This window comes from Rhipicephalus microplus, chromosome X (genome assembly GCF_043290135.1).
Source record: "Rhipicephalus microplus isolate Deutch F79 chromosome X, USDA_Rmic, whole genome shotgun sequence".
Lineage (NCBI taxonomy): Eukaryota > Metazoa > Arthropoda > Arachnida > Ixodida > Ixodidae > Rhipicephalus > Rhipicephalus microplus.
In genome coordinates, this window is record NC_134710.1 from 220,665,364 (window position 1) to 220,737,452 (window position 72,089).

Consider the following 72,089-nt stretch of genomic DNA (forward strand, 5'->3'; position numbering starts at 1 on the left):
GGGCTAAAAATGAAGTCGCATTTTTCTCTTTTTCCTATTATTTTTTTTTGCCTACCTACCTTGATTACATCCTGATATACGTCCTGTGCCTACGCACTGAGAAGTGTTCATGGGGGCTTGTATTTGCACCACCGGAAAAGATTAGACTCGTACGTAGCATCTCGACGTCATACCGCGCACGTACTGCCGTCTGCTGTATATACAGTCTACAGCGGTCACCCCTTTCCGACATTCGCGGTTGTTATGTAGACGGAGAGGGACGGCGTGCTAGTGCGTTCGGCGGACGGCGACGCACGCTCTTGAAACAGCGTGACGTCAGTCGGGGTCAAGGCATCCGCTCGTAAACCGGTTCGTGACCTTTGTGCAGGTATTACGTTTATCTGTGTCTCCTCACCCTCGATTGTTATCGTGCTTCTTCTTTCTCCTCGATGACCGTGGAAGATCGGTTGAGGAGAGAGCGATTTTTTCCGGAGATGAAAAAGTGTCGATCGGTCCGATAGTGTGCCAATAAAAGGCTCTAGCAATGATCGGGCGCGCCTATGAACCATGAAGTTTTTACTGGTGCTGCTCGCGCTCGCGCCACTCCTGTGTGCCGAAGATGGCCTCACAGAGGCTGTCAACGGCAGCACCACCACAACTATCGCGAAGATTGAGACGACGCATGAGACGACCACGATGGAGAGTACCACGGAGACGACGACTGAGAGCACTACGACAGAATTGACCACTGAATGGACGACAGAGTCCACAACCGAGACGACAGCCTTCGGGCACACTGATGTGCCGGAGGTGACGACGCTGGACTTGGAGGATTTCGTCGACGGTTTCGTAAAGGACTTGTCCAAACGAGTAGGACCAATCGTGTCTGTCATTCTTTCGGATGAAAACATCACCGAAGAATGTTCCGGTGCCCTGCTCAAAGTGATGCTAGGACTACGAAGCAAGGCCCCGTGGGCGCTGTTCAGTAAGTAGCAAATTTTGAATACGGGCCCTAATCTATCTTGGTTTTGAATTGTCATAAGTTTTGTTTCATAGCCTTTCGAAATATTGTAAAATGCTGGTTGCAGAGACAACAACCAAATACACTATGCGTCTTGACATCAGTGATCATTGAGCTAAAGGGCCTCTCCGATTTGAAATCCGTAGAGCTCTTAGCCCAGTGATCACCGGTGTCAGAAGTGAAGAAATATTATCGCCCTGACTTGTATAAGAATGCTGCATTGTGTTGTAAAATAGTGAAGTGTGTTTAGAAAAACTCGAAATGCATGTTTTTTTCAGGCTGTCAACGCACCTGAAATACGTCATGCATTCCTACCTAGCAAACTGGCCAGTACTTTCTTCCGCACTGCCGGGCATAAGTTGACAATACTTGTGAAGCTCCCTCAAACTCCCTCATGAAGTAGATTTGGACCTTTAAACTCACTCACACTCAGAACCTAGAAAAGTTTCCTCTGCCAAACTCACTCAAACTCACCAAAACATTTCTCACTCAGGCTCACTCAGGCTCAGGCTCATGGCTCGATCTGAGTGAGTGAGTTCGAGTGAGTCGACTGACGAGTCTGTCAGCCTAGAATTAGCTTTTTCGACCATGATGCCAATTCTCTTTATTACCCTTATCTCACGTAACCAGTGCTCGTCTTGGGGCCGTTTGACATGAGTCGACTCATGAGTGAGTTCGCTGACCTGTGCTGCCAGGACTCCCCAAATTTTCGGGAAGGATGAAGCTTTAAATACTTCTAATGCATGTTTTAGATACTGCGAGGGCAGTTTATCAAAAAAAAAAGATGAGAAGCCTAAAAGGCCCTGATGGATATTTCTGAGTGACATGAAACCATAGTTTCCGAGCTTCTATTGGTACCATGTGAAATAGCAAACTGCTATGAGCGTTCGATTGTTGCCCATCGTAAGCGTGGAAGCAGCTCATAGCTGTAACTGTTACGATTGCACTGCAGCTGCGATAGTTGGTAGCTGCAATACATTCCTAAATATCGTCAAATATACGGCTTACCAGTAGTATCACGAACCAAATTTAGAATAAATGTGTACTAGCATTGGGAACACCCTCTAAACCTTAATATCTTTAAATATACCTATTGACGAATCGTAAATGTCATGGCTCTTGCACAGAATTTTGCGGTGCAATAATGCTCGTCATTCTCTTTTTACTTTCTTTCTTTTTAACAACGTGGTCGCTCATTTTATTTCTTGTTTATTACGGTACCTGAGAATTTTTCAGCTTTGTCAAGCCTTCGCCTACATTTACATTGAGCCCCTTTGCATAAAAGTTTCTTGAAGTTTCCTAAATAAGTTTCAGGTTGACTGAAAGAAGCGACTATAAACCACGGAAGTCCTCACAGTGCGTGTTTTGAAGGCGTTTTTTTTTTTGCTCCTGCATGCTAACGTGGAAAGAGAGTAAGAAATCTACGGCAGTTAGTTACTAGCAACTATATGGCAAGTTGATGCAAGCTTTTGATTGCTCTTCGTGAAAACCCCTTACATCTTGCTAGCTCTACAACAGTTGAAGTATTAGTACAGTGATAAAAACGAGCATTGACAAGAGTTCGCGTCAAAGTACTGCGAAGAAGAAGCATGCACGCGCAGGGCATATTGGTGTGCTAAACCCCTAGCCTTTTTTTTCATTTCCGGTTGTTCTTAATTTGCTCGGATAAATAGGTTTTGTATTGCGAAGTGAGCTTAGGCATCGTGAACCTTATCTTACTTCGTTTTGTAATTTTTGCTTCATACCCATGATGATTTGGGGCGACAGTCACTTCAACTGAGCGTTGTGCACTAGAATATAATTGAGTGAAATGCACTCATTGATTAGTTTCTGAAGGCAATATTTTTTCAACTATCAAAGAAAAGTTGCAAGTAGCCCAGCTGTTGGTCTCCACCACTTGTTTCCAATGTAGCACGGGCTTACAATAATCATCTATAAGCTGGAAGTTCTGAACACTGAACCTTTCCGTTTACGCAACACTACAAAATAAAACACGCGCATTTCATTCGCCTTATATGGTGGCGAAAGCTGCTCGCTTTTGCCAGTTCGGAGAGCCCTGATTGGTTTTTCCGCATGGCGAGAACACCACATGGCACTCGCCTCGTTATCGAGTGAAATAAGCTCTACGCTCAAGATGAGCTTCAGATGAGCTTTAGCTCAAACTCAACAAACTTTCGACCACGTGCTGCATGATACTTTTTTGAAAGAAGGAAAAATACAAAGACGTGAGAGTAGCAATAAACAAAAAAAACCTAATTCAGGTGGTGAGCCGTGCATGACGCCTAAATGAGGTCCAAGAAAATTGACATCCCAGTGTTAGAGCGATGAAGGTGGCAAAGTAAAGTGATTGTTTCCCTCAATCCACAAGGTTTTCGTTGTGGCCCCTAGGCCTGTTTTTGTGCGGCAGTGAGCCGAGCTATCATCGTCCGCTGCCAAACATTCTTAGGTACACTATACAGGCACAAAATGTGGCCGCCACCATCAAAAGTACGTAAAATACGCTCACAGAAAAGTCATATTCGCCATGTAGGTCATGTTTGCAAAAAATAACACATTCATACGTCCTTAACAGCGTGACGTAAATGTTACTTGAATATTCTTGTTTTTTTCCTCGTTCATATTCCTGCAACTAAGCTCTTATCGGCGTATGGCGCATTGTTGACAGCTTGCGCAGCATGGTATAAGGCCAAATAAGTATTGAAATCGCAACGCAGTCTTTAACAGTTTAAAGAGTGACTAAATTTAAATTTATTTTGACTACTCAATTTGTGAAATTCGGGATAATTTTGATGAAGAAATGAAAACTGTTTAATGCAGATAAATACTGGCAAATATATGATATAGCACATGGTGTTCGCACCAGCTTGAGACATTACTTGAATTTGTGCTTAATTTTTTAATAGCATGAAAAAAGCTTAGGACATAAAATATGTCATGTTGTGTTTAGGCAGCAAACACTCTAAACACTTTATAAGCTTTAATAACTGCTTTGACACCAACTGGGAGCAGCCAACATTTTAAAGTGCTTTATATGCCTTAACAACTGATTACACCTGAACAAGGAGCAACGGACTACACAAAACATCCGCCGGTGCTTTAAGTTTATTCACGGCATGTGTTGACTTATAGACATGAACATATTAAGAGCATTAAACGAAAAGCAAAACGCCTGCAGCGTCTCCTACAGCACTAGGAAAGACACATGCAATGTTAATTGATGATGCAGTAGTCATGGCAGATTTTACATTATTTGAACAGACAGTTGAGCCTAAGAATACTCATAAGGAGGAGCCACGAACCCGGCCATAGTTTACCATTTTCTAGCATTATTGAGCCGTTGACAAAAAATTCAACGGCACTCAATTTTCTTTACACTGTGAGCTTTTTAACTGCAACATCTACTAAACTTTTGAGCGCGTAAGCTACAGCGCCATCCTCAGGCTCAACTGACCCAAGGAATCACCGTTCGTTAACCCAGCTCTTATTGGCATTGTCAGCATGAAGAGAGAGAGTGTGTGTGCGTTAGCTCATGCCTCGATAGGTATGCTTACGATTAGGTCTAGTGCGCCAATACGCGAGATATGATGAGCGATAAAATCAAGTAGAGGGAAATTGAAAAAAAGCACAAAACAAAGCACGTGAGCATGCTAGCACATATCTCAACACGAGTGCACCAACACAAAAGTCAATAAAGTCTTCATTTGTCAGAAATGCTATGAGCGGAAAGTGCATTGATGGTATGAGCATTGCCCCGAGTGGGTGACCGTCCCTAATCTGAAATTGCAAGCAAAGTCACAGGCCCAAAGCACTGATGGCAATACAATAGTGAGTACAGATTGAGCGGTATAAAAAACCCTTCGTCGACACTGGAAGGGGGAACACAATGACGAGCTAGAGAAATAGATGCCAAATTTTTTCTGAAATCCACCTTGAATATTTAGCATGAACATGAGGTGTACAAAAGGTGTCTTATAATTTCCTGACTAAAGTTCTACGTTTCTTGTTGTTATTGTAACACATATAGAAAAAAAAGACAATAAGCACATGACGTTTGCACGAGATATCAGGAGCAGACAAGATGACCGCTGGCTTTCGTGACATTTTGCCTACTCTTTTCTCGTCTACGCTCTTTTATTCGCTTAACACGCACCAATTAAGCTTGCACGGCATACATAGAGAAGTAGTTATCTTGTCCTTGCATGGCACAGCACTAAAAAAAATGAAAATGCGTCCGAATTTCAGTGATGGACTCGAATGGCCGGCCTGCTCCTGGCACATTGAATGGAGCGACAGGATCGTACGGAGACTACGAGGAATGCCTGGCCGTTCACCATCAGCCTTCGAATGGCGACGCTGCCATCTATGGCCAGTACTGCTCGCTATTCATGACTCTCCCACTGGGATTCGCTCGCAAGTCGGCGCAAAGGATGCAAAAGGATGGCTACTTCATGGTGAGCATTCGCGCGCGTCGCAACACATGCGGGCACTTTTAGGAGTATAACAATAATGTATGGGTAACCTACTCGCTGGATGGGCCACAACGTCTGTGTTCGATACCTGTTTTTAACTGCTCAAAAAGTCCGCATTCTATTTGATATGAAGTGGACGGAATATCAAACGCGTGTTATTATTCGCTGAGAAAATGTGAACCTGACATGTGTATACGCCGAACGTGCCTTTTACTGTAGTAATTATATTGTTCCACGCTGTAAGACCGCATAAAAACGTACGATGTCCATTGGCAGATTCACTTCTGCGAAAGTTTTGAAAGGAGCGGTGAGCATTGTGTTCTTCACAGATTCATTGTGAAAGATATATACGACGTGTCCTTTGTTATTTATAAAGTTGTGTCAGATCACCGATTAAATTTTCAGACGTTTATTGGCACTCCGATAATAAACGTATTCTGCATGGCGCGTTTTTGAAGTAGCAGGCTCAAACGAAGAGAAAGAATGCCAAGGCTGCGCGGAAGGCGCAGCGCAGTCACAGCGAAAGCTTGAAGAGTGGCCTTTCAGAGCCTTTTCTAAACACTCATGGGTAACTGCTGCAAGTACACTTGCTGAGTACCCACTATGGCATTAATACCTATTATTTCTAGCATTCACTATGCTATTTTTTGTCATTCTTCTGAGAAGCGTGGTATTCGCTAAGCACTTGCAAGAAATTTTGTGCCAATTATTTATGCAGTGGCTGACGACGATGAGGAATTATGCCTGAAGTGTGTATGCGATCAAGAACAAGCTTTTGTAATGGGTTGGAACATTGGACGACCCATATGTTACGCTTTTCACATTGTGTGGCGCCTGGTTGTTTCACTGTTCTAAAACGCTCTATTACTTATAATAACTGCGATTCCTTTCCCGACATCAAATCTGCCTTAGCCAAGTTTGCAAACAAGTCCCAAACATGAACTTGGCCCAGCGGTATAATACTAGGCTGTCACAGTGGCACAAGGACACAGTGGGCCCGGGTTCGAGGCCCACCATGTCCTAAGCGTTTTTCTATTTACTGTGTTTTTTCTTCTTTCGATACTGGTTACGGACACCGGTGGTGACAGTGGCAGCAGACAGCTACGGCGCTGCACGTGACCCGTTTCTGATCTCATTACAGCTTTCGCTGTAAACAAATAAAAAGCCTTCCGGTCTTTTCTGCTCAGCGGCACATGAGAATCTCTGCGACGTAGCTGGCATCACTAAAAGCAAAGCCTTTTTTTAAGGTAGTATCTGTAAAAATTACCCTATAAAGCAGTTTCATGGCACTTTGCTGCGTTTTGCCACACCACGTGTTAAGCTGAGAAAGCGGCCTCCTCCAAGTACCATGCTTTTTCTTTACCTTTGGCTTCTTATTAGGCCTTCTTTGGCAAGCGTAATTAGCAGCTCTCAATGGCTCTCCTTCTATTAGTAAAAGGCAGCTAACTAAAAATTTAATTCAGTGAACGTCTTGTTCCTGACTTTTTTTTTCTCTTTTTTTAATCTTGTTTTGCAATCATGGCGACGGTTTCACTGGCTGCTGAAAATGCGAACACCGTGATTTGTGCGCTTTCAATTGCTGTTCTCGGTAAATGCTGCTTTTCTGACACGCTCGTCGACGCCGTGCGACCAAACGAAAATCTTCTTCCTCCAAAATAGACACCATCAAACAATCAATATAATGGCTTTGTGCGACTAGAAAATGAGTAGACGGCTCAAAATTTCAGTGGCTTTTTTTTCTTTTCCAAATCTAATCAGTCCGGAGCACTCTTCCGAGAAATTGTACTGCCAGTAATGTTTGTGGACTAGTTGTTCGTGAATTATAGTATCAATGAATGCGCCTATCTAAATAGCCGTATAGATGATCACGAAGTAACACACACATCGTCATCTTTATTCAGAGTGCCTGACCATTTCGATTCACTTGTCCTTGGCAGGATACGAAGAGCGACAGCATTAGTGTTACTTAAGCATGATACCTCAAGTTTCACACGGATAACATTTATTGAAGAAGTCGGAAGAAGCGGGACGTATGTGCATTATTATCATCATGATTGAACAAGCGTCTTCTTTCTCAAATGTGCGATGCACTCATTTCGGTCGCCATTTGCTGGTTTTTAATGTGCGAAAGCTTCTTGGTTAAAAAATAGTAGATCAGCAGTGCTGGCAATTAATATTGGCTTCGAGATATTGGAGTGGCGCCCTCTCGCGTGTGACATCATTTTGTGGACTCCGCTCTCAACCGTGCTGCTGTGGCCGCTGCTTCTGTGCGCAGATCATCTGCTTCGGGTGGGAACTTTCCCGAATGAACAGCCTCGCGAGAGTGAACGAACACCTACAACGAATGTTTTTGAGCGCAAATATGAATTTATTTTAGCCGCGGCCCTATCGACAGGGCCAATAAACCTCCCAGATGACCGATAAGCACACTGGTGCCGCCGACCGCGTTGCTAATCAGAAAGTTAAACTAAGTGCGAGTGCACTCATTTGTCATCTGCACTTTCTGCCATGCGATGGAAATTAGTTGGGGTGTTTCAAAATTGTAAGGAGTGTGCCTTTCGCCAGCATCTACAAGCATGTCCCATACAGCAAGCGAAACGTCATGCTCTCATGTTGATGAAAGACGCAGGCCAAGTTGGTAAATCTGAGCAGCCCAAGTTGGTAAATATGAGCAGCCATAACCACGGTGACGTGCGGCCACAGTTTAAGGAAATAAATTGCCCTGCGTTTGAAATGAGCCTTAAAAGCAGACACCCGTGGTTCTTAGAACAGCGTCGGTAGCCACCGCACATACGATAACTAATTGAACGGTGTTTTCGTTGAGTTTTATCATGACGGTGGTTTTTATATGGCACTAAGCCTCGAAAGCACGCGATTACTTGAACTGACGTCATACAAGCGCAGTTCACAGCGCCGCCATCGGTCACGCATCAGGCCAACAAATTTCACTGCCTAGTTTGAAAATAAGCGCTATATATTGTATTATTACTCTAAATGTTTTCCTGCAAGGACATCAGAGGCCAAAGAGCGCCGGTACAAGTACCATGTCATTTCATGTTAGCAGTCTGATAACCATTATTTAAAATATATGTTGTGCTATATGTAATAAATATATACAGTGTCTAAAAATGAGTGTAAATATATAACAAGGCCTCCTATTCGTTGCTGCAATGATATCTTTTACAGGAAAAAAAGAATATTATGCGTGCTACATTAGGTAGCTTCTACATCTTTGCTGGCGAATATAAACAATAATGTCATTCATTTCAGCCGCAGAGAATTTATTTCGTGGTCTTGTCTCCAATCGATATCTTTTCTTAAATTTCAAGACTACTCTTCGACACGACTGTCCTTAAGTCTAAGAGTCGCGTGAATCCTTCCTTAATCAAGCCTTATTCATAGCACTGCACTCGGATGTACATGATCAGAATGTGGCATTACTGTGCAAAGTGGTTAAACGGCTTAAGCTTGTTCCGAATTTTATTACAGGGGCGACGAGCACCAGACTTTTTCTCATCAGACGAGCGAAGTTACTTCAAGGGTCAGAGGTTGGGCCTATGCTTGCCAGAACTTTGCACGATTGCGGACGTACGGCGCATGATTGGCCTTAGTAAGTAGAAAACTTCTTTTTAACATTTGGCTCTTTAAGGGCTCACCTATGCACCTTCCGTCTTTTATTGAATACTCTGAGCTGACCATCATAATGAAATAAAAAAAGAGCGTCTAATAAATTAAGTGGTGATACCTTACGCTCTTAGACGGGCCGTTTGGTTCTGCCTGGCGATGAGGCAGGTGCGCTTTGAAGACGCGGACAGGGAAGAGACGGGACACACGCCGCGCTGTTCCTGTCATGTCACTCCCTTGTCCACGTCTTCAAAGCGAACCCACGTCATCGAAATTAGACAACTAAGGGGTCAATACAGCACAGAGAGATATATATACTGAAGGGGACCTGATGAAGGGATCAGTTATGCGGACAAATGCAGGCTCACACGCTGGGCGTTAGCTGGAGAAAATATGCAGAATATAGAAGATGTGCATATACTATACATGCTCAAGGTGTTGCTGCATTAGAACAACACTTTCTGACTATCTGCGCTCAACAAAGGAGGAAGCGCTTCCCACTCACGTCTTATTTGTACATTCATTGCCGAAATATTATAAAAGGGCAGTATCAGCTGCGAGGGTGGTGTTACAAGATTACAGTTCTTGTCCCTTCATGATTGTTTACTTTAACGTAACGTGCAGAAATTCCGCATGTATTTTACCACTTAAAATAATGCCGGCTTCGCGTTAACTATGATCACGTTATTCATTCTCTTCTATAGCACTTGACCCCTACGGGTTCAAGTACCACGTCTCCGGTTGCGATTCTGTGCTGAACAAAGACAGGGACTGGAACGGCGTACGAATTGGCATGGTGTAAGTACTCAATTTTTCTTACAATGGTAGCAAGGACTTTACATGTTCACAGAGATTGAGCTCCACGTGGTAGGCACAAATTTAAGATTCTCCCATGCTGATACAATGTATACCTCTGATTTTTGTCACTGTAGAATGAGGTGGAGCGTGACCACTTTAGTGTATACGTTTGCTATAGTTCAAAGCAAAGAGTGCATACATTATTCAAGATGATTGAATGTTTGATATGAAGAGGTTAACGCCAAAGCCACCATATATGATTATGACAAACGCCGTAGAGGAGCGCTTCGGAAATTTCGACCACCTGGGGCTCCTTAGCGTACACCCGAATCCTAGCACACGGGCCAACAGAATTTTCGTCTCCATAGAAACTGCAGCCGGAATTTGATCCCGCGACTTACGGGTCAGCAGCCGAGTACCTTAGGCACTAGACCACAGCGACGGGGCTACTCTCTTCATGAGACATGCAACTTAAATATCACGTTTGCTAAACAAATATTTATGTTTCATTCCTTGTTTTGTGGGGACGTAAAAACCATCGTCGGCCTATAGAGGTGCATGCAGAGGGCAAGTTTGTTAAGTCTTCTCAAGCAATTATTCTATAGCCTTTGGCTACTTGTTGCGCCACCTGAACTTTTCGACATTAGTTGGCGGTATATTTAGAAGGAATAAACAAATAATACTCGGAGTAAAACGATGTACTGAACAGAACTTTACGGATCGAGAGAATCTCCGGGCAAAAAACTGCGAGGAGTACTGACCGCTCCTCAAGCTCTCCCTGAGGTCTTTTCGTCCAAACATTAACAGGTCATCAATCACGCATGACGTGTTCGTGCAGTGACCGATAGACCAATTGCACAAACTGGCCGGCCGTTTCCCCTTGCAATAGAGTCGTTTCTAAAATACAGCAGGCACAGCTTCATTGGAAGACAATAATAAGCACCTATCTCGCTTGGTCTTGAATTCTTCTCCCCAATCTCTCTTACCCTCCTTTACTCCTCAGGCCTCAAGCCCAGTAAGTACTTTAGTTCGGCCATCGATGTCCACACTAGCTACCCATAGTTGCACACTTATATTTACCTCCTATCTTTATAGGGACAAAGACTGTACATTCCAATTTAACCTAATTATTTTGCACTTCATTAAGAAAGAAAGCTGCACGAACACGTGCGTAAATACCCAGTTACGTTAGGTTCCGCTTGAATCATGCCAAGTTACCTATACAAGAGATCTGGGTCAGTTAGCCTCTCACGCGATTAAGCGTGATTATGTATTCCAAGCTTGCTTGTGAATTTACATATCACCCTCTTTTTCCTGTTCCTTATCGTGTTCTCATCGCAGCTTAAGTAGTTTCCGATGTACGGGACAATATCTCTGATTGGAAGCGGTTCATGACACACATTCAAAAGTCGACAGCCTGTTGCCAACTCACAAGAAGTGCCAGGAAACGGAGAACACGCGAACATGACCGTGACCGAGTACGTTGGCTCGCACTGCAGCGGTCGATGCCCGCGAGGCTCTTGCGCGCAACCGGCCGGCCTTGGAAGCACTTCGCACCTGCGGAGTGCTACCGCGAGGTTGTTCCTTGCTGCCTCTAAAAGAGCCACAGCCGTTTTCTTTTGACATCCCTCACTGTAGTCTACAACCCGTTAGATGGCACAGCCGGAAGCATGCCACTGAAATTGCCAATATAGCCTTCTTGTGTGTGAGAGAGAGGAAAAAAAGTAAGGAGAAAGGCGGGGAGGATAACCAGGGCTGAGCCCCGGTAGGCTACATGCACACTGGAGAAGGGGAGAGGGGAGGAAAGTTATAGAAGAGGAGGGAAAAGTCACTGACGGAGCCGACGCGTGCTTCACTGCTGTCGGAAGTGCGATGACTCACGGAGGCGGCCATAATGCGCCGGCCTAGAATGGCATAACTGTACTAATCTAATTGACGTGTGAAAACCATTTGAGTGCTTTTTTGTACTCGCCATGGTATATTATTCTTGCTGTGTCAATGAGTTGGTAAACAGTAAGTTTACCCGAACCAGGCAGTCGTGTATCAGTGAAAATGAAATTCAAAACACTTACATGCGTTTGGGCTTAAAGACAGACCGAATAGAAAAAAAAAGAGTTTTCTACACACTTTCACTATACCAAAAGGACCATACTTGCTTTGAGAAGGCGCTTGGTAAGATAGAAAACACGAGAAAAGAGAAGACGAGTGGCGAAGCCTCCCTAAAGCTATCGCAGCAGTTTCCATGACGACGGTGTCTGCTAAGGTCTACGTAGTTCCTAATTGACAAAAATATACCGGGTGTTCAAAATTAAGCTTTATGATTTTTTTAAAATTAGGCGCTCGAAGGCACGTGAGAACCACTTGTGCAAATAAGTTAAGCGGCCAGGGGGACAGAAAGTTAGATGATAATTATCGCTGTCAGCAGCCCAATTAACTAAAATTTAATAATTAACTTTTTACTGGCTGCGGTAAGTTGGCATGTTTATATTGAAAAAATGTAGGCAGTGGTGTTTGTACACAGTTTCAGTTGGAAGATTTTTTCTAGCACGCCTGTGTTCCGAGATATCCGGCTCCAAAGTTTAATTGTCTTTCGCACGATTACGCATGCAAGAGGGTGAGGGTCCGCGCAAAGCTCCTCCCTAAAGTGACGCATCTGTTGCGTGTGGTGTTTAGTGTGTGAAGAGGGTGGAAGCGTAGGCATAGGTGATAGCAATTACCCTTGCCCTCTTCGGCCGTCGAAATCAAAAATCGAAGAACGCTTGCAACCAGTGTCGTAACACGCAACTGCAGAGCCTCTAACGATAGTGGCAGATACCATGCCGAGATAATGGTGCGAGCGGAGAATCTGGATGCCAGTGCGCGTGCGTAATAATCACTAGAGAAGCATGCGTGGTCGTTGCCTGGGCTACGCGAATAGCGTGACTGCTGATGTCCGAGTACTGTAACTTTTATTGAAACAAGAGCAACAACTCCACCAATAATAACTGAAACAGTTTTATCCTTGCTAACGCATATTTCCTGCTGCTACATAAGCATATTTCGGTCATGCACAAATCTCATCGAAACTCTTCACCTCTCAAGACGTCAATGCCCCAAAAAGTGTTCAAAATGCCTGCCTTCGGCAGCAACGCAAAGCATGAACCGCTGTCGCGTCGACTCGATGACTCGGCGCAGTACTTCTGCAGGAATACTCGCACAGGCAGATGTTATCCTGTCCTTCATGTCATTAACATCGCTGGGCTCTGTTACGTAAACTCGATCTTTAACGTAGCCCCAAAGGAAAAAGTCGAGCGGAGAAAGGTCAGGTGATCTTGGTGGCCAAAACATCGCTCCTGCGCGCCCAATCCACTGTTGTGGAAAACGTCTGTCCAACCAGTTCTTCGCCCTGGTAGAAAAATGTGGTGGTGCTCCATCGTGCTGAAACCATACTTGGCGCAGGTCATTCAGGGAAAGACTGCAGACAAGATCATCAATGACAACACCTAATATTTCTTCTGTGTACATCTTTCCGTTCAAGTTGTCCTCAAAAAAGTGAGGTCCGATGATCCTGTCCCCGAGTATGCCGCACCACACATTCACACTCCAGCGAACTTGATGCTTGTGCTGCCTCAGCCAGTGTGGGTTTTCTTGTGCCCAATAATGGGCGTTGTGAAGATTAACACTTCCATTTCGGCAAAACCGAGCTTCATCAGTCCAAATTATTCTGTGCAAAAAGTCATTTTCTTGATCAGTTTTGATGAGGCCCCAATTGCAGAAGTCAACTCGCCTTTCAAAGTCCGCCTCATTTAGGTCCTGATGAAGGTAAACGTGATATGGATGGAACTTGTGCTTTCTTAAAACATTTGTGACTGTTCCGATGCTGCGACCGCACTGATCGGCAATCTGTCGGATGCTGAGCTCTGGCATCGAGGTTACGCACGCGACAACGTCGATTTCAAAGTCTTCATCGACGATTGCCTTCCTGGTCCGTCTCGGAAGGTGGACAGAGCCTGTTGTGCAGAAGCGTCGAAACAGGTTTGTGAAAGTGGGCCTTGTTGGAAGGGGACGGTGTGGGTGGCGAGACGCGTAAAGCTCCATTGCTAACGAAGCGTTGCCATTCATTTCAGCCATTGCAAGCACCACGTCTACTTTTACTTTGGTAGAATACCTCACGCCAGAAGCAGCCATATTAGCTCGAAAGGACTCCACGTGGATTTCCTTGGTAGACCTTCAATGCAGAGACGCTGTGCTCTAACCGGAGGCACCCTAGTGCAGGACGGTCCTGCTAACGCGTTCACAAGAAGATGTCTCAGTGTGATCTAAAGTCACGAAAAAACGTCGCGAAAAATGGTCTCCTGTTATCGCGTTCATCAGGATCATGCGTAAGGCTCATGGCGCACCGCGCTGTCACATTTTGATTTCGCCGGCCGAAGAGGGCAAGGGTAATTGCTATCACCTATGCCTACGCTTCCACCCTCTTCACACACTAAACACCACACGCAACAGATGCGTCACTTTAGGGAGGAGCTTTGCGCGGACCCTCACCCTCTTGCATGCGTAATCGTGCGAAAGACAATTAAACTTTGGAGCCGGATATCTCGGAACACAGGCGTGCTAGAAAAAATCTTCCAACTGAAACTGTGTACAAACACCACTGCCTACATTTTTTCAATATAAACATGCCAACTTACCGCAGCCAGTAAAAAGTTAATTATTAAATTTTAGTTAATTGGGCTGCTGACAGCGATAATTATCATCTAACTTTCTGTCCCCCTGGCCGCTTAACTTATTTGCACAAGTGGTTCTCACGTGCCTTCGAGCGCCTAATTTTAAAAAAATCATAAAGCTTAATTTTGAACACCCGGTAGTACATTGTCTTCTGAGAAAGCCAGGAACATGACATATTCTATGAAGTTTCTAAAAAAATCACTGAGTCAATGAGGCCACGGTACGAAGGACACTTTGAAATAAGCGTTATCCCATCAAAACTTGTGGCAAGAAATTTTAAATTATTTTAATGATCAATTTTTTAGTTTATTATAAACATGTGACGGTGAAATTAACGATACTAGAGCCTTGAAGATATATTTTCGAAGTATAAAATAATTTTTTGTTTCTTTCTAGTGTCTCCTCAATTGCAGTTTATTAGAAAACAGATGCCAAAAAATAAATTTGGAAGTCTCCGCATACGACGTCTATTATAAGGCAATGTTAAACGTTGCGCGAAGCATTATTATACAAACTTCAAATAAATGGGCACGTTAGCAGTGAGGAGCATGAATGGTTCAATCAGTCTTACTTGGTGTTCATTTTAACGACATCCGTAGTAATTTGATTGGTCAGGTAAAACTACAATATTTATTTACAAGGTACTGTTTTGTGTGAGGCACTGTGAATTCCCAATAAAAAGTTCCTCTCTTTGTAGAGTCTGTGAGAGCAGAGGCATAAATGTGTTTATCCGCCCTTCATCAGCATAGCACGTAGGTTTTTATCTAAACAGGAAAACACAAAAGTAAAAACAGATATTACTGCCATATAATGCAGACACCCCCGACCGTAATGAGCTCTCCTACTTATAGAAACGGTCACCCGACATTTTTTCTCATAGCCGCAAGGCAAAATAAAATAATGTGCTATGGTGCAGGCCTAGCCGGCTTGAAGTAAACATTAGGCTACTTTCTTATATCAAGACGGACATCTGGTGATTCTGGTTCCGGATGAATAACTGTGAATGATTGTTCACGTGCTCGCTTTGAAACGCGTCACGCAGGTCTCTCATAGGGGTGCTCTCCTTCTTGATGCTCCTGGCCACTGGGCTCGACATCTTCCTGAAGAAAGACAGCCGCGCTCGTGATCCAGGTATGTGAAAAATATACTGAGCGTATGTTTACGGAACTCTGTAGAAACACTTAAAAAAAACATCTCCAAGAGCCCTTGCATGAACGCTTGGGTTGAAGTTGCGCAAGACCAACGCGCTGAAAGTGTTCTCGCCTGGTGATTCGATGCTTGAGTCAAGCGCATATAGGCATGCGGACGGCCCTCCATTAGGGAGTGGGGGGAGGACTTTTCTACAGTATAGTCCCCCACTTTTTCTTTCAGTCCAAAAAAAAATGAACTCCACAAAGGATGCAAGAATGCAAATGATACAATGAGGCTCTTGTCACAAGGGCCCTTTCTGGGTAAACGTGGGACATAAACAGATCTTTGAATGTGAAATCAGGAATCCTTAGTCGACATTATGGCTGACCAACACGCATAGCCTTAACCCTGCGCAATAAAAAATGACGAGCAAGGACAGACTAAGTAAACGAATCGAACAGAATTCGCGTACCCGTCTAGATGACTATAATTGGTGATCGCCCTTGAGCCCTCTTGTCCGTACCACTGTGACCAGTGGCACAGAATGCGAATATTGGCGCTTTCTGGCCACAATGTGCCTGTTTTATGTAGCTGCGTCACCATGAAAATACTACTGCGCGAATAGAACGAGTTGGATTTCTGGCGGAATGTAGCTAGAAGCTGCGACGATATACCGTACGCAGTAGAGAATGCCTCGTAGGCTACTAGGCATTGCTCAGATAATGTTGTGCACCGGGAAATGTTTGTCGAGAGCGCAGTTTATGAAATGCCGTAGGTGAGAATTGGCGAGGAAATCGATTTTCCTATATATATATATATATATATATATATATATATATATATATATATATATATATATATATATATATATATATAGCTGTTTAGAGATGCTAATCTCAACTCTGAAAAAAATTGTCCAGCAACCAGTAGTTTTGAATGGAGGCGAGAGCTACCGATATCTCGTTATGTTGCTTGCTCACTCACCAATTCCATTTCACGCAGATTCCGCATGGAAATACCTCATGGCTTTTGCTGTTACAATCAACACGAGAAAGCTTCTGAACAGCGATTTTAAAGATGGTTCGGACAACGAGATCTTGGGAAGTTTCGCCGGCATCAAGGTGTTCAGCACTACGTGGGTCATTCTCGGACACACTTACTTCATTGTGGACATCAGCGCTCTCCGTAAGCACAACGCGCATTAGTGAAAACTAGCTATTAATTATTTGTAACGTTCATCCATCCTATCGCTTACGATTACCTCGCAGTAACTTGTGCGGCAGGTATTTATTATAGTAAGTAAAGGTTGCAACAGCCAGCACAAACTGGTACAGTGGTCAGACACGCAGATATAGCTCAAAAGAACGATGGCGCTACTAAGCTCAAATATCTAGCACTGTATTCATATCTGTGACAAATATTTTAATAATAATAATAATAATAATAATAATAATAATAATAATAATAATAATAATAATAATAATAATAATAATATACTAATAATAATTGCCTGTGTGTAACGTCCGAAAATCACGATATGATTATGAGACACACCGTACCGTAGTGAGGGGCTCGAGAAATTTCAACCACATGTGATTCATTAACTTACACCTAAATCTGAATACACGGGCCTCACGTATTTTTGCCAGCAACGAAAAGGCGGCCGCAGTGGCACATAATGCTCTCGGCCTCTCATAATGTGCCTAAAATTAGTGTGCAAACGTTCTCATCATTTCTAGATTGAATCCTCTTAACTAGCAGGCTTATGTGGATAAGGTGTTTGTTAGTAACGTTGTCATAGAGATTGCGCGCTGAATTAGGGCTTTGTTTTGAACAAAATTTCGAGTTTCACCCATCGCGTTTTACAGTCTCGCCTCAAGATGCAAATGCATCAGCAACCTTGTCTGAGATTAACAATGCCCCCTTCTCTCTTGGCGTGTCTACAGGCAGCTACTTCAAGGTTATCGACGCTACAGAAGAGCCCTTCTTCACAATGATCGGAAATGCGTTCCCGAGTATTGCAACATTCTTCTTCATCGGGTAAGTTTTTGTGACCCCAAAGTCCTGATGAGAAAGCGGGATGTGCCTCTAAAACGAAACCACTAGTTAAAATGATCGGGGCTTCCTAGTCCGAACGTAAGCCTTCGATCTATTTTCGAGGCGCTGTTAGTGACAGCGATACCTTTCTGCTAGCTGGGATGATATAAAGACTGCGTTCAATTCAGTGGGAAAGTGAGCATACACGGTAGCCTTTCAATTCCTTTTAGCTTACATTCATGTCCCCGTGTGCAATTTCGCAACGGTGGCAATCGTGCTAGCCATGTGCTGTTAAACAAATTGTGCAAAGCTAGCATGCCATAGACTTCTCGCGTTTATGGCGAGTGTTTGCTCTACGTTAATTTTAGTCACGCAACAAAACTGGTACATGTGGGATGGCCGAATTGCAAAATTATTGCATTGGAAGTCGTCGACAGTTGCTTTTCAAGAGCTACGTTTGCGCAACGACGGGATGCAAATAACGTTACAGGCACATATTTAATATGTTGTCACTACTCATATCTCAAAAAAATTACACGACGCAAATAACCAAGAAGAATAGGCGAAAGGAAAGAGCCTCACTCACAAGTCTTCTTGCAAAACCACCACAATACACTACGCCACACATTCCTAATAACACACAATGCGTCATATCACAACGACGAGCCGCTCTCAATGCCAGTGCTAGTTAAGAAACCTTTACGAAAAAGTCGAATTAAACTTAACACCAGACCACCGAAGTTTCGGTAATAGAGACACCTTTTTGTTTCTTTTTGATGAGGTATGCTTTTAGAATCTCTCGGTCAACCATCTCCTTCTTTCTACATAGAATGGTGATAGAATGGTGGCCGACTGTTGTGATGGGATGAATGGTGTGTTATTGCTCATGTGCGACATGGCGTAATCTATTGCGATGCTTTTGCAAGAATTTTCGCGAGGGATGCTCTTTCCTTTCGCCTTTTCATCTTGGCATTTTGCATTGTCTGATTTTTTGTAGGATGACCAACTAGACCAACAATAAGCTTTACTATTCATACTAAATTCAATATGTCTTTTAGCGAATGATACGCACTTCGACGATTTTTATGCATTTAGTCGCCTACATCATGGCGCTACCGCGGTAGTTTTTCTAGTTTGGTACACACGAAAGTAGACACAAGGCGCCGCGAATATATGAAGAACAAGACTGGCAGGTCATGACATGAATAACGTGACTCCCTCATCACGTACGTCATGAGATCCTCTGCACCAGCTCTGCAGATTATTTTCATCAGTTCGACTTGATGAGCACCTTTATATCGCCTTAAATGTTGAAAGTTTAACATGGCCAAAATATTAGAAAATGAGTTCAGCCTCATAAACATCAGCAAAAAGCAGGTGCGACCCTCGATAGTATATGTCCTGGGAGCGTGGCCGAATTTCACTCAACTTATAGGAGGACTCTGTGTATGTCTTAGAATCGAAGGGAGTTTACCCATAATCTGAATACAATCAATGCTCTGCACTACATTAGTGCATTTAATTCCACCTGTATAGCGCAGGTGGTGTTACTTGTTCACATAATCTAGTTATAGTAAACACTTGCGTGCTATGCTTGAATAAAAAAAACTTGGGGAAAAGACGACTGTGTACTATGAATCCTGTCTCACGATCTTTTAAGACAACTCTTGCCCTTTCAATTTCAGTGGATTCCTGTTGTCCTTCAATGTGCTCAAGAGAATGAAGAACCTCAGAGGGCATTACCTCGCCGTCCTGTGGATCATGCTCATTCGTCGTTACATTCGGTAAGAACTGTCTAGTAATAATTAAAAGAGCAGATTACTTCTCCGGAATGGTTTATTTTTTCAAGCTGCTAACTAAGTAAGGTATTTTGCAATGAAGAGTACCTAGTAACTGATATTCACGCAAGTGAACCTTTTTACAGCGAGTAAGTAGTTTTGTTTGCGAAGGGAATAGAAATATACGAAGCACGCCAATTACAAAAAGCCCACTGTGGTATTAATGAATAGCCTCAAGAGAAGATAGTAAGCAAGATTTGTTTATTGTCTCAGGATTACTCTGAAGTGTTTACTCATAAACATAGATTACTCAGAACGAAAGTGTTTGACATTAGAGAGTATTGAGTAACTAATATTTACGCAATTGAACCCTTTTAGACCGAATAATTAGTTTTGTTCCTGAAGGGAACAAAAGTTGAGAAGCACGCTAATTACAAAAAGCCTGCTGTGGTGTTAATGAAGAGCTTTAAAATAATAGTAAACCCCATTTGTTTATTGTCTCTGGAATTCTCAGAAGTGTTTCCACGTGCACATCGCCCACAATTGGTTAACATGTTCGGGAAGGTTCTAGCTCCCGGTTGGTCAAACCATTAAAATGAACCCAAGCAACTGGCGTGGTTTTAAGTTCTAGCTTCGCCTTATTCAACGCCGTACTCACGCTCTATGTAGTAGAAACAATGGCTTTCCTTTGCCTTCACTGAAGATATATGTCAGTTAGTATGACTGTAAATTTGACAACTCGATAACAAATAAGGCCGAACTTTTAGGCTGGTAGGCCGAACGTTGTAAGCGTCGACTTCGGAAAAAAAAATATTTAAAATTTAGAAAGGGTGGCGCAGTCCTTTGGCATTACAGCTGAAACTTCATTTCACGAAGGGACGGCCAAGCTTGAATCACTTCATCGTATCGGCCAGTTGGTCAAGTCTAGAAAGAAATTATTCGGACCTTCTAAATATGAAATTGTAACGTAGGAACACTGAGAACTTTCTACTGCATTGTATTTGACGCAAAATCATGTCTGCAAAGCAGGCCCATCTTAGAGGCCCCCTTGTTCGGGCAGTGCAAGTCATAAGGTAGGCGGTCACGAGGGGCTATCACAGGCTACCGATATGCGATGACGCGGAGAGCAATTGCGGGGATGGCGCTAGTAGGCTGAGCAAGGAATTTGGAAGGTGGTTATTAGTGCAGCAGCATAAACCATAGATTAATGAAAGCAACCACTGCCACCCCGAGTCCCATCCAGTATGTAAGAGCGCTCTGCCGCGTCCACTGTTGCGCGCATTGGAGGGGCGTGCATGCATTTTCGTCGAAATAAAGCTACAAGGTCTTGACAAAGCCTGATAACGCTTGAGCGTTAAAGCGCACACTCAAGCAAAAATCTGTCTCTGTTAAAGAATTGAAGAGAAATAGGTGTTTTCTTATTTTTTAGAAGAAACATCAATAAATTGCGGTAACTGACTGAGTTGGTTTGTTAACTTAGGTTGATGACAACACAATACTTTGCGGGTGTTTGCCGGGGATTAGGAATCATCTCGTTACATCGGGAACTTCTTAAAATCGGATTTCATTAGCTCGAGTTTGGACTGTATTGTTTGAAGATGCAGTACATCTTGGGTTGTATACGCTGTTGTTACTACTTTGGTTTTGTTTTTCCTGTGCACTCTGAGATAAGATGGTGCCGCGAAAGGGCGTTTCTTGTCCAACAACAATAATCGTCAGCTGGCCTCCTTGCGTTCCCTTGCCTGTAAACGTAGCTCTCGCCACTTGGCTAACAACAACGCTACATCACGCTGACAACGCGCATGCTCTTCTTGACTTCGAATTAGCAGGCTCGTGGTGGTAGTGCACAGGAAGGCAAGCTAGAGATTGATGACGAACATGACAATTATTGTTGTGGAACAAAAAAAACTCCATTTTTTATCGTTTTTCGTAAAGTGTGTGATTTATGCAAGCAGGGAAGCACTTATTTCTGGTTGGTAGGACAAAGAAAGACAGTAATTAAAAATGAATGTGAGCGTCGCGTGTGATCGTGTACCTTTCTTTCTTTCTTTCCTTCTTTCTTTCTTTCTTTCTTTCTTTATTTTCTTTCTTTTCTTTATTTTCGTGCGCACCTTTCTTTATTTTCGTGCACGACTTTTTGTGACTGCAGAAGTTACCCGACCACAAATTTTATGTCTTGAAAACTCACTTTTAAAATATTTTGGGACGATCTCTTTCTGTGTTTTTTTTGAGAGCGTTGATTTACGTCTCACCCAAAATGACGGTATGATTATGAGAGACGCCCTTGTGGAGGTCTCCGGAAAGTTCGACCACCTGAGGTCCTTTAACGTGCAACCAAATCTGAGCACACGGGCCAACAACATTTTCGCCTCCGTCAAAAATGCAGCCTCCGCGGCCGGCATTTGATCCCGTGACCTGATTCAGGATGATCAAAGTGCTCCCACTCCAACTGTACACAAAACAATAGCTGTTACTATAGACGATAATTATTCAGATGACTCTACAGTTCACCGCAATGGGATCAACCCAAAGCCAAAAAAAAATATTTTGCCAAGTCGCTCAATCACTAATAGTTGCTTAAGTTGATAGCAAACACATAATTTAATTTTGAAAAGGCGACGGAACACTCACTGCTCCAGTGTAAGCTAATTTGACTACTTATTAGCATCAGACAACAAGCAAAGTACGTCTTTAGGGCTTCATGCTTTTCCCTGCTTAAATATTCCTATCTCTAGCTTATATAACCTAATTTTCTTGTCTACGTTAACAGTGCCTTTTCTTTGTTGCCTATTTACATGGCATGAAGCGGTTTCATTTGGCCAAAAGCGTACAGCGTGTCTCGAACAATGGCAGCAAAGTGCGCCATTCTCAGTTGAAGCGGCTGAATTTTTAACGCGACTAGCACTGCAACGGAGCTGGGATCACGACTCGTGGCAGCCTCGTCTTCTCGTTAGTTATCGTTAGTTCTCTGAACAAGGTGAAAACAAAATACATTGAACAATGGAGACAAGAGTCACTCTGACAGTTTATTTCTTATTGAACACGGAGGCCAAATTTCGGTTCTGCTGGCACGTGAGCACCAAACTTGGCGGACGAGGGCACTGAAGAAGCGATGCGAACTTGCGATACTCACAAGGACCGAAAAGGAAGCAGTAAGATACGAAGTTTTGCCCGCAACACGACGTCCGCACCAAGAGAGCTGTGTTCCCGAGTGTAGAAGTGTCTTATGCAAACCGCCTAGAGACACACCGCCTATCGCGGAGAGACCTTCGCTTATATAACCCTTATCAATATATCTTCAAACCACTGTGTAGTAAGAAAGGAAGGCCAGATCGTCACTGGCGATGACGATTTCTTCACTTATCGAAACAGCCGTCCTTGGCAGCTGTTCTGGGAGTCGGCCGTGAAGCAGGCTTCGACCTACATTTAAAGGTCGCGACGTGGAACCTTGATATTTCAATGCACGCACAGAAAGGATAAGCAAATCATGCATTAGATTTTGTCGAGAAAAAAACGAAAAAAAAACGCATTTCCGTGTGATGCGGTAAGTGCTCAATTACGAAGGTGCTACGTCATCGCAAACACCGACCCGTAACTTAAAAACTGTGGGCTGATGAAACCTTCAGGCTTCTTCTTTTTTTTACATAATGCTTTGGGCAGCCGTAGACATATAAAGCACAAGTTAGGTATTGCGTTTCTTCTTCCTCTTCAAAACCACATAAAATGAAAAACAAAGAAAACCTAGAGGGCGTACACATTGTTGTGCCCTGAGGCGAAAAACTACCATCGCTTTCGTCTTGTCTCTCGAAGTGCCCGTGCGCTAAAATAAGCATTTTAGGCTTCAATAGATGACCAGTAAAAGAGCGACGGATTGTGGGATGTACCATCTGCTACCGGCTTCCGGTTCTAGAAAAGTAGACGACGGTGAACCACTTTGCCGCAAGCCTCAGATTATTCGGGATTCGCGCGTGCGGTCGCCCGTTTGTTTTCGTCCTGATAAACCATGGTCGGTTGTTCAGCCGCTGGCTGCCCACACTCGAGCGGGAAAGGCAAACGGCGTGTATCGATTGCCATGGAACGAAAAAAAATAAAATGAGGTGGGCGTTGGCTGTGAAGAGCGCCACAGCGAGCGACAGGTAGCCTTTGAGTACGGAACGTTGAAGCCAAATTGTGCGAAGACAATTTTATGACAGATACGTGTATATTCCACACTGAAAAGAAAAGCTTACGCATAAATTTGCTGCGAATATTATATTTAGAAATAAATTGTCGCGCAAGCGCCTGGGAAATGTATTATGGGAACGCGCGGGTGAAAGCGACTTGCCATACGAGAAGAGCGCCGGCTATTGCACTCATATATATGACCAAAAAACGCAAAAACTTCACTCAAGAGTAAGTTTACACGAAGCTATAGACGAGTTCATGTGCGTTATCTTGGTCAAACTGTGCGCCAGGACGGCACCCAAAGAAAAAAGTGCGTTAAAAAAGCACAAGGTTTCGATTATTCGGTGCCGTCTATGTCTGACTGTATTGTTTATGTGCCGCTGTGCCACGCAGCTTGATCAAGATCAGCGTTCAAATAAGCATCTGACTTCGACTAAGAAATGCATCTTATAGCGCGCTGAAGGATGAAAAAAAAAGAAAAAAAAAAGATATCTCAACGCACTCAATAAGTGCTGTGCTTCATGCCGATCGACCGACGATGTCGGCCAAAGCAGCGATCCCAAAATGAAGTCTCAGCACGCTGCTACAGTCATCCCCGTCCCCTGAGATCCTTAAAATTGTGATTTTTTATCAGCTGTAACGTATCATACAATGAACACTGTTTTCTGTATTGACTTATCGGCCAGCCAAACTGACAGTACCCCCGAACCGCATAAAAGCATTGCAAATCATTTTAGTGCGATAAAAAAGTTTCCTTGCCGTTCATGGCTTTCTTGGCTTGTCATCGTCACAGTCACCTTTAGCAAAAAAAAAACAAAAAAAAACTACTTTTAAAGCACTGACAATGCACGGAGAGGTGTTTTTTTTTTCAACGGAGCTGTACAAAAATGCACGCGTGCCGTTGCTAACCCACGTGGGGCGTCGAACCGGAAGCCGTCGTATCCCACAGTTCCCTGCGATTGTCCATATTACCGGCTACCTATTTTGTTTGTCCAGTTCAATAAAGCACATGTGCCGTTTGAAAAGGCCCAACCAGACAAAACACATTTCCTCCAATGCTTAAGTTGCCCTGCCGTGGTGGTTTAGTGAATAGGATAGTCGGCTATGGACCCGCAGGTCACGGGATCGAATCCCGGCTGTGGTGGCAGCAATTTAGATGGAGGTGAAAATGACATAAGCCCATGTGCCAGATTTGGGAGCACGTTAAAAAACCCCACGTTGTCGAAATTTCTGCAGCCCTTCACTATGGCGTCTCTCATAATCGCCCCGCCGCGGTGGTCTAGTGGCTAAGGTACTCGGCTGCTGACCCGCAGGCCGCGGGTTCGAAATCCGGCTGTGGCGGCTGCAATTCCGATGGAGGCGGAAATGTTGTAGGCCCGTGTGCTCAGATTTGGGCGCACGGTAAATAACCCCCGGTGGTCAAAACTTCCGGAGCCCTCCACTACGGCGTCTCTCATAATCATATGGTGGTTTTAGGACGGTAAAACTCACATATCTACCAATCCATTACCTACAATAAATAGTTTCTTTTGATCTAACGCATGCCACTGCACCATCGTCTTTCTTTGCTGTTTTTCGGATCAGCAAAAAAGATCAGATGCTGTTCCGGCTCTTGCAACTGCAGATACGCATCTGCTTAGGCTGGCAATTGACCCACAACGGTTGCTTTTTGACCTACTTTTGTGGCTGCCAAGAACACATGATTAAAAACTAACTCCTTTTTTATCTCTTTCTAAGCTCAATGAATCCTTCACTCAATACGGTATATCATCGAAACTGGTGACGAAGACTCTGTTCATATTCTGCGCCAACCGCTGGACGGTGGAGACTTGTTCTAAGATTATAATTACATTATCGAGAAAAGAATATTGGCTTATTCGAATTGGCATAGACACGCGAAGGTTTGTGACAGGTGACCCAAACTTGACTCTTTGGCGCAAGCTTTATGTTTGGGTTGACTGTAGGGAATGCTTGTCCAGCTCATATTGTCGTGGTGCTTCAGCAAAATGCGCAATTTCGTTAAGGAGGAGATTTATAAATATGACATGTGGAATGGGGAAAAAAGGGGCATAGAGTTTCACCACTTAAAAGAAGAAGGAAGACAACAGAAATGCATAGGGCTGAGGGGTTAACCAAAACAGCTTCCGGTTGGCTAGCCTACGCTGTGGCATTGGAGAATTGAATAGAGAGATGAGAGCTGGGAAGAAATAGAGAGGAGGGAAAATGAAGAAGAAAGGGGCCTCAGTATAGAAGGCAAATGACTCAAAAAGCCCGTTCAGGTCACCCTCTAGAGGTACCAGGTGAAACACAGTTCTGCGGCATTCGAGGCACCCACAAATTGACACCGCTGTATGCAGCAATAACTATCCAACATGCTGTCATGTATGCGTCTCAGGAGCTCAGACCCCAGATGGTCAATGTAGCAACATCCAACGGTCGAGGATCATGCCTTTTCAGCTGTGCCCGATGGCGTGTCGATCATGTTGTTGTGACGACAGCCCCGTCCCAGTGCTGACGTGCCCTTTTGCTTCCTGGCCTGGGCGTCTTGCGCTTTCTACGAAACGCGGCTTCAGTGCTTGGGGTCACTGAACGGATCTTGCATGGTCGCACGGGTTTTCGTGAAGCCGTCCCAAGTACAGCTTCGTGGCTTACACGAGACGAAGCTCGCGAGGCGAACAGCTCGCATTCACGAAAGTAAGAAATCACACACGATGTGCTGTGCGAGCCGTGATTCATTATACTTGTCACTAAATAAAAGAACAAGAGGAAACTCTAATAAGAACTGGCTGTAAACTGGTTCTACAGCCCAAAATGCACTTATGTTCTTTTCTTCACATCCCGTCCGAGTGTTCGTGAGAGATCTTTACCCTGGCTATTCGAAGTCATGATGATAGGTGCCGGAACTGTTATTCTTATATTTTCTATAAATATTAATTACAGGACCCACTTAGGTTTTGTAAAAAACAAAAAAGTAAAATATAGAAATGAATTCTAGAAAACAGAAAAAAGTCTCGAACGTTGAACTTTCCTTTTTGTGGGCGAATCGATGTGATACAATAACTATTCGCTGTGGGGGCTCAGCACGTAGGGTGTCACGCTGCTAATCTTGAGGATGTGATTTCGATTTCTGGTCACGTCGGCTGCATTTCAAAGAGGGCGAAATGATAGGGCGCTGGTGTATTTAGCCTTAGGGGCATGCTAGGAACCCCAGAGGATCAAAATTGATGCACAATTTCCCACTGTGGCGTGCCTCACACTGTCTGCATGGTCTTGGTCTTCAGAAAATCCTCAATGATATTTATCACACAAGTACTAAATAGAATATGTCGTGAACCACAATTTAATTGCAGCACGACGCAATATGTATCGTGTGACGTCGGAAATGACGGTGTCTTTAAAATCTGTAGAAAAAAGAGGCCCAACTTCACCTAAATTAAGGTTGTGAGTCGGTACAAAGCGTCAATAAAAAAGGGCTCTGAAAACCGAGTCACTGTACACGCTATCAGGAAAAGAAATTGACTGCTCGACATGCTCATTCAGTTTTTAGTGTGCTTATGTGGGAAAAAGTTTCAGTCAAAAGCGAGGAACCTGTAGTATAATACCCTAAAAGTACAGCTGCATGACAAAAAAAAAGATTAGAAGAAGTGATCGATGATAGGAGAAACAATCGTTACAGCGGCGCTTGTGTGGCCGCGCATGTCAGTAACGACTGGTGTACACTATACATGTGCTGAAACGAAAGTGGCCGGCCAAACTTAGCCCAACCTGAAGTTAGCATTTCGGATTCTAGTCGAGATTTGATGCTCCGGACATCGGTCACTTGTGCTGCAGGTTACTTTCTTTTCTGTAGCTGTACTACATAGTCATAACTTGCACGCTAAAGAAATTATCCAGCTGAAATAAAGTGGGAGTGGTACAAAACTGATGAAGCAACCTCAAATGCTGGTGCCGAACGAAATAGAGTAGCCGAATATTCAATTCAATATTTGCTTGAATTTCTAGGAAAGAGAGGAGGTGTCACAAAACAACAAAGTTTTATTCTTATTCAATCTCAAATCAGAAAACATTATTCGTAATTATGCGCCTGACAATGAAGACATGTTTGCCGAGTGTAAACTTCTATATATTGAACTACTCATTTACAAATTCCTAGTGATTCATCGCCTAGAGACCCACAATTCATCGGCTTGTAGCCACCGGCATATATTGGAAAAAGAAAGAAAAAGAGGCATCTCCTATTAGGCTCGCAAAGAATTTACAGATGCGAAATAAGACAAACTGGTTGTTAACAGCTGCTATTTCCGGAAGTCGTTCATGAAGTAGTCGCGTTTGCATATTGCATATATCGACGATGTATCTGCATGTGCACGCGGTGAGCAACTAGCGATGATTCAAGCGTGAAGGAGAGAGAGCAGGGGACGATCAGTTTGTTTCGTTAGGACTTAATAACCTTCTTTCGCTTACTCTGTTCTTTTGCGCAAAGCAGTTCATACATACACCTTGTTCGGCCTTGTGCTCAGTCATTCTATGCTGCAGTGCCCCAACATGTTGTTTCTACAGTGCTCTCAGAAATTCGCTGTCGCATAGTAACTGTTGAAAGGAGGCAGAGATGAAGACCTTACAGAATCGCTTCATCTTACTGATATCGTCATGGTCGCGTTGCACTGGTGTATTTTCAGCAACGGTATCAACAACGTCGCCCGTGCTCATTAAAGACCCTCTTGCACGTTTTTTTCGAGTGACGTCAACGATGAGTGAACGGATAGCCATGGGGAGCCTGGCATGGCTCGAATGAAAGTAACCCGTGCATGCAATTTGAACGAGCAGACTACTTAGGCATTTTGCGGGATATCGGTTTCAGCTATATGTATTATGTATCAAGCAGCGGTGAGAAGCGGGCGCAGCTCGTTGCAAAATTACATACGATAAAGCGTTGAGAACGCGCTCTATCGTGCGGTCATCGATAGAAAAGAAACATACGAAGAAAGAAAAAAAAAAAAACAGCGGCATTTCAGAGTACACGGTGCAGCGCTCGCAACAAGGACAATCTCCGCTTCCGTGATCTTTATCGAATGCAAATTGATTGCTAGATGCATTCGCCGGATAAGCTCTCGCTCTCTCTGTTTCACCGCCAGTGCTTTAGGCTGCATGTCCAGACATTGAACGAAACCTGCAAACAAACGAAGAGAAATCCTTGAATCCTTACCCTCGCACTTCGAATATATGTATATGTATCTTAACGCTCGTATTTTTTGACTGTGTTTACAACCATGACCTTTTCAGGAAATTGATCCCACAACGGGAGGGGAAATACACAGACGGAGTTGTTTGCAGTCGCGTACGTGGCCCAAAAGGGGCGATGTTTTATTCTTTTCGCTAAGAGCGTGCTTAGACAATTGAAGCGTGCCTGCTGGATGGCATCCCTGAATCTATATAGGCAGTGTAGCTGGCTACGGTAATGCATGTTTCGTGCTATTTGAGAACGACGCGATAAAGTGCGCGCTGTGATCGAAGTAGAAGATGTAGTCCATCCGAGTGTCTTCGATTTAAATTAGACATGAATGCTATGTGGGTGAAACGTCGATCCGTGTAACAATGTAAAAGGCGACAGGAAAAGGAGGAAAAGCGTATGTAAAACTGTTGGGAAATAAGTATATTCGTCCTTGTTGACAACGTACCCATTGTGCTATATATATATATATATAAATATATATATATATATATATATATATATATATATATATATATATATATATATATATATATATATATATATATATATATATATATATATATATATAGCACAATGGGTACGTTGTCAACAAGAATGAACATATTTATTTCCCAACAGTTTTTGGAGGGGTTCTCCCTTCGTCAGGAGATATATATATATAAAAGAAAAAAAACAAACAGAACTTGTTTGCTTATAGGCTCGTGCTTATATGTACTGCTGGTATCGAAACACATAATTTCGGGCCGACATGGAATTCGCCTTGTCCTAATCCTGTTCAGGTAGGCACGGGTTGCCACGTAAAGACCAATAGTATCTCACCTGCTCCCGCTTTCCATGTTATGCAGCAAAGAGAAACTGCAAATGACGCCTCAAACAGGAAGCAAGTAAAGGTAATAACATTGCAATGTGGAGTTTCTTCTTCCATGAAGGGTTCGGAAAACCCGAAAATTATCACAGCATACCAACGGAGTGAATTATGATGAGTGGGGCGAAGCATCCGTCAGCCCGTGCGTGCTTGCTTCCGTCTGTCTGCGTGACCATCATTCCGTCCATCCATGTAACTCCGAACAATTAAGAAGTGCTGAGCAGTTTGTGAACGAAGAAAAGTAACACATTCGCTTTAGATAGCTCGAAGGATTTCAGACTTGAAAAAGTAACTTTTCGAGCACTTTTGAATGCCTGACCGCGAGGGATGTCGCCGTGGACTACTGTGATACTGTGTGTGCAAAAGCTTTCTTGTGACCTCGGAAAAATTCAATCGCAGGGGAAATACTGTGGTCACGAGGACTGTTTATGTAGACAAAATAGTAGTGCATAGCATTTCTTGGGTGCGCTGTCGATGTGGTATTATTTTGTTTCCTGCTCTACTGTCACAGATAGAAGGGCGGTAGCTCAGATATACGTGTGGCCTCAACTCTCCGCCGCTACCCATTGAGACAAGGGAACGCGGACACTGACTGACGTGGGAGACGGCGAACGTCCATCACACTGAACGACTTTCAGACGCGTTGCGGAAACGGCGCACAGGTCGCCTACACACTGGTGGCTCACGACGTGGACTCCGATTGCAGGCTGACGCTGCCCGTGATGTTCATGGTGGGCTTTGGATTCGTGCTGAGCATGGTCGCACGGGGACCGGCCTTTTACGAGTTCCTGGGACATAACGATGAGCGGTGCTACGACAGCTGGTGGAGGGTGCTGCTGCACATCAACAACTGGCAATCCTTCCTCAACATGGTGAGAAACATTAGGAACCACACTCTTCTATGGGTATAAACAACCACACTCCACCGTTCGTGACACAGGTTTCCGAGTACGTGCAGATTCTGAAAGGAACGCTCGACGCTTATCACGGTTGCAAAGTGGGATGCGTTTAAGGACTTGTGCTAGAGACGGTGAAAATGAAAATTAGTAGACTTTATTTTCGTAGATCATTTACGGCTGCTAAATGAAGCAGTGCCTTCAGCGTTAAGCCGTTATTCCAGGGCAGAACAAACGCGTGGGCGGACAAAGTGCGTAACACAAAATATAAAACAAAAATACTGCTCCTGCTTTGTAACCGAAGTCATCAAAGATGGACCAGGGAATACTATAGGACAGTAGGGAAACCCTCTGTGAGGATGCGTGACGAGGCAAGCGACTAATTGAAGTTAAAGCGGAGCTTTAGTTGTTGAGGTGGATAACGGTTAACTGCAGGTCTGCTGCCGGGGCTCATTCTTCAGAAAGCTGATTTATTGCGTCGCGAGAAATTCAGTGTTGCATTGACAAATACCTATTCATTACTAATAGAAATGATCAGCAGTGCTGTGCGAACATTTGCAGAAAGTTAAAATATGTCAGATCAGCTTTCGTCTATTCTTCGCCCCGCCGCGGTGGTCTAGTGGCTAAGGTACTCGGCTGCTGACCCGCAGGTCGCGGGTTCAGATCCCGGCTGCGGCGGCTGCGTTTCCGATGGAGGCGGAAATGTTGTAGGCCCGTGTGCTCAGATTTGGGTGCACGTAAAAGAACCCCAGGTGGTCGAAATTTCCGGAGCCCTCCACTACGGCGTCTCTCATAATCATATGGTGGTTTTGGGACGTTAAACCCCACATATCAATCATTCGTCTATTCTTCGACGCTATGATGGGCTGAAAAAGCTAGTCTCAGCCACTTAAATTAAAGCCCATTCTCATGAGCAAGATCCAATGATTTTAAATTAAGCCCTCCGGTATGCGCAATGTCACAGAGCTGAACTGCCTTCCACAACTCGAGTGGACTGCACGAAAGTTTGTGGCCGTTCACGATCACTCTTTTGCGCGCATGTTCGCAGTGCCTCCTAACTACTGTTCTTATTTTTGCCCTTTTCTATATACAACTCCACCAACTTAAAGCATGTGCAGCCGATAGGGAGCGGAATTGATTTCCTTCCCTCTTTTGTTATATATATATATATATATATATATATATATATATATATATATATATATATATATATATATATATATATATATATATATATAATGAGATCTAGCAGACAATAATGCCAAAGAATGTATAGGGGAAGTTATTAGAACAAATGGAATGTAAACAGGAAGAAAAAAATAGTGGGTGAAAAATAACCAGCCATTAGCAGGAATCGAACCTACGACCTTCGAATAACGCATTCGATGGTCTAACCACGGAGCTATTACAGCGGCCTGTGATAGCTGAGTGGTTAGAGCAGGCCGTTGTGATATCTCAGAAGTTAGAGCATTAACATTGTGTCATTAATCAATCTGTCATTAATCAGATTGTGTCATTAATCAATCAATCAATTGTGTCAATCTCATTATTATTGTGTCAAAACACGGAGAAACGAGCCCTTAGGTATGCACTTCTTTCCCTTATATATATATATATATATATATATATATATATATATATATATATATATATATATATATATATATATATATATATATATATATATATATATATATATATATATATATATATATTATCAGCCTTTTAACGTCCACTGCAAAGCAAATGTTTCTCCCATGTTCCGCCAGTGAACTCGGGCCTGTGCTTGCTGCTGATACTTTGTTCCCGCAGGCTTCCTCATATCATCTGCCCACATAACTTTCTATCTCCCCCCAACCCACTTGCCTTCTCGGTGAATCCAGTTAGTTACCGTTAATGAGATGAGCAGTGGTTATCCTGTCAACGCGCGATATACATACATACATATATATATATATATATATATATATATATATATATATATATATATATATATATATATATATATATATATATATATATATATATATATATATATATAAACTCGTACTTGCACACGAACGTTTTTTATTTCGAGAGTGGGCCCCTAGGCATAAGAAGTTTTGATTCAAAAACACACATACAGGTTTGCTTCATGTATAAAGTAGAGTAAAGAACGGTGGTGAGGTCCACGAATCAATTAAGCGGTCATAGTCGGGTGGCACTTATTGAACTCTGTGCTGCCCCGTCTGAAGTTTTCTATTTCCCTGTTAAATGCACCAAGTTCACAGGCCATGGCACAGATGTGTTGGCTTGGATTATTTCAGTAACTCTTTCGTTGCCTTCTGCGCTCTGAGCACAGATTTCCATGGCACTAGATCTTCGGTTGCATAAAGCGTTTCGAATCTGTTCATCTCTTTTATAATGTCATTTTCCCCTTTCTCAATTTTTCCCAGTGCAGAGTAACAAACCGGACGTGCGTCTGGTTAACCTTCCTGTGTTTTCTCGGCTCTTTCTCGGTTTGACAAAAGTGATGCTGCACTGAAGAGTGCTAATTTTTGCGTTCTCGCCCATCTACACTGAGGTCCGCATTCTCAGGACTTGAGAACTTTATCGTGGTCTTTTTATCATAGTGTACTCAACGTAGCTGCAACTCATTGGTGTTACTTGTTTTTAGGATTAGTATTTGAGGATGTTTTAAGAGTTTTAGGTTACGAACCACGCAAAAAGAGCTACCTAAACGCAAGCCCTTAAAAGGGCTTGCGTTCCCGCAGAAGATGATACATGTAATATTACCGGCAAGAACAAAGAGCTGACGTGGCTTAGTGTCTTCGTACGGCTATATCGCAAATTTTAGTTAAATTCTACGTAAGGTGAGTTTGGCTTCCCCTGTTCAAGTCGATTTCCTAAGCCCGCGAGTGTTATTGTAATGGATTATTTTTTCAATACATCGCCGTTCGCAAAGTGTGGCGGTGGAAAAAGGCGCTCCCTCGATATCCCAGCATACGTCGATCGCGAAGCTTCCTCGTGATTCTTTGGGAGATAGCACGTGATAAACGTGTCGGGTGTTGGGAAAATGCTTACATATCTGCGGCGTGATTTCCCGGAGAATTTTCTGAATTTGAAGTGCTACTTCAGCTTTTACTACCCATAAAAACTTACTAAAGTAAGAAATTCTTCAACTTCCCTGCTTATCCCTCGACACAAAACAAACTGAGCCATCCAGGGGGCGCTCGCACTGGAGGGAGGATCAATCGCCTAATGCCCCAAATAATCTATTACCCCATGCACGTGGTGGACCAACAGGCGCGCGCTATTCCTGCGGCGCTTCAGGTGCGCCGTTCAGGCCGCGGGAAATTACTTGGAAGCGAAGGAGCTGGGCCACGAGATGGGCTCATCCCGATAGTTGTCGACGCTCGGCCACCGTTTCGATCGTGCGCGCCGGGTGTGAAATTGGGAAATACTGCGCAAATGTTACCAAACGTAAAGAAATCAGACTACGCACGGCCGCCGCCAGACATGTAAGGCGCCATAGGCCAACCTCACAGGCCTCTTCTTTGCGCGCCACATTTTCCTCGGTGAGCTCCCTCAGCACATTAATCCCCCTCCCCCACATGCCCCTTTAATTGTCGTCCCGAACAGTTGCTGCTCCTTCCGGCAGGGAACCCTTCACCCCCATTCTCAATATCTAGCGATGCGTTAAAATTTCGATGACTCTTCGTAAAAAGAAGCTTTCCGAAGAGTGTGGCACTGGACTGGGGTAAGACAAAGATGAGGGCTATAAGTGAAACAAGGAAAAAAACAACTAAGCAGAGCCAACTGTACATGAAGTTGTGCAAGTAATGGGCCAATGTTTTATGCGAACAAAAACGAAAAAAGTAAACATGTTTTGCAGTGATGAATTGCACTCACAAGTCATATTTGGCGGAAAGGGAAGAAGGTGAACTAAAATAGCAAGTAAAAGAATCATAGCATTTTCGGGGACCTACTAAAAATGTATATTGCTCCGCGTAACTTTTGCGTATTCTTCCTAAGAGACATTGGTAGAAATATGCGAAGCGCGCGAGCTGTAATAACCATTTGAGTAGCCGAAAAGCTAATACACAAACAAGAATAAAGAAAAAAATTGAAGCACAGGAAGAAGGACATTTAAGCGAGGCATTTGAACGCTGCCCGGAACTCGATAAAACACTGAAACTCGTTTTATTAACTGCCACTTTTCGGCCCGTTTTCGTGTCAGATCAAGTCCGTCTCGCACGGGAGGAGTGTCCTCAGCGCGAAAGAGCAGAGCCAACGCTTTCCCGGCTGCCCTCATTTTCCCGACTTCTTTGTTCCCTGCAGCCGCAATCCGAGCCCAACTTCTTCCGCTGTCAGGCATGACGCAGACCGGAGAAAAGCGCACAAGAGCCCCCCCCCCCCCCCCCCCCCGGGGGACACTCGAGTCCCGCGTATTTATCACGCGGCTTTGGCTAGGCTTTTTTTTTCTGTAGATGGGGAATTGCGTCCTCTTCGGAGGATAGACTGCTTCCTATCCCGGACCAACTCGCGTCCGACCAAGGTCTTTGAAACTTGACGCAGGCGGCTGCGGTGCCACGCTCGGTTATCTCGTATGTCGCACACATTTTTGGGCGATTTTCGAGCGGGCACGAATGTGATACAGCCGGTATATAGCGGTAATTGTCGACCCGACTCCTCTTCTTTTTTTTTTTTTTGCCTCTGGAGTCAAACTGAGTGACGGAATCACGAGCAGCCGTGAAGAGGTGTCGACAGACACAAGATCTTTCATCGCGGGACAAGGAAGGGAAAAAAAGAGGGGGGGGGGGAGATAAGGGGAGCCAAGCAAACAGTGGCTGCTAAAAATACGGAACGACACGCGAAAAATATGGGCTGTCTTAATGAGAGAGGCTAAAGAAGGAAAGAAAGAAAAAGAGGTATCTTTCGGTGCACTTTCAGAGCCTCGCTCCGGCCGGTGACTCGAACGAGTGGTCTTTAGGAGGCTTAGGGAAAAGATGGGCGTCGAGAGCGAGCCGCGCTTCCAGAAATTTCCCGCGAGTGGGGGCTTAATTGTGTCCATAAAACCTGCTACACGCTATAGAGCAGCGCCCGAGCTCAACAGCAGAGCCTACCGCAAGTACGTGCCGCTTCAGCTGCGGAGCAGCGAAGGAAGTGCTACTAAAACCTGTTCGGGAAGAACACGGTTTCATATGGGTTAACAAGGTGCCTTTATTGCGAGGATTCGCGAAGTGCAGGTCGAGCATGCGGTGGCTTTAGGCTTTAACCACTCGGTGCGACACTTCTATTTTTTATACCATTCGGATGAGGTTCATGCACTTTGTTTTTTTTTGTTTCTTTTTCTCTCGCTATTACAAATGAGGGCATGATTGTTTTTATTATTTTTTTGACGTGCTACGGCATAAGCAGCAACGCCACGCAGCATCTTGTTCACGACCCACTTGCGCGCTTGTTGCATGCTAGGCGTGAAAAGTTGCTGCCTACATAAGTAATAAGGATCCCTCAAAAACAACTGAACCGTCTAAATAAGTGTCATCTTTCGGGCGTCGATGACTGCGAGCAAACGCATTTATTATTTAAATCTTCTATTATAGAAGGATGTTTTAATTACCGAATATGCTTACTTTAGATGGTTCAGAAAGAGGTGAATGCGCTCTTTCCTCTTTTTATTCCGTGCCACCGGGAGTGTACGCCCAAAATTAGGGTGATGACAGCCTTTTAAATATAATATTGAGCCTTCTCGTTTTTAAGGCGTTGTTTTAGATGATAAGCGTTCACTAGATCAAGAAACTTGTTCCTTTTCATAAGGTATCGTACGTCATACGTATTTTCGCTACAATTACGCTGAATAAAAAAATTAGAGTGGCGTGGGGCTAATATTTCCTAAGCTTATGTGCTCGCCTTGAGGGCAATGTGGTATGAATGCTAGTATTATTGATTGAAATATGCCGAGTATAACGAAGGATTTCCGTTACCGAGCTAGCGCTCATTAGGGTAAGGAAGTTTTTCCACTGGACATCGTGGGTCACGTTCACCTAATGATGTTAACGCTACACGGCAAAGGCACCAAATTGGGAGAAAAGGGGGAAACAATGTTGCCCGAGGTGCCAATAATTTGGTGGAAGATAATGTCACTGTTGTTTTTGCATTCAAATAATATCCAGAAAGAAAATATTGTTGTTGCACAAGTACCCTCGGAAGTTTCTCATTGTAAAGCTAGTACGTTTTATAGTGAAACTATATTTCTGAAATTGAACAAACTAAGTGCTTTGTTAATAAAAGCTGCTTAGAACACGTAGGCCACCAATGAAAATATGGCCTCTGCCCTCGCAAACATAACATAGGGACACAATACGTGACATCAGTTTGAGCTCAATCTGCTGAATACATTCTTGCCTGCATAGTTAGCAGCAAACTCTACAAGCACTGAAGAACACTAAATAATGTTGTCTCTTTCTTTCTGAAATAATTTTTACAATAAGCATTCCAAACATTTCAAACCAGAAGTAAATTTTATAGTAAAAAGGATCTGAGATAAGCGAGTCGTGAAGTGGTCATGGAGTCACTTTTTTTAAGCAATTCACTTGATAAAATGAAGGAAATAAAATAAATCTTGCAAGGGGCTTTTATAGCCTATCTGTTCATTTTTCTTCAGCAATAGTTAGAACGCAGCATCAAAGAAAACCTTAAGTGCAACTGTCTCAATTTATTCAATTAGTACACGTTTTTTTCCTTTCCCAAAAAGAAATGACACCGGTAATGTCGAAATAATTAAAACAAATAAAGAAGTTTTTACTGAGAAAATTGTTCTCGTAGCTATAAACCAATGAATTAATTTTTAATATGTTTTTTTTCATTAACAGTGCAGTCCATTCTACTGGTACATCAGCGTTGACTGGCAACTCTACATGGTGTTTTGTGCAGTGCCCCTCATCATGCTCAGGTGAGCCAAATCGATAGCGCTTACTGAAGCCCTGTTCTCAAATGAGTGACTGAAGATCACAAATTAATGAAGATAATAATGGTTTGGCGACTTCTGAACTGATATGTTCATGCTTCACTGTGTTGCCCTGGCATCGAAGAAATTATGCCACGGGGACAAGATAAAAAGCTTCTAACGGCAACCTCATTTCCAGGTTAATAACTATTTTTTGCTCATTCTGTCTTCTGCCCTGAATTGATGTGCTTTTACGATATATGTTGTGACTGTGACCTCTGTACAAGTATTTACGCTTCTCCATCGTGTGCGGCCGCAGGCGCCGCCACTCTTTCGTAACTAACACGTTAATCTCAGCACAACAAAGAACGCACCCCGACGTTTTCTTTTTTGAAGAAGAAACAGCGATATATACCTAGCGAATGTTCCAACAGAAGCTACATACTGCTACATATGGTGTACGGTATGGCCCATACGACAACACTGAGCGCGCAGTAATGGGAAGCCGAACGCCCAGTGAAGTCACGTTTTCTTACGTGTACGAAGTTTGTCGTATCTCTGGTAAAGCGTCTGGCAAGCTTGTTCGCTGGCCTGGACATGTCCTATCTACGTAGTATCAGCGAAAATAAAATTCAAGCAAGCCAATTGCTCTTTCTTCCAAATTTCTTTACGTTAATGTCTAATGCGGAAGAGAATGAGAAGTGGCGTGTGCGAGCGTGCGGGACTAGACGTGCACAACAAGTTCAGCTCCTGGTGCATTTATGCAAAAAAGCCCGACTTCTTTTCAAATAGAGCTTGTTGCAAAGCAACAGCTGACCACAATATGATCTTGAGCAAAATTCATTTTGAATTATTCTAATCTTCAATTTTTTTCTGCATGGTGACAACATCAACGCGTTTACTTCGAAATCTCTTCCTAATAGCTGCATTTGTCGGTGTGCGAGTATTACGAACAATAGTTGAAGAGATATACAGAAAATAGCCAAACGATGTGTCTTTAAGTGTGCTCGAGGATATCTGCTTAGACGGATATACCACTGGTGGACACGAACTAACGGAAGGCAGATTTATACACAGACAGAAGCTATTCCTCACGTCGGAGTACTTTTCTTTAGTCCGTGGCCACTAGGGCTACCCTGCCAAGAAAGAATTTTCAGCTCGCCCAAGATACAGCACACTAGGAAATCTGGGATATCCCAAAAACCAAAAGTGATGCAACTTTTTTTCTCGAAATGTTCTACCCCAGTGGGATTGCTAACGCATGCCATATCAGAAAAAAAAAAAATAGAAAGTGTCTAATGGGTTTCAAGCATGGAAGAATTTGCGAAGCATGTCCAACTCGGGAAGCACCGAAGCGAGCGAAGATGGCTTGTTTTCAAGCCTTTTTAATAACAGAGGAAAACATGGCCTTAGGCAGAAACTTGGGCAGTGCATGTTGTTGTTGGCATAGCAAGCATATAAGCGCTATTGTGCGATTGCGTCCAAGCGTTTCCAACCAGTTGGAAACGCTTGGACGCAGCCAGTGGCCAAGAAAGATCATTTAGAGCTGTATAAAGCAGCAGCTGATGTATCTAGCGTCACTTTCTCCGACACGTGCCAGAGAGGACACCTGTACTGGGGTGAAAACTTCGTAAACAACTCTGCCAAGAAGCATAGTCGAACCTTGCTCGCTAGAGCAGAACCAATGGGAAGCGTCATATGCTCGGAGCGCGAAAGAAAATATGCAAAGAATATGTCTAAGTTGAGAAGTGGTGAAGTGACGAGAGTGCCCTTTTTTTTTTTTTGAAAATAGATCCTTTTAGCTCGAAAAAGTAGGCCACAGGATAACTTTGACTGACAACACCTAGTATGGTCCTCATAAAGTGTGTCACTTATAGGCTTTTTTTTCACTAACACTTCCTTAACGTGCTGCATAAATAGCATACGGGTCACCTAAGAAACACCATTTAATGGATCTAGAAGTCATGACCTTGTCGCGTGTCCGGCGTTTCATCATAGAAAACTAAAATATTAAAAGGCGCTAATGTGACAACCACATTTTGAACGGAAGTGTTCTGTGCATAAGCCATCATTGACTCTCTCGATTGTGAAAGACACGAAGTGCCGTATGCAGAAAGCACAGAACAATTCACCAGAAGCGTAGTACTCCAGTAGCGAAGAGAGCATACTTAGATATAAAACATCGCTTTTCAAAGAAAAACTAGGTCACAGCGTAACGTTCAGTTGAGTCGTCGCTAATGTCAAGGCTCTTCCTCATAAACTCCGAGTATATTTGTACACTCTTTTCCTCAATGGCTATCTGCAACAGCTAAGCAACGGAGAACAATCAGTGGCTACATAGGGGACATTTGTGGACTAAGTGATAGCAACCAGGTACTGTGTGCAAGGTAATATTCTATATAATATATGCAAAGGCACAAACGTTGTAATCACATCTCGCGCACGAGGAGAAGTAGACCAAAGAGGCAGTGTTGACTACTGCTTACTGGAGCAGATACAATAGAAAGCGTTATACGTGCGAAGTGAGGTAAAATCCGCGACACATGTCCAACTTTAAAAGGGTGGAAGAAAAGAAAGCTGACTTGTTTTCAAAAACTGCTCATAAGACCAAAGTGGGTCATAGCGATTTCTTTAGCGGAAATCTTGAGTAAGTTGATGTTTGTCTTTGTAAAAAGGGGGGATACTGTGTTTATGTAACAAAATTCAAAACACACAGATTTGAGTATGACAAAAAGTTAACAAAAGCCATATGTTCGCCTCATAAAAAGTGCCTAAAAAGCCTTCGGACTGATCTTTTAAATATTGATATTGTAGGATGACGAAATGTCTAACACTCTTTGCAAAGGCGCACTCATTTGCACGTAATAGAAAACTTTAAAAGAAAAAGGAACGAATCGTCATACGTGAAAACATCTACCGTGTCCTCAGTGAAGTTTCAATGACAGTTTACACGAAGAGGATGACTAAACAGAGTGCACTGCTTCAATCATGTTTCTTTCATGTAAGTAAATGTAAGCGTATAGGGTCGCTTCTACGCATTTATTTGGACCTTTGCTCGGGTTGTCCTGTGTCTTAGATCCACAACGTGTACTTATCTATTTCCCGCATTAACTGATTGGTTCCCGAAAAAAAAAGCAAAGGACCTTGTCATCGTGTTTGAGGTTGCTCTGGCTCTATTGACGGTTTCAAGATTGCAAGCGTTCTGCCCCCAAAAAACTTCCGGTCACTTCAATTACCAGCTCGTAACGTCGACACTGAAACGATGTTTTAACCTTTTTTAAAAGGTAAAGAAAGTCTTTTATTAGTTTATCATATAAAACGAACGTGCGTAATGTTCAAAGTCATCTCTTATAATTTTCATGTGGCTCAAAAAATATTTATTTAAATATATTTTGCCAAATGTTGCAAGGAAAGTGTAGAAAACCAGCAGGCTATTTTTTTTAAGCTCTTCGTGCCCACCTATGCTATTCGGGCACATCGGTGGACGTAATCCTAAGTCATCAAGGGTCTGTGTTTGCAAACAGTGAACGGGTCTATATGGCTCGCATTACATCACGTTCACGAATTAAGGTGGTTCACTTCATACACCGAGCGTTGCCTTTAATGCTGCAAGGCTCTCTATTGTTGCAACCGCACTAGTCTGAGCCGCATATCCAGGCGCTGTGAAAACAGAACAACGGGACTCTCGTGGCGATGAACTCGGCAACGGAAACATTTCCGCCCACCTTCAGTGACATTTGTGTCAAATTAGGTGGTGGTGAGGGCTTAACATGGATCCGTTCTTGTTTCTGGCTTGTTCTGGCCGGCTATTTGCAGGAGGATGAAGCTTGGCGTGTTCCTGCTGGTGGGCAGTACGGTGGCCACGGCCGCTTACGTCATCTTCCAGACGTATACGCTTGATTACCAACCACTGCCTCTGCTGCTTTCCGACGCGAACCAAGCGTAAGTCTAATGGCATCACCTGGAGTGAATGCGTCTGCTAGACTTGTGACGTTGTCATCGGGGATTGACCTTCTCTGAGGACAACGCGTGAGATTGCGTAGCAGTAGTCCTGTGCGTATCTGTCTACTTGACTAGAAACTGTAGTAACCATGTAGGGACTTCCAGTTCTTTTCTTCTTGCTCCACGAATATTAATGTTGGTGTGCAATGTTCTATCGCTCAAAGCAAGATTTCGATTGTGCTCGGCTGTCCTTTATTTGCTTAAATTTTAATAAATGTAGCAATGTTCATACAGATCAAAGGTCGTGATCAGCTATAAGTTAAATTTAAAAAAATTGGCACGTATCAAAGGTGTGACTGCTCCTCCTAGACTTCTGTTGACAGAGTGTGGCGTGTTTCCACAGGCGACCCTCGGATACGGTTGACTACGTGTACATCAAGCCGTTCACCCATGTCGGGTCTTACTGCACCGGAATTTTGTTCGGCTACCTCACCCTCAAGTACGAGCACGTTAAGATTAGCAAGGTACGACGTCGCATTTTTGTACTTTACTCTGCTTGTCATGATGGCTCGTTGGGCGAGTTGGGAATTTAAAATACTTGAAATACAAACGCGCAACTGAATCGTTGCGTAATCTTAATCTTAGAGGACCAGTACTAATCAGAACACGTAATATGAATCTTAGAGGACCGGTACCAAAGAAATCGGAAAGTGAACAGGGGCACAAAAAGTTCATTTTAGAAAAGAAGCCGTGCGCTCCCCACGTTTGTCGCACATCCCGACCGTGCTGTAACAGCGTGTGTTCGAGCTGTTCTAACAGCTCTTCACACTTGTCCTTGTACATGTCACACTATGGTACATGATTAGTTAGGGAGTCAAATGTATAGTTGTAACGATGCGGATAATACAACTACACACACTACATGTGTAGGGCTCTGTGTAATACTTTGCTATTGTTATCAATTCATCTGGCTAGTGAAATTGCAGTGTTTCGACCGCACACACGCACACACGTATGCACACACATACGCACGCACACGCGTGAACACACACACGCACACGCACTTAAGCACTCACATGCACACACACGCATACGGACACACGCGCACATATACGCACACACACGCGCACATGCACACGCACATATGAACACGCATACGCACACACTCACACACACATACGCGTGCACATGCACACACACACACACACGCGCACATAGACACGCACACATGTGCACACATACGCACACATGTAAACACATACGCACACATGCACCGACATACGCGCGCAGAAATACGCACACACACACATGCACACACACGCACGCTACCGCGCGCACACATGCTTACGCACTCACATGCACACACACTTACGCACTCACACACATACAGGCGCGCACACACACGCACAAACACACACAAACACACACACACGCGCGCGCATGCGCACACACGCACGCACACCTAAAGTTACGCTGGCCTGGTCGTGACTCATTTCAAAAAGCGAGTAAGAAAACGAACGCAGAAAAGGCAGGCATGTTAGCCTGAGAAGCTTAAAATTGGCTATTAGCGAAAATGAGTAATTCAAGGAGTAGCGAGAGGGGGGGAGAATAAAACACATGGTGTACTTATTCTTGCAAAGACCGAAATAATTACACGAGAAGAGACAGATAACTTCTCTTATAAAGGAAGTTAGGTTATAGTTGTAAAAATTGAATCTTGCACGATATGACATCTCTCGCTTTTCACTGATAGACTAGCTTATGGAGTATTGCTCACATAGCACCTTCTCAAATTTAAAGACAATAATAATGTTGTGTTTTATGTTCCCCCAAAAAACCTTTCAATGAAAACATAAAACAAATCCCTGTAATCAGATTCAAAGCAGGAAAATAAATTTAACTGAGTCACTTACAAATTAAAAAAGAATCCATAATAAGAATTTCACAGAACCGTCTAAACACTATGACCACTGACGCTGTAACAAAAAACCTCTATTTCTATTATTAGCATGATCTAAATATGTCTTATAGTGGGAGCTCCGAGCAAGTAGAACTATATACCTTTTGATTATCTTATTTTCTACGTTCTCACTTTTTTTTTCAAACTGTGATCTTTGATCTACTGATCATAAAAGATCACATCATTTTTGCATTCTGCGAACACAGAACCGACCTTTCTTTGTGAGTTGTTCTGAGTATTATGTGCTCTTGCATACAACTGAGCTTGGAAACTTTAACACTGCTACTTAAAATTAACAAGCGTACGAACTCTACTGCTGCATAAAAAAAGAGGAAACACACCCACAAAAGCCCACATTTTGCTCAGTGGTGTTTGCCAATAAATGTGTTCGCAGCTACGAATGTCATATTATCGGTTTAGTTGGCTAAGCAAAAAAAAATGCATTCAGTAGGGCAGATTTCATGGTTTGATGACGTTGAACCATTACGGCTGGCACTTGCCGCTATATCACTCTCTGTTCACACATTCAGGGAATGCCAGCATCATCTTGGGAACACGAGCAATCTCTCTGTAACGTCTGCATGTTGTAACACCAGGCCCGTACTCACATTTTGCCGCCCCGCGATTCGCAGGTCGTCCAGTGGGCGCTGTGGTGTGTGTCGACTGCGGTGGCGCTGTGCGTGATCATGGTGCCCTACGAGTGGCAGAAGGGCAACTTCCCCAGCCAGCTGGAGGCTGGCCTGTACGCTGGTCTGCACCGCACCGCATGGGCCGTAGCTGTCGGATGGCTCATTTTCGCTTGCGTCACGGGACGTGCAGGCAAGCACTTTTGCACTTTTCTACAAACACAGGTAAAAACCACTCTGCTCTTCAAGGCTATGTGACCAACGTCGAAGGTTAGAAAGACGCACACACACACAATATTGATTGATTGATTTGTATGTGGGGTTGGACGTCCGAAAACCACCATATGATTATGAGAGACGCCGTAGTGGAGGGCTCCGGAAATTTAGACCACCTGGGGTTCTTTAACGTGCACCCAAATCTGAGCACACGGACCTACAGCATTTCCGCCTCCATCGGAAATGCAGCCGCCGCAGCCGGGATTTGAACCCGCGACCTGCGGGTCAGCAGCCGAGTACCTTAGCCACTACAGCACCGCGGCGGGGTGACACACGCACAATATATATATATATATATATATATATATATATATATATATATATATACACACACACCGGCTGCGGTGGCTGCATTTGCGATAGAGGCAGAAATGTTGTAGGCCCGTGTGCTCAGATTTGGGGGCACGTTAAAGAACCCCAGGTGGTCTAAATCTCCGGAGCCCCCCACTACAGCGTCTCTCATATTCATATGGTGGTTTTGGGACGTTAAACACCACACATCAATCAATCAATCACTCAATCAATCAGTCTTATATATATATATATATATATATATATATATATATATATATAGATAGATAGATAGATAGATAGATAAATAGATAGATAGATAGATAGATAGATAAATAGATAGATAGATAGATAGATAGATAGATAGATAGATAGATAGACAGATAGATAGATAGATAGATAGATAGATAGATAGATAGATAGATAGATAGATAGATAGATAGATAGATAGATAGATAGATAGATAGATAGATAGATAGATAGATAGATAGTCTAACATTCACCACCAACAGTTCGTGAAAGTGGTCACACAGCCTTGTGGAGGAGTGTTACTAACACCTGTATTACGAAGATGCAGCACAACAGATAGAATTGGCCAGTGCTTTGCTGCTTTCCCATTTGAATAAAAATGTGACCCCAATGGAAAGCCCAACACACTTCCCTTTTTTATGGCCAGAATTTCAGAGCTGCGCAACAAAATGATTCTGCCATATCAGTATCACCAAGCTTCACATCAACAAAATGAAATGGGGGCATCTGTTTTGTTAATTCTCCTGGTAGCCGTTATTATTGAAGTGGAAGTGTTTGTTTTTTATTTACCACGTATTATCAAAACATGACACACGCTAAGACCAATGAGAAACATAGAAGGCTGCCCAGCTCCGCACTGCGTGCAGGCTTGGCACCACCAGAGATGAAAGCTGCCCTAACTTTTTAATCTCGTCTGAATGACTTATCATTCAATAGGCAGTAGTTAAGGAGAATATGGAAGCTTGAAGATACAAAAAATTTTGTTTCTGAAAAACAATAGTGATTTGTGTGTGTGTTTTCTTGTTTTCACTCTCATTGTTGATCTCAAGTGGTAGCACTAAACATGAATCTAGTTTGCCACGTAGTATACACAAAAAGGGCGTACAAGCTACACCTTGCACCCTGTGTTGAAAAATTAATCTAATTAAAACATAATAAAATAAAATTGAAGAAATGTATTTCAGTAAGGGTTTATCATTGCATATTTATAATTCTCGCCAATGGCTAAGATCGACCTAAAAGACTGGCTGGAGCGCTAACAGCTGAAGTGTAAATGTGCCTAGTTGGGGTTTTCGTAATTACGTTTTTCCGTGTCATTTAACTAGGCAGTGACAGCCATTTGCTGACTTCAAAAAATGCATAGAGAATGACATTTTTGCTGTTTTTTTTTCTTGAGCAACTGTTCTCTTTTTACAAATGAGTGAATGAATAACTGCATTAATCAGTCCATCAATGTATTATATATATATTTATGGAAGAACTCAGTACCCCAGTTTAGTCAGCTGCCCTCCTTCCGCAGTTAGGGACTGCTTGGATGTTTTTTACTTGAAAACATGTGGTGACGGCTGCGACAGTTTGAAATTCATTGATTTTCAATTTAAGGAAGCAACGAAATTATGCATTTGCTATGGCTCCTTAATCTATTTATCTATAGGACAGCAGATAGGCAGAGTACTGTCTGAGGCTCATTTTTCTGTATGGAAGCATCCATATTCTACGTAGACAATGTTCTACGCAGCTGTTTCACAAAGAGTTTTAAAGGCACTCTTTAAAGCTTTTGCACGACTATGAATCACAATACAAAAATCTTTCTTCAGTTGACGTGTCATAACAGAACATCGAGAATGGTAGCATGGTTGCTGAAGTTTACGAGTGTTATAACAAGAATATTCGCTTTCTCTTTCAACCTTACATTGATACGATCGCTCAATAAATGAGTGTTCGCATCCCAGATTCTTTCGTAAGGTTGTTGCCGTGGAATACCATTCTCACCTCTTGCTGGTGCACTGCTTTCCCTACACTCATAGCTTATCTCTCTGTAAATAATTTAACCTAAACAAAGTGGAATGCTTTTCGTGTAGTTTGCGCCCACCGTCTACATACTGCGCTATGACCTAGGTTTACGTGTAGTACGAGCATTTGAGAACCAAAGCAACAGTGAAAAGAAAAAGTAAATCAATTTTGTCTGGTGCGAATGCAAATCCAGTCAACCGCCAAAGTCTCGGGTCCCAGATTTTTTCATTCTGCTTTTCAGTGCCCCCTAAAAAGCGCCTCCCGATTCCCACTTCGCATACTGATGAGTACTCCATTGCATTGTATGTGTGTTTTTTTATTCAAATGCCGGATAACTTTTTTAAATGACAAAATCTAGAGAGAGATAGGTCACGAGTACTTTTTTTTCTTGAAGAACGCTTTTTTTACTTACAACTGCGTATACTTTCAGCAGGAGCGTTTACGGAATCACCGTGTTCAGGGCTTTTGAAGGACGAACTCGAAAGCGACAGCGGCAACATTGCTTGTACTGAACTTTAGTGACTAAATTGACATTGCTTTCACTTGAAAAGAACAGCAAAATGCTAAATGTGTGCCTTTCCACAAAAGACAGCTGTTGAGATGAGGTAATTCACGGCATGATGGATTTGCAATGCGACAAAGCATCACGGCTCTTGTTTTATGGACCCCGTTTTTCTAAATCCAAGTGCTGTTACAGGGCCCTATTATTTGAAATTTTCCACCTGATATTCTGCGTGCTTGATAGTAACTTAACTATTTATGTTCACGCATTGTGTTAATCGTGTTATTCAATCACTGCAGTGGCTGATTTGTTTAGCGAGGACAAATGTTGCATGTTTCACTGAATTGAATTTGCGCGACAACGCTTGTACGCTAGCGTGCAGTTTATATTACGGGTGACGTTGTGCGCTCGACTGTTTATGGTTATTAAGGGGCTATAGAACATGCGTAAAATAAATTTTCTGTGATAACGCGAACAATGATCACCCCGCAAAAATGAGACGATTAAAAAGCAAACGCTTATGTAAGTTAAAGAAAAAAAGAAACGAAACTGAGGACTAGTTAGGAGACAAGGAGAGAGAAAAAAGGGGACGAAAGAGGGAAAAAAGACTGACAGATAATAATTGTTGGGGTTAACGTTGCAAAGCCGCGATGTGATTATATAAGAGAGACGTCATAGTGGAGGGCTCCAAAAATCTCGACCACGGGGGGTTCTTTAACATGCACCTGAATCTTAGTGCATGGGTCACAAGTATTTTCGCTTCCATTCAAAATGTGGTCGCCGTGGCCGGGATTCAATCCCGCGACCCGTCGGTCAGCAGTCGAGCCTTATAATCACTATAGACTACTGTGGTGGTTAGGCTGACAGAGGGAAAATAGATCGAGAGAGAACAAGATAAAAGAAGATACAATAAAGAAAAAAACCGAGAATAAAGGAGGAAGGTGAGGACAAAGAGAAAGATAAAGGAACGAAGTGCGAGGAAGGTGAATTGGAAGTTTAAGACATGCTAGAGAGTGGCAGCACCGCTCTTCTCTCAGTGTTCACATCCCTTGCGCGTAACGCACCTATAGCGCCTACCCCCCCCTTTTTTTTTCGAAATAACAATGCATGTAAAAGGCGATAGAACACGAAATATTCGCGAAGTTGTAAACGTTGGCTTGTACGCTGTGTTCGAAAGTGCAGTGTTACTTCAAACACAGGTGTGCAGTATATGGTTTAGGTACGTGGCTTGGGTTACTTCAGTCTTCATATATATTCGAGCTAATAAAATAAGCTTCAGTTTTGAATATGCCTCTAATAACTAAAGACTAATTTTTATTATGTGAAAATTCAAATACCATAACTAGGCAATCCAAAAAGAAGGATGATTCTGTCGTGCTGTCTAGCTTTTGTATAAGCATCTTCCTCCGAGTTTCAGTTCATGGCATCGTTAACCGTGCAAATTAGTGCGGTTAGTATCTTGCCACGTGGCTGGTTCTCCAATTTCCATTTTTTTTTCACAGGCGTTCTCAACAAGTTCCTATCGTGGTCCTTCTTCGTGCCTCTCAGCAGGCTCTCGTTGGGCGCCTACCTGACCTCAGTGTTCATCCTCGCCATTCGAGTTACCTACAGGCGAGAGATCGCCGAGTATCACCACTTCCCTATGGTGAGCATCCGCTCTTTTCTAATTGAGGCCGTTCAATTATTGAAATAGATGGGCATTATTCATAATGAAAAGAAAGATTCCGTTACCGCCTATATACTTGCCATGGCACACCTATTATTATACTATGGTACTTAATTATGCTTATTTTCCTTTACCTCAGGTGATGCTGTTCTTCGGCACGACAATGCTCAGCTACATGGCTGCTTACGCACTCTTCCTATTCGTTGAGTGCCCGCTCGGCCTCATCGAGAAGTACATTTTCATGTCAAAGGCCATGGTGGAGCGACATTCGGAAAACAACGCTCATACGAACGGTGCTTTCAATGGCTCTGTGGAGAAGATGACGCCCGCAGAAAAAGAGAAGCGATTTGTGGTTGAACGCTTCTGAGGGTAGGATTACGCTAGGACTTGAGAATACTTAGAATACCAGATAAAATGAGGCGGCATGGAGAATAGTACGGATTTCAGCAAAGCTGTTTTGTTGCATCGTGGAGCGAAAGCGTACGCCTTGAATGCATATCTGTCAGCCGATGTTACAAATGTGAGGCGCGAATCGAGGCCTGCCAGTTTTCGCTGGTTATAGAACCTTCATAACGGTTGCGAGGAAAGGTAATTATACACGGCGTTGGGACAAAAGGTAACTCGTTATTGTTGAAGTTTAAAAGTACGCAGCTGAAATTTGTTGTTTGAATTCATAGTTAAACGCTATATGTATCTTTTATGTGGCCGTTGCATCGAGTTTATTCTTCAGCTCTGAAAATAACATTAACGCATGCCGTGTTTTGAACCCTCTCGTGACGCCCTACTCTAAAATTACACTTCGCACTTACTTAAAATTTGGGAATCTTGATGTGCTCTAAATATGGGATAAAAACCCTGAATTTGACCAAACCACAAAAACTGGCAATGAGACTTGGGGTCTTGTTTCAGTAGCAATTTTGCTTCAATATTTGTCTCTTGAAGAAAATGTTAATGGAATAGAAAAAAGGGGGCAAACGAAACTCTTCGGAAGTTTATGCTTGGCGTTTGCAGGGAGACCTCGATTCGCGGGAATGTCCCCTATTCCCAATCAACATTGTCACAAGATTCATGCTCAGAATTTTTTTACAAGAATGTACATAAGGACTGGTTCACAGTGAACCATGCGTTACAATGCTTTTTTTTAATGGGCTCATGCAGAAGCAAAGAAGTTTTTTCAGTGCATCGCACGTTTAGTGGCCGCTGAACACTATGGGAGCGTTAGGCCTTCTTTCTTTACGGCTACATTCATGTGCTCAATACGAGTTTCCTACAGCTTCGCTGAAGCACCTAAGGCGAGTCGCAATGTCATAGGCTTGCTACTCGAGTGAAGCTTCCAGGCTGTAAATGGCTGCTCCCTGTACACCTCGGTCGCACGCTGAGGTGTATTGGCGTGACAGGTGGATTTAGTTGTGTGTGAGCCACAGGTTGTTCGAAGCATTTTTCTCAACGCCCCTCACTAGCGACCGGGCATTTAGTTAGAGAGATGCCTTCTTTGTCTCCGTGAAGACAGCAATACTTGTGATTATTCTAGTTGAAACTCATCAATAATTCAAGCACCTCATCGACATCATCAATGACGACGTTACGCATGCACCTTCAATTTAAGTATTTAGGATCTATTCACCAAATAAATACTTTATCATCCTCGTTTGTGCCAGACTACCGTCTCTTTACTCACGTATTTCCGACAAAATAACCACCAAATATCTTATATGAACCAAGATGAAACGTATAAAGTGCAATTCATGAATGCGACTAATACCGTTAGTTGTGCTGATTACCAAAGTTAGCCCGTAACGCTGCTTTTCATGAAGTGTTTCGATTGGAGCTGACCTTGCAGGTCAGTCACCACCACACAGTTTTGTGCTCCACGCCGTTGTAGCACACAATTTCGTTCTGCAAGCAAAATGTCTCCCTGATCAGTATCGCATGAAATTAATCAATGTCGAAGCTATACGGGAAAGAATGAAGGTTAGCCAGACTGAACTCGGTTTGTACGTTTGACTGGGGAAAAAACAAACATCAAATGGCAGCGAAAAGTGATTTGGAGGCAAAACGTTGGCACTCTGCACCCACCGACACGCGTTCACAAGGGTGTCCATTTCACTACAAGCGCCAGTGAGTCTTCACCACCAGGAGGTTTTCTTCAGAACATTCTCGAGCCTGTACAGTGTAAATGAACTGATGATGGAATTGTAGCTTTCGACGAGAGGAAAGATGGCTTCTCGTTATTTAATGCGAAGCATACTTTTTTTTGCCCACCAGAAGCACATTGAGCACTTCTATCCATCTAGTCCACTACGTCTTGGCGTTCCCGTGGTTATCTTCTTAACTTTATATGAATCAGCATTAGCATATGACGACATGAGTATGTGAAGAATGTGACTAGTCCTTTATTACATGAACAACGTGATATTCTTGTCGTGTCTATAACTACGAGACTCTTTCCCTCAGTCACGTGTGGAATATACCCGTATACCACAACACACGTAATTTGGGTATGTGCCACAGGTGATTCTGTCAGTACCTATTGGGCAATAGCAAGAATATACTTGGAATGAAATGGAAAATAACTTTGCTTTGTCCTGCACAATGCGACTACGTCGCAAACTTGGCTCAATTTCACGTAGGAACCAGCAAGCCCAGCAGGCCGGCCACCTCGGTCTTTTGAAATTTTCACATGATAGAGTTCAGAAGCACACGTTGAATGAAGAAATACACTTCATCAAAAGTTCGTTTGGGCAAGGTGGGGGCAAGAGTATGTTACCTCTGTCCCGTCCTTATCTCCATCGATAACGATGGCGGTGCCTCAGATGATGGGAAGTCCTTAGACCCGGACGGCACAAAGCTATCAATGAAAAATTTTACAGGCACATTGAATAGCAACCATGGTTCCATACAGAATAAAACACTGAAATTATGCCTGACAGTCAAATATCCTACCACAGAATTACGTCACGTCTTGAAATTGCTTCGGGGAAAAAGCTTATACCGGCGTCATGTCGGGACAACATCCATTATGGTTGTAGCATTGGCTAGCCACCTTATTTACAAGATAATAAACAATTTTCACATGCTCCTATGACCCAGGAAGCAATAGGAAAGTGCTGCTCGATCCAGGTGCAACATGTGAACGACTGCTACGCACGTCATTGCACCGTGGCATGCATGTAACTTCGATAAAACATACGTAAGGGCTCTAACGTGACTACCGATCTAACACTGCGCCATGAATTGGTCTCAAGGTGCCAGTGAAGTCATCGTGCGTGGTAAAGCGTCCATGTGTCCACAATTACTAAACAGTTTTTTTCAAAACAAAGACATCGATTCACTTATAACGCCTCGATGAAAGCAAGAAAACAATCACAGTGAAGCAAAGAAGGGCGGCATAGGCACCTTCGCGCTGATGGCTTCAAATAAATTTCATTCTCGAAATCGGTCGAATATTTCATACTTTACACTCACGGCTGATGAACATGAGAGGCCCGGACTGGGCTACAGAACGAAGCTTTTAGCGAACTCAGAAAAGGACTTTGCTGCTTCTGCGCCACGCGACTGAAACAAGTGCTTGCTATTCAAACATTGCAAAAATATTTGGCACATTTGGCTTCGCAAATGAGAAGCACTGGAAGCCTATGTAAGAGAAGATGCGAGTGAAAAAAACGGGAGAATTTAACCAATATTACGTATTTTCATTTTTATTGCCTTTGACAAGCATAGTTGCTCTACTTTCACAAAAAAAGACGTAATATTGCAATGAAACACGAAATAGGTTAAAATTGTTTTTAAAGCACTCAAAGTGGCTACAGAAAACTAGAAAAAGCTCGTTTTCTAGAGTCTCCTGGAAGCTGCCACTTGGCTACTTGTCACTGAATTTCACATAAGGAATTCGTAAAGGCTCATGCTCATTAAAACTATGATTAGCAAGCTTTCATGATGGAATAGGCAATCTTAAAAATATACCTATCCTTTTTGCATAGATAAGCTTTCACTTGTACCTTTCATTGATAGATATGTGAGGTTTAACGTCCCAAAACCACTATATGATTATGAGAGACGCCGTAGTGGAGGGCTCCGAAAATTTAGACCACCTGGGGTTCTTTAACGTGCACCCAAATCTGAGCACACGGGCCTATAACATTTCCGCCTCCATCGGAAATGTAGCCGCCGCAGCCGGGATTCGAACCCGCGCCCTGCGGGTCAACAGCCGAGTACCTTAGCCACTAGACCACCGCGGCGGGGCTCACTTGTACCTTTAAAATGTGTCTTTCTCAAGATCTGTTTCTGGGCAACTTCTTGAGTTTGGACATGACATTATGGTAGATCTGATGGGCCGATTGGGATAAAATTTTGCCCACACATTTCTTAAAATGTTAAGGGCGCAAGTATCTCTCTTAAAACTAGAGATCGCCTGTATATTTATTGCGAACCTAAAGTAAGCAATCAGTATGGTGTGAAGAATCTAAGAATTCTCACAGTACGATTTTTCTTGACTACCAGGACGTTTTACACGCACTTTCCACATAGTTACTTGCATTGTACAGTTAAGATAGACAAATAAGAGCATTTATTGTCTCAGAACCATAAGAACTTAGTGGCATAATAGTTTGTTCAAAACGAGCTATATTTTACCCATTGTGATGACGCAAAGTATATATATATATATATATATATATATATATATATATATATATATATATATATATATATATATATATATATATATATATAACAGACTATGATGCCAAGGAATGTATAAGAGAAGTTTTTAGACCCAACTTTCATGTAAATGTGAAGAAAGAAAAGTGTCTGAAAAAAAAGATAACTTGCCTTGAGCAGGAACCGAACCTGTGACCTTCGAATAACGCGTTCGATTCTCTACCACTGAGCTACCATGGCGGCTATCCCCCAAGCCACTTTATTGGGTTTGTATGTGAATTTGAACGTGGCAGCCGCCGTGGTAGCTCAGTGGTATAGAGCATCCAACGGGTTATTCGGAGATCGCTGTTTCGGTTCCTGCTCACGGCAAGTTATCTTTTCACCCACTTTTCTTCCTTCACATTTACAATAAAAATGGGTCTAATAAGTTCTCTCCATTCCTTGGCATTTTCGTCTGTTAAATCTCATTAATATTGTGTCAAAACGCGGAAAAGTGAGCCCTTAGGTATACAGTTCTTTCCTGTATATATTGTTACAGGGAGAAGGCGCCTGAAAAATACCTTTACTTTTGGTAAACAGGCAGGCATACAATATGGAGCCCAGTCTGCACGAGCTGGCCTTAAACATCGTCCTCTTTCCCACAATGTTCATTTGTGGCAGCCCGTGGCATCACGCCCGGTGGCGAAGGCACTGTCTTGGTGCTTGGTTGGTCCGAGTAATATCGCTTCAGCCGAGTGACGTGAGCAACGTCAGAGCACGATCGCGCGCTGGTGGCGTTAAGAGGTTCAATTTCATATGTCACGTCGGTGACTTCGTGCACCACACGGTACGGACCCGAGTACGGTGAAGTCAGCTTTTCACACAGGCCAACTCGCCGCGACGGCGTCGAGAGAAGGACTGTGTCACCTTGACTAAAGTGGACATCACGATGGCACGCATTGTAGACCTGTCGTTGTCGTTTCTGCGAATCGCTCAGACGCCGGTGAGCAATCTCACGTGCCTCTAGAGCGCTAGAGATCACATCGTGGGCATACGCGTGGCTAACGGCAGGAAGGAGCTGTCAAAAGGCAACGTAGGTTCTTGTCCGTACAGTAGGAAAAATGGCGAGAAACCTGCAGTGTCATGCCGAGACGTAATATAGGCAAATGTTACAAATGAAAGGGCGGAGTCCCAGTCACGATGGTCGGAAGAAACGTACATGGCGAGCCTGTCCGTGGTTGTTCTATTTATACGCTCCGTGAGCCCGTTGGTTTGAGGATGATACGCCGTTGTGAACTTGTGCTTTGTAGCACAAGAGTGTAATATATCTTGGATAACTTGTGATAAAAAGGAGCGACCCCGATCGGTAAGCAGTTGCCGAGGAGCGCCGCGGTGTGATATGACGTCTTCTAGAAGAAAGTCAGCGACGTCGGTCGCACAACTGTTAGAAAGGGCCCGCGTGATGGCATACTGAGTGGTGTAATCCGTGGCGACTGCTATCCACTTGTTTCCGCTGGCCGATAAAGGGAACGGTCCTAGTAAGTCAACACCTACCCTATAAAATGGTCCCCAAGGGATCTGAATGGGCTGAAGGCGTCCCGCTGGAAGGGTTGCTGGTTCTTTGCGGTGTTGACAGGATTTGAATGAGGCGACGTAACGGCAGACGGATCGGTAAATACCGGGCCAAAAGAAGCGACGTCGAACGCGGTCATAAGTTCTTGAAACTCCCAGGTGACTAGCTGTCGGAATATCATGCAACTCTGCGAGGACAGTCTGACGCATATGTTGTGGTATGACCAACAGCAGCTCAGGTCCGTCAGGATGCATGCTGTAGCGATACAAGACGCCATCTTGGAGCAGGAACATACGGAGAGACGGAGGAGTTGGGGGACCACTAAGCCGAAGGATTATATCTCTGAAGTGAGGATCATGGCATTGCTGATCTCCGATGTTGCTAAACGCGGAAAGTGCCAAAATGCAAGTAGACTCATCGCTCTCAGAAAGGTCTGCTGGGTCTACTGGATGACGCGACAAGCAATCAGCATCCTCATAATGGCGACCTGATTTGTAGACAACCGTGTAGGAATATTCCTATAGCCGTAGAGCCCAGCCCACCGCCCGAGACGTCCACTAGGATCTTTTAAGGACGACAACCAGCATAAGGCGTGGGGATCAGTGACAACCGTGAACCGGCGTCCATACAAATACGGCCAAAATTTAGCCACTGCCCAGACGAGCGCGAGGCATTCGCGTTCTGTGATGGAGTAATTTCGCTCTGCTGGCGATAAAAGACGGCTAGCGTATGCAATAACGCACTCGCAGCTATGTTGTCATTGTGCCAAAACGGCTCCGATTCCGTGGCCGCTGGCGTCGGTACGCACTTCCGTTGGAGCGCATATATCAAGTGGCCGAGAATCGGTGGCATCGTAAGTCTAGTCGTCAGTTCAACGAATGCTCTGGCTTGTTCAAGTTCCCACACAAAAGTCACAGTTGTTTTAGTAGTTCCGTGAGCGGGCGTGCGACGTCAGCGAAATTCCGCACAAATCTACGAAAGTAAGAACAAAGGCCCACAAAGCTTTGAACGTCGTTCGCAGAGGTCGGAACAGGGAAATCTTTGACGGCGTGGATTTTCTCAGGTTCGGGACGAACACCAGAAGAATCAACAAGGTGTCCAAGGACAGTGAGCTGCCGGCGGCCGAAGTGAAATTTCGACGAGTTTAGTTAGAGCCTTGCTTTGCGGAAAACCGAAAGAATTGTTGAGAGACGCTCGAGGTGAGTTTCGAAAGTTGGTGAAAAAACAACGACGTCATCAAGGTAGCATAAGCAGATTGACCACTTGAAACCGTGAAGAAGAGCGTCCATCATTCGTTCGAATGTAGCCGGGGCATTGCATAACCCGAACGGCATTACTTTGAACTGATAGTGCCCGTCGGGAGTTATAAATGCCGTCTTTTCACGGTTAAGATCATCAACTGATATTTGCCAGTACCCGGAACGAAGGTCGATGGAAGAGAAATAATTTGCTCCACTAAGGCAGTCAAGAGCGTCAACTATCCGCGGCAGAGGATACACGTCTTTTTTTTGTAACTTTGTTAAGATTTCTGTAATCAACACAGAATCGCCAGCTGTTACACTTCTTTCTCACGAGCACAACGGGCGAAGCCCAAGGACTTGAAGAAGGTTCGATGATGTCTCGGGCAAGCATCTTGTCGACTTCTTGCTGGATCAGGTGGCGCTTGGTGGAGGAAACCCGATAGGGTCGCCAGTCTACTGTATTTACATCACCGGTGTTGATCCGATGCTTTACGACGGTCGTTTCACCTAGGGGTCGGTCGTAGAGATCAAAGACGTCTTGATACGACGCAAGAAGGCCACGAAGCGCAGACACATGCTCGGCCGGGAGATCAGAGGCAATCATTTCAGTTACGCAGTCTAGTGTACTGCCCGACTGAATACTGGCAGATGACGGTGTATCCTCTGTTAAGGCCGATATGTGGTAGTCGCCGGCCGGGGCAAGGGTTGCAATGGATATCCCTCGAGGCAGCACGAGCAAAGTCCAAAGTTCACAATAGGGAGACATGCCACGTTGTCTTTCATTGTGATGATGGAGTGGGGGAACGCAACATCGAGCGAAGAGAGGACTGTAGGATTAGGTGAAATGTCATAATCGCCGTCAGCCACAGGTAGATCAGAAGAGACGTCGATATACGTCAGAGCTCGACAAGATAGGCGAACAAAGTCGGCGGAGCATAGCTTTGGCGGCGCAGGATCAGGAGGGTTAAGGCGTGTGGTAGGACGAGCTGAACAACACCAGCAGAACAGTCAATTAGGGCGGAATGCTCCGACAGAAAATCGAGTCCCAAAATTATGTCATGTGGGCAGTGGTCGAGTACGTAAAACAGAACAGTGGTATGACGTCCGGCAACAGTGACACGGGTGGCACACATCCCAGTGACCACTGGTGTTGCACCATTAGATACTTAGACAACAGTGATCGGAGTAGTAGTGAGCACTTTCTTGAGTCGAGCACAAAGGCTGGAGTTCATGAGTGATATGTGAGCGCCGGTGTCAATGAGTGCTGTCACAGAAGTACCGTCAACATTTACTTTAATCAAGTTGTGTCCGGGTATCATGTTTAGAGGAATTTCGGGTCGGGTCGTCGAAGCAGGCTCACCTCTAGGAGCTGCGCCCGTCAGTTTTCGGAGGACTGGTGGTAGGAGGGTGAGGGGGAGCGACGTCAGTTAGTTGAGCGGCACATGCGTCCAGAGGGCGACGGGGAGCGGCTTGGTTGGGCGGGCCTGGATGGCGAAGCGTCATCTTGTTCCGTGTAGATCGGCATCCGAGAGCCAGCAGGTGGGCGTCGGGTGTTGGCATAATGCGACCATAGCTGCCAACCCCAGGAAGTGCGGCAATGACGTGAAATATGGCCGACTCGTCCACAGTTGAAGCAGATCAGCCTGTCATCGGAAGTTTGCCATTCTGTCACGTTCCGGTAACTTGAGCGGTTGTTCGGTCCGCGGGACATATTAGGTGTACTGGGCAGTCAGTAGTCAGGTCGGTTAACGGGGCATAGCGTCTGAAGTCCGGCGTTGGCCAGTTCTTGGCGTACGACACTCTTGATAGAAAAATCGTGGCGCGAGAGTCGTCGGGGGCCTGGACTTGGTCAGACAGGGAAGATGCTGCCTCGATTTCGTGGCGCACGATGCCCACGATATTGTCGGAAGCAGCAGGGGCTGGTGGCAAACGGGCGTCCTCGCAGGTAGATGTTGCAGCCGTGTTGGGAAGACGCGAAAAGTGTGGAATAATACGGCGACTTTTCGCGTCTTCGAAGTGTCGGCATTCATTAATAACGTCGTCTATGGTCGATGAGTTTCGAAATACGAGAAGATTGAAGGCATCATCGGCGATTTCTTTGAGGATGTGCGCGACCTTTCCAGATTCCGGCATCTTGTCGTCAATCTTCCAGCAGAGGGCGAGCACATGTTGTATCTATTTAACGTACGACTCGGTGCAGGACTGGAGTCGGCACGCTAGTTCTCTCTGCGCAGCACGACGACGCCCGTTAGGCTTGCCGAAGAGATCGATGATTTTCTGCTTACAGATGTCCGAACTCGTGATATCTTCCTCCTGGTTGGAAAACCAAAGTCTAGCTGTACCATCAAGGTATAATCAATATTGGCCGACATGAGCATAGAATCCCAGTTGTACAGAGCGCTCACCCTTTCGTACAGCTGAAGCCATTCCTCCACGTCAGTACTGTCACTGCCCAAAAAGGTGCGTGGGTCACGTGGTTGAGTCAGGACGACGGTGCGGTCAGTAGCAGCTGGATGCGGTGCTGTTGGTTGCTGCGTAGTTGGACAAATCACAGTTGGGGTAGTCTCCGAAGAATCCTTGTTCTCGTCTTGATCAGGCATCGCACAGGCAGCCAAGGAACGTCCGCTGGGTAGAATCGTCGTGGATGTTGACTGTGGGAAGACCCGCACTCTCCACAAAAAATGTTACGGGGAGAAGGCGTCTCAAAATTACCTTTACTTTTGGTAAACAGGCATACAATATGGAGCCCAGTCTGCACGAGCTCGCCCTAAACATGGTCCTCTTTCCTACAATATTCATTTGTGGCACCCCGTAGCATCATGTACACCGGGTGTTCAAAGTTAAGCTTTATGAGGCACATGACAACAACTTGTGCAAATGAGTTAAGCGGCCAGGAGGACAGAAAGTTAGATGATAATTATTGCTGTCAGCAGCTCAATAAACTAAGTGTAATATTTAACTTTTAACTGGCTTGTGTAAGTTGGCATGTTTATATTGAAAAAGAAATGTAGGCACTGGTGTGTGTACACAGTTTCGGTTGGAAACTTTTCTAGCATGCCTGTGCTCCCACACATCTGGTTCCACTGTTTAATTGTCTTTCGCATGATTATGCATGCAAGAGGGTGAGGGTTCGCGCAAAGCTCCTCCCTAAAGTGACGCATCTGTTGCTTGTGGTGCTTAGTGTGTGAAGAGGGTTGAAGTGTAGGCATAAATGATAAAATTTACCATTGCCCTCTCGGCTGGTGAAATAAAAAAAATGAAGAACCTTTGCAACCAGTGTCGGAACATGCAACTGCAGAGCTTCTAACAATAGTGGCGACACCATGCCGAGATTATGGTGCGAGCGGAGAATCTAGATGCCAGTGCACGTGCGTGATAATGACAAGAGAAGCGTGCAAACTCATTGCCATGGCTACGCGAATAACGCGACTGCTTATGTCTGAGTACTGTAACGTTTATTGAAATCAAGAGCAATAACTCCACCAATAACAACTGAAACAGTTTTATCATTGCTAACGCATATTTCCTGCTGCTACATAAGCTTATTTAGGTCATGCACAAATCTCATCGAAGCTATTCACCTCTCGAGACGTCAATGCCTTAAAAAGTGTTTGAAATGCCTGCCTTCGGCAGCAACGCAAAGCATGAACTGCTCCCGCGTCGACTCAATGACTCGGTGCACTACTTTTGCAGGAATCCTCACACAGGCAGATGTTAATCTATCCGTTATGTCAATAACATCGCTGGGCTCTCTTACGTAAACACAATCTTTAACGTAGTCCCAAAGAAAAGAGTCGAACGGTGGAAGGTCAAGAGATTGTGGTGGCCAAAACATCGCTCCTGCACACCCAATCCACTGTTGTGGAAAACGTCTGTTCAACCAGTTCTTCGCCCTGGTAGAAAAAAATGTGATGGTGCACCGTCGTGCTGAAACCATGCTTGGAGCAGGTCATTCGGGGAAAGACTGCAGACAAGGTCATCAATGATAACACCTAATATTTCTTCTGTGTACATCTTTACGTTCAACTTGTCCTAATAAAAGTGAGGTCCGATGATCCTGTCCCCAAGTATGCCACACCACACATTCACACTCCAGCGAACTTGATGCTTGTGCTGCCCCAACCAGTGTGGAATTTATTGTGCCCAATAGTCGGCGTTGTGAAGATAAACACTTTCATTACACTTCGGCCAAACCGAGCTTCATCCGTCCAAATTCTTTGCAAAAAGCTATTTTGTTGATCAGTGTTGATGAGGCCCCAATTGCAGAAGTCAACTCACCTTTCAATGTCCGCCTCATTTAAGTCCTAATGAAGGTAAAGGTGATATGAATGAAACTTGTGCTTTTTCAGAACATTTGTGACTGTTCCGACTCTGCCACCACAGTGATCGGCAATCTGTCGGATTCTGAGCTCTTGCATCGAAGTTACGCACGCAACAACGTCGATTTCGAAGTCTTCATCGACGATTGCCTTCGTGGTCCGTCTTCGAAGGTGGACAGAGCCTGTTGTGCAAAAGCATTGAAGTGGGCTCATGGAAGTGGGCCTTGTTGAAAGGGGACAGTGTGGGTGGTGAGACTCGCAAAGCTCCATTGCTAACGAAGCGTTGCCATTTTTTTCAGCCATTGCAAGCCCCACGTCTACTTTTTCTTAGGTATAATACCTCACGCCAGAAACCGCCATATTAGCTCAAAAGAACTCCACGCGGAGTTTCTTGGTAGACCTTCAATGCAGAGACGCTGTGCTACTGGAGGCGCCATAGAGCAGGACGGTCAAGCTATATCGTTCACAAGAAGACGTTCTCGTGAATTCTAAAGTTACAAAAAAAACGACACGAAAAGTTGTCTCCTGTTATCGCGTTCATCAGGATCATGCGTTAGGCTGATGGCGCACCACGCTGTCACATTTTCATTTCGCGGGTTGAAAGTGCAAGGGTAAATGTTATCATGCATGTCTACGCTTCCAACCTCTACACACACTAAACAACACAAGCGACAGATGCGTCACTTTAGGGAGGGGCCTTGCACGGGCCCTCAACATCTTGCATCCATAATCATAGGAAAGACAATTAAACTGTGCAGCCGGATATCTCAGAGCACAGGCGTGCTCCGAAATATCCGGCTAAAACTGTGTACAAACACCACTGCCTACATTTCCTTTTCAGTATAAACATGCCAACTTACCGCGGTCAGTAAAAAGTGAATCATTAAATTTTAGTTTATTGGGCTGCTGACAGCGATAATTATAATCTAACTTTTTGTCCCCTTGGCCACCCAACCTATATGCACAAGTGGATCTCACTTGCTTTCAAGCACCAACTTAAAAAAAATCAGAAAGCTTAACTTTCAACACCCGGTATATGTAAAGCTGTCTAGTGAATTGCGTTATAGCGCCGTAGTGACCGCATTTAGCATTTGCAAGTGGTATCAAGTAGTTAGGGTCGGTACATTACCTAGAAACTGGCCGATCACAGTCATCAATTAAATCTAAAAAAGAACCACCTAAATAAATTGCTCAAAGCTTCAATGTTACCAGTTGTACAAGTACTACATCAGAACTTAAGAGCATTTTTATCCCTGGAATGCCCACGCTTGGTCGGAATATTAATGATAACAAGCAGATAGGAGGAGGAGGTGAGCTTATTTACAGAAAGGCAGAGAGGTCGGCCTGAGCGATAGCTTGCTCTAGCCTGCTACTCTACACTGGGGGAAAGGAAAGGGGAAAAGAAAGAATAATGGATGACGATGGTGAGATAGAGAGGTGAGTATGTAGTGTTCTTTCTAGCTGAGACACATTTCATAGCCGCGCACATAGTCCAGTTGTTTCCAAAAAGGTTATAACTGCTCTTGTGACCGCAGTTGCACTGTTGGTGTCTGGCCAAGGGCCCAACATGGTCTCATCAGTTAATGACCTACTGCGATATTGCCACATGGTTTGCTTGGGTGAGATCGAAGAGTGAAAGAAGACAAAAGACGATCTCTCTGAGCCGCTGCTTGAGTAGTCGACTAAACGAGCCCATTTTTTATCAAGTTTGTCGAGAGTAACGTGACAAGACTGGTGGAGTTGCTGGGTACAACGTCTCGCAATCCACCCGATGCCCAAGACCCCGTCCAGCAGCCGGAACACAAGCCCTGCACCCGTGGACACTCCTGTTCATAGAGTAAGCCGCCGCCAACCAGGCCTACCGCCTGAGACACCAACCACTGACGCAGCGACTATGACTTCGACACAAGATTCCATGCAAGCTCCGACACCTTCCACGCCGATCTACTGCACCGTCCAGAACCCGCTCATGCCTAGCCCCTTTCACGGAGCGCAGCATGAAGATGTTGACGACTGGCTGAGTGAGTTCGAACGTGTCGCAGCGATCAATTACTGGGATGATGCCGCGAAGCTCCGGAACGTGTACACGTGCCTAAAAGACGGTGCCAAGACGTGGTTTTTGAACAGGGATGATGTTCTGACATCTTGGCGCGAGTTCCAGCGTCGCCTCCTGGAGACCTACAGGAGTCCCGACCGCCGCGAACGGGCGGAGCGTGCACTTCAATCACGCATCCAGATGCCCAACGAGACCGTCTCGATGTACGTCGAGGACATGACACGGCTTTTCAAGCGAGCGGATCCTGCTATGGCAGAAGAAAAAAAGTTGCGCCACCTCATGCGTGGTGTGAAGGAACAACTTTTTGCTGGTTTGGTGCGTAGTCCCCCCAAAAGTGTTGCTGAGTTCCTTACTGAAGCGGCAACAATGGAGCGAGTACTGCACCAACGGTCTGCCCAGTTTGACCGTCAAGTGAATGCTGCCTCAACTCCCGAGATTTTCGCCACCCCTGGGAGCAAGAGCCCCGAATGGATTCGCGAGATCATTCGATCTGTCGTCCGGGAAGAAATGGAAAAGATGTACGAAGAAGGCAAATCGATGTTGGGTCTATCACCAGTGTCATCCGCGACGAGGTCCAGGAGGTGCTGCATGCCCATCGTTTTCCGCCCACGTCGGTTGATCTGGAAACGGCTCCTGTGTCTACTGACAGTCGCCGTCGTACGTACGCGGAAGCCTTGCGATCTGCCACTCCTCTTTCGGGTCAAGGATTCCCGATCCAGCCAGTGCCGCACGTCCCGATCCAGACAGTGCCGCACGTCCCGATCCAGACAATGCCATACGTCCCGATCCAGACAATGATGCCGTCAGTCGCGATTCAGTCAGCGCACGCTGATTTGGACATCGATAGTCGCCGTACACCGACGCGCAAGTCTGATCTCTGGCGTACGCCAGACAGACGGCCCCTCTGCTATCATTGCGGTGAGGCTGGTCACATTTACCGCGAATGCCCATACCGGCAACTTGGACTGCGCGGATTTTCCGTCAATTACCCTCGTTCCCGAATTGGTCAAAGGCCAAGGGATATCGAAGAATATCTCGCGCAACAGCGTGCACCCTTTACACGACGGCAATCGCGGTCACCATCTCCGAGGAGACCCGCAGCCACTGGGCCACGTTTCGGGGTGACGGCACGGGAACGCTCCCCGAGCCCTCGTCGGGAAAACTGAAGGCAGCGGCCTTCGGGGGCAAGGTCGCTGGGACTCAAAGTGCGGAAGACCTCCCATCGATGCTTGCACGCAACGCCGAAGGCATTTCGTCAGAGAATAATCGCAGTGCCGAAGAAACGCCGACATCCGCATCTGAACTTAGTGACCGCGTGTCGCTCGACATACCTGTGCTGGTTGACGGTCTTCAGGTCAATGCATTGGTAGACACTGGTGCAGACTATTCGATCATCAGCGGGAGGCTAGCGAAAGATCTCAGAAAAGTGATCACGCCGTGGAATGGAACGCGAATTTGAACAGCTGGAGGACACGTTGTAACACCGCTGGGTCGCTGTACCGCAAGAGTGAAAATTCGTGCGTCAACGTTTGTGCTCAGCTGCCTCGTTCTCCCCGACTGTTCGCGTCAGCTGATTATCGGCATGGACTTCCTTCGGGAATACGGTGCCATCATAAATCTCCGTGAGCGCATCGTGACCTTCTCGACTCAAGGCGCAACAGATCGAGACGCCGATAACTGCCGTAGACTTGCGCTGCGTGTTGCTGACGACAGTGTGACGCTGCCACCTCGAGCAACTGTTCCCATCGAAGTCACTTGTGAAGACTTCCAAGACGGCGACGTGGTGGATGAAAGCAACTTATCACTTCTGCTGCTCCAAGGTGTATGCGCCGCCCGAAGTGTAGTGCGCGTCCGTGACGGACAGTCAACGATACTAGCTACGAACTTCAATTACGAGCACCGGCATCTTTTCCGTGGAACCACCCTAGCCTATAGAGAACCTGTTGCCGACGTCACGGAGTGCTTCGCGTCCGAGGAAACGCATGAGGATAAGGAATTTCTAGACCACATCGACATCAATTCGACGCTGTCAGACGAGAGAAAGGCTGCACTTCACGACCTTTTAAGGGAGTTTAGATCTTGCTTCGCCTCTTCTTCTAAAGTCCGTCAAACTCACCTCACGAAGCATCGAATTATTACCGACGATGACGTCCGCCCCATCCGGCAGCAGCCTTATCGCGTTTCTGCCAAAGAACGCGAGGCTATTCAGACACAAGTAAAAGAGATGCTCGATGACGGGATTATTCAACCATCCAGCAGCGCTTGGTCCTCGCCAGTCGTTCTAGTAAAGAAAAAAGACGGAACGCTGCGATTCTGTATTGACTACAGGAAGCTTAATAGCGTCACAAAAAAGGACGTCTACCCGCTTCCACGAGTAGACGACTCCCTCGACAGGTTACGACGTGCGAAGTATTTTTCGTCCATCGATCTAAAGAGTGGCTATTGGCAAATTGAAGTGGATGAACGAGACCGAGAAAAAACCGCGTTTGTGACTCCAGACGGACTTTACGAATTCCGAGTTCTTCCCTTCGGCCTCTGTTCTGCACCAGCCACTTTTCAGAGGATGATGGACACAGTTCTCGCTGGCTTGAAGTGGCAAAGCTGCCTTGTCTACCTCGATGATGGGGTCATCTTTTCCGAGAGCTTTGAAGAACATCTGAAGCGTCTGAGAAAGGTTCTGGAAGCCATTCGCACAGCTGAACTTACGCTGAAACCACAAAAATGCCATTTCGGCTATGAAGAGCTGAAATTTCTGGGACATGTCATTAGTGCAGATGGAGTGCGACCTGATCCAGACAAAACTGCTGCTGTCGCCGCCTTCCCTGTCCCATCAGATAAAAGAGCAGTACGCCGTTTCCTCGGCTTGTGTGCGTATTATCGCTGATTTATCGCCAACTTCTCTAAGATAGCTGAACCTCTTACGCGACTCACCCGAGATGACGTACCCTTTACTTGGGGCGTAGAACAAGATACAGCGTTCACAGAGTTACGACAGAGAATGCAAACAGCCCCTGTTCTTGCCCATTTTGATGAGGACGCTGCTACAGAAATTCATACAGATGCCAGCAACGTCGGACTTGGCGCTGTCCTTGTACAACGACACGGCGGCGTTGAGCATGTGATAGCTTACGCCAGTCGTACTCTTTCTCGAGCTGAGACCAACTATTCTACGTCAGAAAAAGAATGCCTCGCAGTCGTGTGGGCGACGACCAAATTTCGGCCTTACCTCTACGGTCGTCCCTTCAAAGTGGTGACTGACCACCACTCGCTCTGCTGGCTGGCAAATCTCAGAGATCCATCCGGCCGTCTCGCACGGTGGAGTTTGCGTTTGCAGGAGTTTGACATTACGATTGTGTACAGGTCAGGGCGCAAACACGAAGACGCCGACGCGCTTTCTCGAGCACCTGTGGGGAACGCTGTCAGGGGCTCCGAAGATGAAGATGCCTTTCTCGGAGCAGTTAGTGACTCCGAATTTATGTCAAAGCAGCGGGCAGACGATGAATTACGCCCAGTCATTGATTCCCTGGAAGGCCGCAACTCTAAGGTCCCTCAACACATTGCTCGCGAACTGTCCTCTTTTTGTCTAAGAAGAGGCATTCTTTACAAGAAAAACGCCCGTGGTAGCGACAAGGCTTTCCTACTCGTTGTTCCTACCGACATGCGTGATGAAATCCTTCTGGCGTGCCACGACGAGCCCACGTCAGGACATTTGGGCTATTCGCGAACTCTCGCCCGAGTACGCCAACAGTATTACTGGCCGCGACTATCAACTAGTGTACATCGATATGTGAAAGGCTGCCGTGAGTGCCAGCGCCGCAAGACTCCGCCTGTGAGACCCGCGGGCCTGCTCCAGCCGATCGCACCACCACGGACACCGTTTGACCTCGTGGGAATGGACCTTCTCGGGCCTTTCCCTTTGTCGTCCTCTGGGAACAAGTGGATTATAGTTGCGACAGATTATCTCACGCGTTATGCTGAAACAAAAGCGTTACCCCGTGGCACGGCCTCTGAAGTCGCGCAGTTCTTCGTGCACCAAATCGTCCTACGGCATGGTGCCCCGTCATGCGTGATTACGGACAGAGGGACGTCGTTTACAGCACGAATGATGGAGGACATTTTTAAACTGAGCTGCACAAGTCATCGAAAAACAACGGCTTATCATCCGCAATCCAATGGACTGACAGAGAGGCTTAACAAGACCATAGCGGACATGCTGTCAATGTACGTGGACGTACAACATAAAACCTGGGACGAGATTCTTCCATACATCACGTTTGCTTATAATACGGCAACGCAAGAAACAACGTGATTTCCGCCTTTCCGACTTGTTTACGGACGCAACGTGCGAACCATGCTCGATGCTATGCTTCCGTGCGACGAAAGCAATGAACTGAGGGTCCCGTTGCAGTCTTGTACTTTGGGACCCTCTTCTGTATATTTTACTCCCTGTAACATCCTTTTATGACATGATAATAAACTGATTGATTGAACTTTCTCAAGATGCTGAGCAATACACTCAATACGCCGAAGAAGCTCGTCAGCTAGCTCGCATAAACACCAGGCACCAACAAGATGCAGACGCGCGACGTTACAACCTCCGCCATCGAAATGTCACCTACCACCCTGGGGACCGAGTGTGGGTGTGGATCCCTGTCCGGCGACCAGGCTTATCCGAAAAACTCCTAAGCCGTTATTTTGGACCGTACAAGGTTCTTAGACGAATCACAGATCTTACCTACGAGGTATTTCCGGACGGCGCAGCGTCTTCTCGTCGACAGCTTCGACCCGAAACCGTGCATGTCCTTCGGCTGAAGCCCTACTTCACACAGTAGCCCTTGTGGTTTCACGTGCTACGACATGCCGTGACATTGCGTTGCCGCTGCTGTTTGTGTTCTCGTGTGTTTTTGTGCCCTTTCTTTTTGCGCTTGGCGGAAGCGTTGGCGAAACTTCCTCATTTGCGCTGCGAGTAGTGGCACTCTCCCTCTTTTGGTTCTCTATATCTGCGTGTGTATACCTTCATTTTTTTTATTTACGAGCATCGAGTCGATGCTTTCAAAGGGGGGGACTATTGCCACATGGTTTGCTTGGGTGAGATCGAAGAGTGAAAGAAGACAAAAGACGATCTCTCTGAGCCGCTGCTTGAGTAGTCGACTAAACGAGCCCATTTTTTATCAAGTTTGTCGAGAGTAACGTGACAATATAGTTCAGTAGAAGAAATCAGTGTTTATCGTTCACGTGCGCATGCTGGGCAGACACAAAATATGTGCTCAAGTGTTTCTGGCACATCACAGTGTTCACAATTAGGACCGGTGTCACTGCGACCGATGATATGTGCGTAACGTCTGGTGTACGCTACTCCAAGACGAATGTGGTGGATTATACTTGTGAGTTGTCGTTTCAATTTAGGGGGCAAGCGGAACCTCATTTCCGGGTCCCATTCGTGAAGTCGCTGGTGCAGATAAAAATACCAAGGAATATATAGGAAATGCTACTAGTAGTAATTTAAATGTACATGTGAAGAAATAAATGTGGACGAAAAGACAACTTGCCAGGGGAAGAGACCGAACCTGCCACTTTCGAATATCACGTCCGTAACTCTACCAAGTGAGCTACCACGTCGACTATTTCATTCGCCACTTTATTGGGTATATGTGTGCATTTATGGGGTACATATTTGAGTGACATTCAGCTAATCAAACAAGACGCTATTCTTTCTACTCACATACAGGACGTAAGAAAAGCTTTAAATCACAACACTTGGAAAAAAAAGAAAAAAAAATGTTTCAGCGGAATTTAACTCGGGGTGGCTTTGTAAATTAATGCAATTATCACCCAAGCAATGTAATTGAATATTGTATTTTCAAACGAGAAATGTTTTGTATGAGCCTTGCATAGGAACCAGCTCTTATTTCACGCTTTGGAGGTGATCAAGATTTCTATGAGAATCTCTTTACCAAACAAGGTGGCGACAAATAACCATCCAGCTTTAGAGCTAGAGTCAAATTCTGCCAGCTCTTTCATTCTTCTACAATTTTTCCATGAAAATCTCTACGAGTAAAAGAAAACGCGAGGCCTGCGCGGTAGGCGCAGCACAGTTACAGCGAAAGCTAGAAAAGCGGCCTTTCAGAGCCTTTTTAAAAAAACACTCATTAGGTAACTACTGCAAGCACACTTGCTTGGTACCCACAAGGGCTTAATAGTAAGCTTTTGGATAGTAGGCCGGCATTCGATGCTATTTTTCATCATTCTTCTGAGAAGCGTGGTATCCGCTAAAAAGTTGCAAGGAATTTTGTGCCAATTGTCCATGCAGTTGCTGACGATGATGAGGAATTAGGTCTGAAGTAGGTATACGCCACAGTTAATAGAGAAACAAGAACAAGATTTTGTATAGTGTTGGAGCATTGGACGGCCCACTCGTTACGCTATTCGCATTGTGCGACGACTGGTTATTCTTTTGCTGTTGTAAAACGCTTTATAAGTCGTAATAACGCGATTCATTTCCCGACATCAAGCCCATCTGAGGCAAGTTTGACAACAACTCACACGCACCGGTGTAGCTCAGTGGTAGAATACTGGGCTCGCACCCAGCGGACCTGGGTTCCAGCCGCACTGTGTCATTGGTGCTAGGTCATGCCTGTCTAAGGGAAGTTTGACAAGTTACAAGCACCGGCCTAACTCAATGGTAGAATATTGGGCTGATACCCAGCGGACCCGGGTTCAAGCCCTACTGTCATTAATTCAAGGTGTTTTTCTAATTTCGCGCTATGGGGTTACAGCCACCAGCGGCGGCGACAGACAACATGCAACTGCGCAGACCGAAAAGTGATCTCATAACAGCTTTCGCTGTAAAAATACCATGGCATGCTACGGTGCACGGAAGTTAGCTTTTTCACAAAGAGACCCTAACCGTGGAGAAGCCTGCTTGCCGTGTCGAATAAAATACCTTGTCTGAAAGAGTAATTTTTAAATGATTGCAGATCAATTATTGTACCCATTTCTTCTTGTACTACCACAAGAAATACGTTTTAAAGTTTTCGACTTATTGTGCTCAGAAGATACATTTCTCTCGTGTCATGTTGGGGTTCCGGTTTCAAAAAGTGACATCCAAAAACATCCTCTCAAGGTAACGTTTCGAGAGAATAGAGAGAGATATTTTACGTTGAAAAATAATTACCAAAGCATCTCTAGTGAATGCAGTTTCTACGTAAGTATTTGCTGTTGTTTTTCTTAAGTGTGTTTAAAAGTGCTGGAATATAACCTCGCAAAATGTTATGCCCACGAAATCTGACTGTAGCAGCCATAACGCCTATAAATACTCCATGTAGGTATTAGGTGTCTTCGTAAGCGGCAAAGCGATAAATATGGGCGTGAGAAATTAACCGTCACACAAATTCAATTATTCCCTCTCACTTAAGTAACCAATAAATGGTCCTAATGTGAAACACATACAACTTGCGGAATACTACATTGGTGGTGATACCACGAATGTGGTTGGTATGTCAAGGTGGCCATTGCTTGCATGACCACCTTGACATCCTGTCATCATGAAAATGCGTACACGTGTTCATGAAAACGTAGCTGAAGTGTTTGAAACAAACTTCTAGTGACGTCAGCATAAAAAAAGAAGCAAAAGGGGAGACAAATAAACATACTGCACCTCTTACAAGGTCTATTGAAATAGATCGCAAAAGTTCGAAAAGCGGTTCAGGAGCTATTGCCAGCGACATCAGCACGGGAAGTTATGGGAGCTGCGATTGAAGTGCGACTATGTGTGGATGGAACAAACACTAATAATAAATTACCAAGTTTGATTTGAAGTCAAAGCAATCACTATTTTTTTTACAAATGGCATAATTTTCCTAAAAAACAATTACCTAGCTGTAATGAGCAAATAAATTTTGACGGTGTTCTATTATCACGAAACATTTTCCTGTACTACCCTCTGCCCACGCTATTATTACTCAGTGCAACCCTTGCACTGCATGAAAAGGCACGGTAGTAAAACTCGTCAGCGATAACACACCCCCTCACGTGTTTGAAAGTTCCTCACTTTCTTGCGTTTTCTGTTGTGCACAAAATTGTGAGCTGCGCTTCATCGTAGGTGAACTTCATGGGTGCAGTGTACAACGGACAGTGGAACGATGCAGACTACTTACATTTAACGCCCAGTGCTTTCGTCGGTAGCTGCGGAAACGATGTGCTGTGCAGGGATGCAGTAGCAACAAACGTATGCCTGGTGACCCATGTCTTCTAGATAAGAAACAACGACAATGGTTCGGAATTCACTGCTGGCTGGACTTTCATCCATGAATAATCCTACAGCACGGTTTCCTTCTTGAGCATTTAGTGTCTAGTATTGTTCGCGTTATCGGTGAGCAGAGCGTCAAGTTTTCTATCACGCTATAATTCGCATTTCTACATTCGCATACGAATCGGTTTTTATAGCACTAAAATACAAAAAAGTCATAACGCAAGCAGTTCCCACAGACTTTCTATTGCGATAGCAATTATGTGAACAGTCTTGGGGACTTTTGGCCGTCGCCGCCACCACGGTCATTCGCCGTATGCTATGTATACGTATCTATATATATATGAAAGCTAAAGAAAAAAAAAGTCGCCCACGCTCGGCGCCCAGCGCGTCACGATGCGCTGATGGTCGCTTATTTCCCTCGTGTACTTCGCTCCACAAATGGGGGGTATGTTAGATTCTTGCGCGCGCGCGCTTATCCTTCTTCGGGGAGAAATCGTATGCCTTCGGCTTTCATTAGAACGATTGCGTTAGTGGCTGGGCCCTCAAAGGTCACTTTGTTGCACTTCACAGGCCCCGTCTGCGAAAGGCGCGTGCTGTTCATACACAGCGAAATATAACAACTGAGACATTTGTTAGTTTCACTCATATGTACTTGTAATTACGTTTCGTGCGTCGTTTTTGTCTAAACACAGCGTGAAGTGTCGAGCGGGAAACGTTTGTTGCGGAACGAGAGACGAGATGGCAACTCATGAGGCCGTGCCATGGTCGCTGCCTTTGTTTGGGACGCGGGTGTAGACGAAGTCGCTGCTGCAGCGTCCGGCCAGGCCAGGAGCTATAGGCTGTTCTGAATTCCTCGTGGTTCGCACATCACGAGCCACGCGGCTGTTTTCTTCTTTAGCGCGGCAGCTAGCTAAGACTGGCGCTACGCTACATTGGCTGCCATCTACCACAGTGTACGATTTCAAAAATATATATACAAAAGACAAACCAAGTGAGAGCGAGACTATGTACAGTGTATATTTTTACGACAGAAAACACGGCGACGCGTGGCCTGCGCGCTGCGGCGGCTCCTGGC

At 44.6% G+C, this 72,089-nt stretch overlaps 1 protein-coding gene across 1 annotated transcript; it reads left to right on the forward strand.

Moving 5' to 3' along the window:
* Window positions 1-481: 481 nt before the first annotated feature.
* LOC119187557 (O-acyltransferase like protein) lies at window positions 482-50,586 on the forward strand. The gene is made up of 15 exons (XM_037435696.2): window positions 482-964; window positions 5,243-5,451; window positions 8,959-9,079; window positions 9,798-9,891; window positions 15,641-15,729; window positions 16,732-16,914; window positions 17,676-17,769; window positions 19,452-19,550; window positions 30,513-30,678; window positions 37,557-37,636; window positions 41,447-41,572; window positions 41,976-42,096; window positions 44,165-44,351; window positions 48,773-48,915; window positions 49,076-50,586. Exons 1-15 carry the CDS (start codon window positions 547-549, stop codon window positions 49,301-49,303), a joined length of 2,358 nt encoding a protein of 785 aa, XP_037291593.2. The 5' UTR covers window positions 482-546; the 3' UTR covers window positions 49,304-50,586.
* Window positions 50,587-72,089: the final 21,503 nt, after the last annotated feature.

What these genes read in the sequence shown, in the direction of transcription:
- LOC119187557 (XM_037435696.2), top strand. Translation starts at nt 547, where the DNA reads ATGAAGTTTTTACTGGTGCTGCTCGCGCTCGCGCCACTCCTGTGTGCC. An exon ending in ACGGCGCATGATTGGCCTTA is followed by an intron (nt 9,080 to 9,797) that starts GTAAGTAGAAAA and finishes TCTCTTCTATAG; the next exon opens with CACTTGACCCCTACGGGTTC. An exon ending in GCAACATTCTTCTTCATCGG is followed by an intron (nt 17,770 to 19,451) that starts GTAAGTTTTTGT and finishes TTTCAATTTCAG; the next exon opens with TGGATTCCTGTTGTCCTTCA.